The 72,089-nt window shown below is 37.8% G+C and overlaps 1 protein-coding gene and 1 pseudogene across 6 annotated transcripts; one reads left to right on the top strand and one right to left on the bottom strand.

The window, feature by feature from the left end:
* Positions 1–25,132: 25,132 nt before the first annotated feature.
* Positions 25,133–57,824, bottom strand: Slc25a36 (solute carrier family 25 member 36). 6 transcript variants are annotated; one of them, XM_087186239.1, is made up of 10 exons: positions 57,559–57,824; positions 55,614–55,737; positions 49,700–49,864; positions 45,092–45,169; positions 41,339–41,439; positions 36,982–37,011; positions 33,110–33,176; positions 29,962–30,251; positions 28,989–29,030; positions 25,133–28,416 (listed from the first exon to the last, which is right to left on the bottom strand). In XM_087186239.1, exons 3-10 carry the CDS (start codon positions 49,753–49,755, stop codon positions 28,223–28,225), a joined length of 858 nt encoding a protein of 285 aa, XP_087042365.1. In that variant the 5' UTR covers positions 49,756–49,864; positions 55,614–55,737; positions 57,559–57,824; the 3' UTR covers positions 25,133–28,222. The 6 variants fall into 6 exon arrangements, with proteins under 6 accessions (XP_087042365.1, XP_087042367.1, XP_087042362.1 ...); XM_087186241.1 differs by lacking the exon at positions 55,614–55,737 and having other exon boundaries at positions 57,559–57,818; XM_087186236.1 differs by lacking the exons at positions 36,982–37,011; positions 55,614–55,737 and having other exon boundaries at positions 57,559–57,820.
* A 10,738-nt stretch (positions 57,825–68,562) lies between these two features.
* Positions 68,563–70,376, top strand: LOC101725699 (connector enhancer of kinase suppressor of ras 1 pseudogene; annotated as a pseudogene).
* Positions 70,377–72,089: the final 1,713 nt, after the last annotated feature.

Genomic DNA, 72,089 nt, shown 5'->3' with positions numbered 1-72,089 from the left:
GGAAAGTTTGGAGATGACAGCTGAAAAAGTAGCCTTGGAATGCTTTAAGTTGAACTTGATAGGAGATTCTGGTCAGAGCTTCTAAGACCAGAATGCTGATAAAAATGGTGCTGATAAAGAACAGGAAGTTGCTGTTGGGAAAAAGGACTGCTTTGACAGAAAATTTGTCTGCATTTTGCTCAGATCCAGAGACTTTGCTTCAGGTTGAGACTAAAAGGAGTGAATTAATTAATCTGGTGGAAGAAATTTCAAGGCAGTCTAATGTTGAGGCAGTGGCATGGCTACTGTTGGGGACTTTTAGAGACATCTATGCTGAGAGTTAAGAGCAAAGGACCCAGCAGAATGATTTAAAATGTTTTGAATTTGGCAAGAAAGAAAGCTCCAGTAAAGTTGTAGATTGCCAAGATGGAGCAGAGGAGAACTTGGTTGCTGAGAAGGAGCAGGACAATAGAAAAGATGGCCTGAGGTCATCACAAGAAGCAGCAAAACTCCACACTTTGCAGTCTCCAAATTACAAAAGTGAAAGACTTTGCTTTGAGAAGAGAGCCCTAGGGCACCACTAGAATGGTGGTGGCCTAGGGAATTTGTTCCTTTGAATTGGATTTGTAGTGCTCAGCAATACAGGTATTCAATCCCTACAGCCAAGACAAAAGGAAGCCTGACTACTGCTCCAGCTGGTCGTAGACCTTGCCGTCATCCACACGGTGCTGGTTTTAGTTGCTTGCAGAATGCAAGAGTTGCAGGGTCAGGAAGCTTTCCACCCAGATTAAAGAAGCAGGCCTGAGAGACCAGGCAGTGTGCCCCTGAGGTGGTGGTGTGTGAAGCTGTGAGTGTGAAGCCAAAAGTGCAGTGGAAACCCCAGAAAGTTGGAGAAGCCAGGAATGTGGATCTTCTGAGGAAAGCTGCAAGGTGTGAGCAAAACTGGTCCAAGAGAGAAGCCATAGGAGCTACAACCACCGATAGTGACACAGGGGTGGAGCCACCCAAGCCCTTTGGAGTTCACATCTTGACACATAATACCCTGGGTACTGGACATAAAACTGTGGGATTTAATGTTTTCCCTGCTGGATTTAGGTCTTGCTTTGATCCATTCTTCCTCCTATTTCTACCTTTTGGAATGGGAATGTTTACTTGTGCCATTGTTTTTTGGAAATGCTTAACTTTCTTTTCATTTGTACAGGGGCTGACAGCTAAGAGTTTGCCTTAAATCTAAGAGGAGACTTTGGGCTTGGAATTTTCAGCAATGCTTAAGCTGTTAGGATTTTGGCAACTCTTAGAGGTGGACTTAATGTTTTTTGCATAAAGGGATGTGCATGAGTCTTTGAGGAGCCAAGGGGAGAATATTACATTGTAGCTAGATACATCTCCAAAGCCTCATTCAGTCATAGGTGGGGCTTAACAGAGTTGGCTAGATCTAGGGTGTATGAATGTGGATTAAGGGTGTAATATTGGGGTTAACAGTGTGTGATAACTAAATGGGTTTAGCATAGTTCTTAGTATGGATACTAGAAGGCCCACCTGAATTGTGGATGGCATCAATCAATAGGTTTATAGGGTGAATGGAATAAAGGGAGAGAGGGAAGGCAGGCTTGCTACTGCTCACTGTTTGTCTGTCTCCTGCCTGCTTTCTCATGGACTATTTCTCTTCTGTGATGCCCTTCTACTATGCCATACTGCTTTGGAACCAACTGACTATGGACTGAAACCTCTACAAACTGTGAGATGAAATAAACCTTTCTTCCTTTAACTTTCAGTATGTTGTATTGTGTCTCAGCAACAAGAAAAGTAACTGAGACAATTACCCAAAACCTTTTTAAATAGGAACAACAAATTGTAGGACTTACATTACCTAGTTTTACAAGTATACAATCAAGTCATAAAATCAAGGCTGGTATTGGAATACAGGTCAATGAAACAGATAAGAAAGCAGAAACAGACTTGTACATAGTCAACTGATTTTCAAAAAAGCACTAAGATAATCCAATGAAGAAAGCATGGTCTTTTCAACAAATAATGCTAAAACATTTGGATATCCACATGCAAAAAAAGAAATTAATGTTGAACTTGCACCACAAAAACATTAATTCAAAATGGATCATAGGATTAATGTAAACTCTTTCTGGCCTTAGAGTTAGGCAAGTATTTTTTTAAAGAAGACATAAAAACATTAAAAGAAAAATTGATAAATATACTTCATCAAAATAAAAAATTGTGCTTGAAAAGACTCGGCAAGGACTATGAGAAAACAAGCCATAGTAGGAAGGAAATACATGCAAAACACATATCTGCTAAGGAGCTTATATCTAGAATGTAGTAAGAACTCTTACAGTTCAATAATAAGAAAACAAATGAGTCACCATTTTAAAAAGAGAAGGCCATGAAATTTGAATATGTACAAAAATATTGAATGTTAGTTGAAGTATAAATTACTCTGATACTTAAAGGAAAACCAAGTGGTGCCTTGGCAGTTTGAACTCTCCTTTTCCCTGTTGGAGACCTTCGTTGTTTGGGAGTTGGCTTGGAAGGCTCTGAAGGAAGGTACCATGTGTGGGTGTGCTGTGGGCATCCAAGGTCATTGGAAGGTCAGGATGCTGACATTTTTGTTGTTCAGTCATCTTTTTTGCTTTTATTAGCCATGATTCTTCTATAAAGATTCAAATTTTGCCCATCAACCATTTGATTTCTTTGAAATACAGTCCATCTAATAAAGACAGAATAATCTTTACTTGATTCTTTCATGTACCTTTTTCATAATAGTGACTTATTCTCTATCAGTCTTAAACAAACAAGAAATCCACAGTAAGTTTTTAGTAACATTTACAATTTGTTTAAAATATATATGACATTTTCATGTATTTTAATCACTATTTGTTTGTGGTTGAAATAGACTCATCTTTGGCCCCTGATAGCTCCTTCTGGTTGGGCTCAGTGACCTTTCCATGTGGCCTGGTTTCCTAGTAGCTTCCTTGCTCTCTGGCACACAATATCCCAGGCTTATCTTGTGCATTTCCCACCCAGCCTTGCAACTGGTCAGGTTTCCAAGAAGTCCCGTCCTGTGGTGCTAAGTGGTGCTGGACTGAACACAGTCATGGTGAAAGCACATCCCCTCGGGAAGTGAAGCCATGAGCGGCTCGCTCCATTGGTCAGTCAGACCTTTGCTGGTGCAGCAGGGGAGGCAGATGCTGCAAAACAACTTCACTGCATTCAAGATTTTGGCCTCTGGCTGGCCCTGCCGGAAAGGATCATGGAGAAAAGCCCAGAAAAACCAAGCCCAGCTGTCTTCACATCCTTCCCTAAGAGCAACTGGCCAAGAAGTGACAGGTGTGAGGCGGGTGTTTTCCTAGAGACCTGCTTCCTCTGCTCACCAGGCTGTATCTGAATCAGTGCACACAGGAGCTCCCTTACAGGGGACAGAGGTGCTGTTGTTAAGTGTGAGGAGGGGGTGGAGGGGAGGTGAATGGCTCCTAAGGGCCTTTGGTAGGGTCTTTGCCAACACTTTCTAATTTAAAGCTCACATTGACCCTGGGACATAGGTTCCACTTCTGTTCTCATTATATAGGTGAGGAAAATGGAGCTCAGAGGTTAAGTCACTTGGCTTAAGGTCACCACACACATGAAGCAGAAGGGTCACAATTAGACCTGTGTCTCTTTGTTCACAGGCTCTGTTCTTTTGAGGACTGTGAGCTCTCGAAGCCTGGGAAAGGAGGTATTCTACAGTATTAACACTAGCAGCAACAGCAGCTAAGGTTGTTAAATGCCACTCCTATATCCATTCTTATCATTTTTATTATCAGAATGATTTCATTCCGGAGAACAATGTGCACTGCAGAAAGACCACATTGCCCAGCCTCCCTTGCACTTAGGGGCCAACAGGATATAAGCAGCAGGTGTTGGATGGGATTTCTGGGTAAGCCCTTTGGAAAGGTACAAACAGCAGAGAGCAGGGTAACTCATTGCTCACCTTCCTTTTTTTTTGGTACCAGAGATTGAACTCAGGACCTTGTGCTTGCTAGGCAGGCACGGTGCCACTGACTAAATCCCTGGCCCCCTTCCATTCCTAACTTACTGCTGAGACTGTGGTTGTGATGATTCGAGGTTCAGAGTCATCTTGGCCCCAGCCTTGAAAATGAAAACCCAGTATTAAAGATAAGGGAACAGAAACATACAAGGAGGCTGGGTCCCTGATTGCTGTTGGGATTGCCATGCCAGATCCAAATGCTGTCCTTTCACTTCATTTATGAAAGAAGGATAAGGAGATGAAGAAGTGAAGGAAAGGGGAAGGAAGAAGAAGAAGAAGGAGAGAGAGGTCTGTCTTGTATAAGTCAATTATTTTTGCTCTGTGCTGATGAGCACCAAAAGAAGTGAGGCAGAATTCTAAAACTTCAGTGATCGCCTAGTTCAGAGGTTTTCAGCTTTCCTGATAAAACTTCCTCTTTGGTGACAGATATTCTACAACCTCCCCTTTATCATCTTGAAATAAAATTCACAAGTGATACATATGAATCAATATATAAATGCTCCTTGACTTGCCATTGGGTTACATCCTGATAAACCCATCATAAGTTGAAAATAGCATAACTAAAAAATGCATTTCATACATGTTACCTACGGAACATTGTCATTTAGCGACACACTATGTTGTAGAGTATAACTTGTTTACCACTGGGATGGCGTGGTGGACTTGGAGCTGCCACCACCAGGCATTGCAAGAGAATGGTTATCACTTATTGTAGCTCAGGACAAGATCAAAATCCAAAGTTTGAAGTATGGTTTCTATTGAATAAGTATTGCTTTGGTACCTTGTCAGAATTCACAGGTATCATCATCACCATTTGCAAGACACGGAAGCAAAAGACACTGCTAAATTGCTGGTGCTAAAACAGCCATACCTTGAGCCCCCTTCAAGAATTTAAGTCCCAAATCTCCAAGAGATCTAGCAAAAAATAAAGACTATAACCATCAATACAACTGTCTCTTTGATACAGAAGCATAAACCCAACACTGCCCATTTTTCTCACAAGACACTTGCCAATTAGCTTGAGTCAGGTAATCAATCCTTGGATAATATGAAATCATAATCTAATGATGCTTTTCTGGTATCACAAGAGTAGAAAGGAAATGCCTCTGAGGCACATTTCTACTAAGACCATTCAGTCTGAGATGTGACATGGATGAGCAGGATCTCTTTAGACAGCCGGCCCTCAGCTGGTAACCAGCTGCAGGCAGGAACTTATTATAGGAGTTCCCCAGAGCAACACCACAAGACACATCAATACAAAATGCACAGAATTCATATTTCTTCTACAAAATAACTGACCACCTTATTCATCTTCCAACACCAGTTTGGCTCTGCAGAATGAAGGAGCGTTTACATTGTGACTTCTATCCTCTCCTTGGTAGGTACCAGATGAACACAAAACATACTGACACAGTCCTTCTCATGGTTTTCACATATAGTTTGCATCTTAAAATAAAGAAAAATGCTTTCTTTATCCAATTACGTATTTTATTTTCAATGCAATTGTTTTCTTTCTTCCTTGAAAGAACAAAGATTGAGGCTGACAAGTTTCTCCAAGCATAGGCTAAGGACTTAGAGATCTGCAGATTGAGGGGAGACAGAAGGGAGGAAAAGGGGAGGGAAAATAAAAAAGGATCAAGACACAATATGTATATGTGCCAATGCACCATGATGAATATATTCAGTATATATTACAAACATATACTAATAAGAAAATTGGAAAAAAGAAAGACATAGAGGAAAGTGAAGTTCATTGCTTTTCTCTGAGCAGGCCAATCAGCAAGCCATGAGGGACCCTAAACCTCCTGGTTTTCTACCATGTACCAGGCCTTCCTACAAGCGTTTATTAAATTTAATGCTCAAAGCAGCCTTTCTGCTACAAGTATCATAATTCTCATTTTATAGTTGGGGAAAAAAGGAGATGACTCAAGTTTCCAGAGCAGGTGCCAGACTCAGGACCTGAACCAGACCTGTGGGAACAAGGAGACCATGGTGAACTTGTGGCACCCTTTGGTGATCCTTTGTTCGACAGCCTTTGCCCCTGTGCTCTCTCACATGGTACATTGTGTTCACTGTCTCATCGGGCATAATCTGTCCTTGCATTCTCTCTCAATTCCCATATGTAAAACTCTGGGTACAACATCAATGCCAACTCTCCCTACAAGGTCCTTTGGAAAGCAGCTTTCCTTCTGGTTCTGTGTCTTACAAATATAACCGCGAGCACAATTTAGTGATCTTTCACTATGTGCAACGAAGAACCATTGAAGTTCTAAATTCCAGGGAGCTCTGTCAGGATTTCTCTGCAAGTCAGAGAACATTCGCTGAATATGAATAAACAAATTAACAAGAAAGCTGATGACTGTACTCTTTGCTTCCGCAGACTGAGAATACATTGTCAATGACTGAGGGGTGGGGAGGGGCTGGGATAGCTACTGCCAGCACCAACTCTCCTGCTTGTCCCACCTGCTTTAAAGCAAAAACCCCTGGGAACAAAGAGGAAATTGCACCAATAAACACAATATTGCTTTAAATCCTTGATTTCCTGCATGGCATGGTGAAGCATTTGAGCTGATGCCCATTTAAGTCAGCATGAAATCCTATCCCCGAAAAGTGTGAGAGGGTCTACCAGGAGACAGAAAGAGGGTACTTGCCATAATTGCAATTAGAATAATTTGAATTTGTTTTCGAAGGCACAATGTCAATATTTTTATGCTATGGAATAGAGAATCTGGGAGTATTCAGCTGCTATTTGCAATTTCATAATCTCATTCCAGCTAAATTATACCACTAAATCATAAAATTATTAGTGTGCAGCACAAATTTGGATATATTCAATGGTACTAAATAGTATGTGATGTTAAAGGCAATTACCTAATGGTAAATATATTTGTATAAATTACATTTAATTTGCATTATCATTACAGACTGTAAAACAATTCTTTATTTCTCTTCTTGTTTTAACAGTTGTAATTTATCAGGTTCCTGGGCATCTCATGAATTTTCCTACAATGTGAGAACTTAACAGATTTCAAGGAGCTCTTCTGTGGGTGACACTGTATCCCGGTTCTGGAAGTTTTTGGCCTGCTGCTCAGCTCCGGGGGGTAGAACCCACTTTGGACCTGGACAGCGGCTCCAAGCCCCATAGCAGCTGCTGGCGCCCCCTAGAGATTCTGAAGGGGAACGATGCCTTCTATTTAAATCTCAAGCCAAAACTGTTCCTAAAGCCTTTTCCACTTGAAACCCGTTTAGATCCGCAGAAATATTGGGTGGAGTTTTTTTCTAAATTATTTTTCACTAAGGCCCAAAACTGGGTTGCATTGGTAATATTTTTTAGGTTTTTTTGGGACTAAAATGATAAACTGTTTAAATACCTTGCAACAATAATATAATGATGAGGATAAAATAAATCCAATCCAAAGTGTAGGACATTAGCTTGTATTTTCAAAAATATTAGTGTCTTAAAAGTGATAAACTAAGAATAGCCCCAGATTAAAGGAGGCTGAGAAAACGTGAGAGCTAAATGCAGCCTCTGATTCTGAACTTGATCTTTGCAACAATCATCATTTGAATATGCATGGTGCATTAGATAATAGTGTGACATAACATCAGTTTTCCTTAATTTGATCATCACATTATGGTTACATATGGGAATATATTAATTGCTGTAACTTACTCTTAACTGGAAAAAATAAAAGCAACTTGAAAGGAGAAAATTGAATGAAAATAATGCTTGAAAGAGTATTTTAGTTGGATTTAGAATGTCCTCCCAAAGGCTTATGTATTGAAGGCTTGTCTTGCTCAGCTTGGCACTGTTGGGAGGTTCTGGAACCTTTAAGAAGTGGAGCCTAGTGGGAAAGAGTTTGATCACCTGAACTGGGCCTTGAAGGGCATATTGGGCTCCTAGCCCTGCCTCTCCCCTCTCTCTCTCCTCCTCCACTTCCTGGCTTCTATTCAGAGCAGTTTCCTTCACCCCACTCCACCCTATGGTCTTCTGTCCCCCCACAGGCCCCAAAAAACAATGGAGCCAACTGACAATGGACTAAAACCTCTGAAACTGTGAGCCAAAATAAATTTTTTCTCCTTGTAAGTTGATTTTCTCAGGTATTTTGTTAAAGTGATGGAAATCTAGCACAACTAATTACCACAAACTTAATGGCTTTAAGTAACACAGATTTATTATCTTACAATTATGGAAGTCAGAATTCTGAAATGGGTCTCACTGGGCTAAAATCAAGGTGTCAGCAGGGCTGTATTCTTTTCTGGAAACTCCAGGAGAAAATCTGTTTGTTCATTTTCCCTCATGTGAATTTTTCTGTTCTCCTATTCTTGGACACTTATAGAGTGTTTTCAGTGTTTTGCTATGGCAACTAGGCTGCTATGAACATTTTTGTGTGATTCCTGGAACATATGAGCTTTGGTTTCTCTGGGGTCTGTATTTAGCAGTGGAAGGGCCAGCTTATATGTTATGAGCATATTCAACTTTAAAATGTAATCCAAACTTTTTCCAAAGTGTTGATACCAGCTTACATTCCCAGCTGCACTGCATAAGGATTTCTTTGTCTCACATCCATTTGATACTGCCTGATTTACTGTTTGCCCTTCTGAAAGCTTTAAAGTGACATCTTTTGTGATTTAAATTGAAGATCACTATTTATTACTAAAATGAGCTTTCCCCCCACATAATTATTGCATATTAGGTTTTATTCTCCTGTGAAATGCTTACTTATGACTTTTGTCCAGATTTTATTGGATTGTCTTTAACTGATTGATTCATATTCTTTGTATATTCTGATTCTATCCCTTGTCAGTTATATGTATTGAAAATATATTTTTACAGTTTGTAGATTATCTTTTTCATTTTTTGTGAAATATTTTGAGGAAAAGAACTTCTAATGCTTAATTTAGGCTAATGGATCAACCATTTCCTATGTGATGTGCACTTGTTGTATCTTGCTAAAGAAAACCTTCATAAAGAACTTCTCCTATATTTTCTTCATAAAGATGTAAAAATTTAACATGTTACATTTAAATCTAATATATCTGAAATGGATGTATTTAGTAGGGTATGAGGTATCCCCCAATTGGATGTGAATATCCAATGTGATCTTTTCATATGGATAAGCTTTAGCCAGCACCATTTTGTTGGATGATCCATCCTTCCAGTTGTTGCTGATTTGTTATGCTGTCTCCAACCTGATCAAATTTTTGTATAAGGGTGTGTCTGTTTCTTGGTTCTGCCTTCTGTCTCATTGTTCTATCTCTATATCTCTGTACCAAAACAATACTGGCTTTAATTAGTCTCACTTTGCAATACTGATGTCACTCCATCCTATTCTTCAGAAGCATTTAGGCTATTTGTTCTACTATGTGCATTTTGGATTATCTTAACAAATTATGAGAAAAATTCTATTGAGATTAAATTGAATAGAATCAATAGGTCTGTTGGAAGAAATTACAATATTAAGTTTTTCTACACATGACATGTTGTATCTCTCCAATTATTTGGGACTTTGGTAGTTTTCCAAAAGTCTTATAATTTCCTCCATGTTTTCTTGATACATTTTCTGAGCTTTATGTTCAACTATTTTTCACTGTTGCAATAATAAATGCTATTGTTTTTAATTTTTATTTTGTTTATTATTGTTATAAAGCAGTACTTGCTATATATCTAGCAATTTTGTTCAGTATATATGAATTACAGCAATTTGTCTATAAATTCTTTTGAGTTTTCTGTGTTGATAATCATAATAATTTAACTTCCTCCTTTTTAATTATTTCAGATTAAGATCTTAGGTAACATGTTGAATAAAAGTAGTACAGGAACATTAGACAATTTTGATTTGTTCTTATTTTAAGGCAATTACTATAACATTTCACTTACAAGTATGATGTTAACTAGAGGCTTATGGATGATTTTTTAAAATTAAGTTAAAGAATTCCCCTTTTGTTTCTAGTTTTCAAAGTAATCATGAATGAATATTAAGTTTCACTGGATTCTTTTTCCACATCTGTGAGGATCATATGGTTTTTCTTCACTAGACTACTGATGTGGCAAGTTTACATTGATAACTTATTTAATGTTAGATGAAACTTGGATTCTTGGGTCAACTCACTTTGGTCACAATGTATCACCTTTAAAAGCTACTATCAATAAATGTAGTTTGCTTTGAATTTATTAAGCCCACAAGGGAGATTTTCTTGTTGTCTGCTTTCACAGTCAAGATGTACTAATCCAAAAAAGTGAATCCTTGTTTTTTATTCTCTGAAAAAAAAATTGGTAAATTTGGAAGGATATGGTCTTTAAGTGATTAGTAAGATATGATGGTTAAAGCCTAGGATTTCTGTGTCTGTGTTGCAAGAAAATTTAAAAGCACAGTACAGATTAAATTTGTCTTCATAAGTCAGTGTTGATATTTTTGGTGATTCTTATTAGGAATTTGTTCATTTCATCTAAATTTGCATTTATATAAATCTCACAGTTGAGTTGCATTTGTTTTTAACAGAAATCCAAAATCTAGTGGCTTCCACGGGTTTTTTTTAAATGTGTAATGAAAAGATCAAAGATTGGTTGTCCAGAATGATGCGATGGTTCCACCCCCCTTTTTTTTTTTTTGGTCCTTTTGCTAAGTTGTACACTGTGTGCCTGTGTCTACCTTGTCACCAATTGACTGGGTTCAAGCACGATGGCTACATTGAAGGCAAAATGAAGTAGAAAGGAAAAGGAAGTAAGACAGGGTCCATGTAGAGATAGGTGTACCTGACACAAGATTTCCATTTCACTGTTAAAGTTGTGGAGGCAAACACACTAAGTGATTGCATAGCATGCATTTGAAAAATATGTTAAAACAGAAACCACAAAGAAATGGAATAGGTAACCATTTATTTCTAAGCTCTCTGACAGCTTTAGAAGAAGTAAAGGCTAAGCGTGATCAACAAGCAATTGAAAGCCAAGTGTGAAAACCAGAGCTCCTTGGCAGCATACAAAGAAGGACTTTTTTCTGTATGGAGGCAAGAAAACTCAGGCCCGGGATTTAATCATAGGAATACTCAAGCTTCAAAAAAAATTAAATTCCCAAGATAGGTCTGCTATGTCCACGTCAGGGCTGTGACTGGGACAGAAAAGAACCCTGACACGAGTGATAGGGTCAGCTGGGTTAAGTACCCTGAAAATTTTAAATTTCTACCCTGTGCTAACAATAGGCACGGAGACAAAGCAAGCACAGTGGCAGAGAGGAAGACTCCACCTGGGTGGGACAACACCGGCTCCCATCTATCAAGCCTGAACTAGCTACTGCTGCCACCTAGTGGTCAACTCTCCAGCAGCTGGCCAACACCAAGTACCCAAGAAGACACTGTTCTTTGTGGGCACCAAGCACCATTACGTAAGAAGTTGACTTTGAGAAGGGCCAGCAACGTCTTCTAACAGACACATATTTCAGGTGTGGGTTTGCTTTTCTTGCCTGAAGAACCTTACCAACACTACCATCTGAGAATACAAAAAGAGTTTGAAGGGAGGGGACATTTTTCAGGGAAGGAGGTGTGAGAGTCAGCCTATGACCATGGATTCACTGATTACATCATACCATGCACCACCAAAAACTTCTAGCCTCAAAAACCATTGAAATGGCCTGCTGGAGGCACAGCGAAGCTCCAGTCACAGGTGATAATCAGGATGGGACTCCATTTTCAGGATGTTGTATACAACCCCAAAACTATGATACGATTCTGCACCCCCAATGAGAAGAGTTACATGGGTCCACAGGGGTGAGCCCAATTATCACTTCCAGCCAATGAGTTTTATCTTTCTGCATTCTGGGCTCTGCCGATTTAGCGGGACTGGTCCCTAAAGGGAGGAACACTTCTGGCAGCATATAGAGCAACAACCCACTTGAACTATAACTGTATCTGCCACCTCAACACTTCAAGCTTTTTGTGTCCAGAGACCAAAAGGCAAGAAGAAGAGTCACCATTTTATTAAGAGGCATTTTGAGGGTTTCTGGTTGCATAAGGAGATCAGGGAAGAATTTAAGGGGGGGATGACTCTGGACTATCCACTTGGATGCTTCTTGGTTTTCTCTTGCATGTCTTTGATGACAACAGCACAAATGCAGATCTGTTCTGAAAAGAGTATGGTAGGCAGACACTGAGATGAGTCTGGATTACTATACCATATATACCACTGAGACCAGCATAGCTGTGCCTCCTGAGAGTAGGGAAATCTAGAATGGCAAATGGAAGAGGGGAAACAGTATTAGTTGTAGCACTAAAACCATGTTCAATGCTGGGGCTGAAATTCACCTCCTCTCCTTCCTTCTGAGTTCTCCTGAGGAGTAACCCACTGGAATGCTGGAATTGCTTTAGAATATACAGGAGGAGATGGAGCAGAGCAGTGGGGCAGGTAGACTGGAATGGACTGGTTTGTGCTGGGATAACATGGATCCCCATCTCAAATGTATCCACTTCCTCCAAGTTGCATTTGGGGGCATAAAGGTTTTCTTATTTATTATCCTTTCAATATCTCTATTATTTATAGGATGTTTCCATTTTACTTCTGATATTGCTGATTTGGGCTTTCTTCTTTTTTTTTTTGTACCAGGGATCGAACTCCGGTCCTTGTGCTTGCACAGCAGGCGGCGAAACCACTGAGCTAAATCCCCGGCCCTGGGCTTTATTCTTTTTATTAGTCTGGCTAGAGTTTTATCAATTTTATTGATCTTTTAAAACTAGCTTTTGGTGGTATGGATGTTTTTTATTTTCTCGTTCACTGATTGTTTTGTTATTGCCTTTATTATTTACTTTCTTCTACTTAGGAATTAACTTGCTCTTGATTTTCTGGCTCAAGGTGAAAGCTTAGATCTTTGATTTTAGACTTTTTCTCCCTGCTGTAACTATTCGAGCTATTCATTTCCCAATATCTTTATCTGCATTCCACATATTTTGATATGATGTTTTCATTATCACTTGGTTCAAAAATTTCCAGACAAATCTTGTGATTTCTTCTTTGACTCATAGGTAGCTTAGAAGTATGTTGTTTAATTTCAGAATACCTAGGGGGATATTTCAGGCACTTCCTGTGATTACTTCCTAATTTAATTCTGATTCAGATGGAGATAATACTCTATGATATAAATCTTTTAAAGGCTTTTTTTTTCATAGTTTTGGGAATTGAACCGAGTTCCTTCCCAATGAGCTAAATCCTCACCCCATTTTTAGTTTTTACTTTGAGATAAGGTCTTGCTAAGTCACTAATTTTCCCATGCTGGGCTAAAGCCTGTAATACTCCTGGCCCAGCCTCCCAGAGTACTGGGATTTACAGCTGTGCCACCATACCTGATTAAATCTTTTTAAATTTATTGAGACTTCTAATGTCCCAATATATGGTCAACCTTGGGGAATAGGACATATATATTTAAAAGAAAATTTTTTCTGTTATTGGATGGAATATTCCATAAATGTCAATTAGATTAAGTTGGTTGATAGCACTATTCAGATCTTCTATATCTTTAATGATTTTTTGTGTACTCATTTCACTGATTAAGACAGATTAATATGTCTTATGAATTTGTCTATTTATACTTTCAGATGTAAGTTTTTGCTATATTATAAAGAACACCTCTACTTTGGGTAATGTTAATATAGCCACTCCACTTTCTTATGTTTAGTATTTACACAATATGTCTTTTTCTATTTATTTCTAATCTGTCTCTATATTTAAAATGGGTTGCTTAAAATCATTAAACTGAAGAGGATAAAGAACAAACCTAAGTGATTTTGGAAAACAGTGTTTTAACAATAAAGTATACAACAATGTACTTAGGAAATTTGTTTTTCACAGACATCTCAATTTGTTGCGAGTGCTTGGGTCAATTTTCATATTCTTTGTATGCTTGAAAAAGAGTACATATTCCTTAGCTGTTGAACATGGTGTTCTATGCATATCCATTGGTATAAGTTTGGTAATTCTATTTGTGAAGTCTATAGCCTATTTTTGTTTGCTTGTCCTATCAATTTGAAAGTGTTTGCTAAAATCTCCCACTACTATTGTGCATCTTTTTCTTTTCATGGTTCTTTTCCAATTCCTCTGATTCAATTTCAACTTTTAAAAATTTATGAAAATGTTAAGTTATTATACCATTGGTGGAACAAATTTTTTATTATGAAATGAAACTTCTTGAATTTTAATAATGCTTTTACCTTACAGTTGGCTTTTTTCTGGTAGTAACATAGTTACACTTATTTTCCTTTGGGTGGTATCTTAGTTACTTTTCTTGTTGCTGAGACAAAATACCCAATACCCAAAATTAAAGGAGGAAAAGTTTACTATAGCTCACAGTTTGTAGAGCCCATAGTCACCTGGATCCAAGGCAGGGTGGCAAGGCAGGGGGGCATCTCAGATGAAGATAGTGCATAGCGTGACATGGAAAAGGGAGCAAAGCAGGGAAGCAGCAGCAGCAGCAACCAAGCCTGCCTTTATATTTCATCCAGGCTATCTGTCCTTTGGGTAGTGCCACCCACACCCAGAGTGGAGCACCCTTAATCCCAGAATCATATCATTTTATCCTAGCATCACACACCCTAGATCCAGTCTCCTCTAAAAAACCCCAGCTATGACTGGATGAGGCTTTGGGAGATATCTAGATACAAGCCATGCCCCTAAGCCCCCAAAGACTTATGCACATCCCTTTAGGCAAAAAACATTTAATTCATCTCTAAGAGTTGCCAAAGTCCAAACAGTTTCAGCACAGCTGACATGTCCAAGTCTCCTCTGAGGTTTAAGGCAAACTCTTAGCTGTCAGCCCTTGTACAAATGAAAAGAAAGTGAAACAGTTTCAAAATATAATGGCACAAAGGCCAGGGATTTAGCTCAGTGGCACTGTGCCTGCCTTGCAAGCACAAGGTTCTGAGTTTGATCCCTGGTACCAAAAAAAAAAAAAAAAGTAATGGCACAAGATAAATATTTCCACTCCAAAAGGTACAAATAGGAGGCTAGAAAAGAATGGAAACAAAGCAAGTCCAAAATCCAGCAGGACAAACATGACACCCCATCGTTCTATGTCCAGCATCCAGGGTAATCTGTGGCAAGATGTGAACTACAAAGGGCTTTGGTGGCTCCACCCCTATGGCACTATCAGTGGTTGAAGCTCCCATAGCTTCTCTTGTGGTCAAAATCTGCTCATTCCTTGAAGCTTTCCTCAAACAACCCACATTCCTGGCTTCTCCAACCTTCTGAGGTCTCCACTGCACCTTCAGCTTCACACTCACAGCTTCACACACTGCCTTCTGTTTTTTTCTTTTTCCAATTCTAACTGCCCACTTCCAAGAGCATTTTAATAAAAGACTTTTTAAATAATGAAAGTTTTGTTTGATTGCAGTCCATTCATTGAATCTGCTGATAAAAACAGGCTGCCTGGAGGAGACTGCAAGCCCTGAGAGGCTGCAGGTGACAGCTGAGCCCCACTGCGAGCATCGGCTTGGGTGCTGCCTGCCCTAGCTCTCAGTTTCTGATGGGACAGGAAGAACTACTGGGTTGTATTGCTGTTTTGATTCAGTCCCCATGGGGGCCAGGGCTGGCTTTTCAGTGAGCAGTGTCTCCTAGGTTGTTCAGGCTGCTGTCTCTACCGTCTCTGGTTCTGTCCTCATTCAGGCACAGGGCTTCAGGTGTTTCCTTTTCTTGTGCCTGCAGCTTTTGATTTCTGTTTGCCTGGATGCTCCTGACTAGAAGGAACATGCTCAAGACCACCACCATGACCGTCAGGACAAGGATGGAGCACACTGTCTGGTCTCCCAGGCCTTCTTCTGAAATCTGAGTGGAAACCCTCCTGACCCCACAACTCTGCATGCACCTAAACTCTGCAGCATCATGTGGAAGATGCCAAGGTCTGCTACCATATTGCTGGGTTTGCTTCTCTCTTGGCTGTAAGGGTGGAGTGCCTGGATTGCTGAGCACTATGAACCCAATTCGAAGGAACAAATTGCCTAGGGCACCACCATTCTAGTGGTGCCCTGGGGCTCTCTTCTCAAAGCAAAGTCTTTTACTTTTGCAATTTGGAGACTGCAAAGTGTGGAGTTCTGCTGCTTCTTGTGATGTCCTCAGGCCATCTTTTCTATTGTCCTGCTCCTTCTCAGCAACCAAGTTCTCTGCTCCATCTTGGCAATCTACAACTTTACTGGAGCTTTCTTTCTTGCCAAACTCAAAATATTTTAAATCATTCTGCTGGGTCCTTTGCTCTTAATTCTCAACATAGATGTGGATAAAAGTCCCCAACAGTAGCCATGCCACTGCCTCAACATTAGACTGCCTTGAAATTTCTTCCACCAGATTAATTAGTCCACTTCCTTTAATCTCAGCCTCAGGAAAAGTCTCTGGATTTGAGCAAAATGCAGACAAATTTTCTGTCACAGCAGTCTGTTTTCCCAACGGAAACCTCCTGTTCTTTATCAGCACCATTTTTATCAGCATTCTGGTCTTAGAAGCTCTGACCAGAATCTCCCATCAAATTCAGCTTAAAGCATTTCAGGGCTTCTTCTTCAGCCAGCATCTCCAAACCTTTCTCAACTTTTCCCACAAGTCAGTTCCAAAGGCTTTTAAACCATATGGCTAGGTAAAGTCACAGCAATGGCCCCACTACAGGTACCAAAATCTCTTTTGGTTACTTTTCTTATTGCTGAGTCAAAATATCCAACATCCAAAATTAAAGGAGGAAAGGTGTTATGGTTTGTGTCTGGATGTCCCCCAAAAGCCTCATTTAGAAGTAGCTGAATCTGAAATGTGTGATGTTGGGATTAAGGGCATGTGATTACTAAACCACTATACATGACACATGAGTGAGTGGTTCAGCACCGCCCTAATCCTGGTAGTCTGGATGGGATAAAAGAAGCAGAAAGATGAGGGGAAGCTCTCCCTTGTTGCCTTTGCTATTTTGTGTGCACCATGTTGTTTCTCCACCATGTTGTTTCTCCTCTGTGATACCTGTTTGTCATTCCTGCCCTGGAGCCAGCTGACTATGGACTGAAACCTCTACGCAGTGCAAGCCAAATAAATGCTTCCCCTTTAACTTTGAGTGGCAGGAACTTTGTTTTAGCAATGAGAGAAAAGTAACTAACATAAAAGGTTTATTGTAGCTCACAGTTTCTAGAGGTTTCAGTCCATAATCAGCTAGCTCCAAGGCAGGGTGGCATGGCAGCGGGGCATCACAGATGAGAAGCAGTTCATGGCAGGGCAGGGCAGGCAGAAGGCATCAAAGTAGTGAAGTAGCAGCAGCAGCAACCAAGCCTGCCTTTATATTTTATTCAGGCTTGCCACCCTTTGGGCAGTGCTACCCACATCCAGAGTGAGTCATCCTTAATCCCAGCATCACACACCCTAGTTCCAACTACCTCTGAAAAACCTCACCTATGACCACCTGAGGCTTTGGGGGACATCTAGATATAAGACATAACAGGTAGTATTTTCTTATCTTTTTTTTTTTTGGCACCAGGGATTGAACTCAGGACCTTGTGCTTATGAGGCAGGCGGCAGAACCACTGAGCTAAATCCCCAGCCCCGTATCTTATCTTTTTTATTATTATTATTCTTTTACTTTCAACTTTAACATATCCTCACTTGGGCTTCAGTCATCTCTCTCATACATAGTTTTCCTGGTTCTATTTTCAAATCCAGTCTGATAAGTTCTAAAGCAGGATATTTGCTCCATTTACACTTCATTTGGATTTAAAGCTGTATTATTTCATGGTTTTTTCATAGCTGACCTTTTTTGAACTGATTTTTAAAAGAAAAATTATTTCCTATTTTCCCCTTCTGTAAATTTGGAAGTTATACTGTATATTCCTGTTCTTTATGGTTGTCCTACTTAATATATTATGTATACTTAACAAAATTTAAAATTAATCAAATTTTCATCTTCCTTCTGGATAATGTAAGTTTTGTAGAGCACTAATTCCATTTCTTTCCACCCCTACTTTCATAAAATTGTATTATACTTCATTGTTTGTTTATAATTCCACTGTTAATTACTCTTTTATAAAGTGACTTTTTGTATCTGTCCACCTAAGTTACTGGTTTTTGTTTACCATTTTCCCCCTTGCAGCTCAGGCCTTTGATTTGGTATTACAGTTCTGCTGAAAATACATCTTTTAGAATTTCCTTTGGTGAGTTTCTACAGGTAGAAAACTCCTAGTTTTAATTTTTCTGAAATTTCTTTATTCTACCCTTGTTTTCCTAACCATGTGTAGGCAGCACAAGTCAAGAACATCACTTTGCTTTGATGTCCTTCTGTTTTATTACAATGTTTACAGGCACGTTTTAAGTCTATGGGTTCATGCTTTTTTTGTTTTTGTTCTTGTTTTTTTAATCAAAGCTAGGAATTCTCTTTTACTCTGGAACTCCAATCAGAAGTACATTAGACGGCTTCATTTTCCATGCTGCCTAACTTTCTTTCTACAGTCTTTTTTATCTCTCTTTGTTGTTGAAATTGGGCCATAATATGGCAATTTTCCTGTTTTTAAAAACTGTTATGCTAGCTCTTTCTCAGGATGCAAACACAAAGGTCTAGGACCTGGCCTAAAATGACTTTGAGGTGCTGGCAGAACCATAAAGCTCCAATGAGCAGAACTTGAAGAATAAGAACAGGGCCTTATGGAGCTAGATTAAAAGTGAAGGGTGCTGTCAACTATTGCATGATGGAATCACCTTGAGTGGAAACTGCCCAACTACTAAATATCCACAAATTTCCCCTGGTCCAGTGTGTCCCATGTGGACTATTGCATCAATACTACTGGTTACAACCAATTGGCCCTCCATTGCCTCCACCCTATTACAGATAGCTGAGTTAGGTAGAAATATTATAGGCAGTCAGATAGGGCTAGGTGAGAGAGAGAGAGAGAGAGAGAGAGAGAGAGAGAATCAGGACAAAGGTAAAACACATCACAAATGCGACCAGAGACACATCTGTTGGAGACTGGGCCTCAAGATAAAGATAAGATGATAAAGACAATATGAGCAGACCTGTATTCTTCCCCAAAGGACAGACACTGGGCCTAATGAAGTCTAGATAGACATCAGCCACCCCAGTGGGTGACCAGAAACCTCTAGACCCACCATTTTCTAGAAGTCTTTGTTCTTTCCATCCACCCTTGTTACATGACTTGTTTCCCAATTGGACTACTATTAGATAAGTGACTATACTTGTAACCTTATTGGTTGATCTGTGGCCCATGTAACCACATGGGTTTTACTCCATAAAACTCCCCTGTAGAGTGGGGTCCCTGGATACCCATATGGGACCCCTTCTGCCTCTCAGGAGCTATCCTACCAATAAATATCTTCCTACTCTTAACCTCCTTTGTTCCTAGAATTCATTCTATGATTTTTAGAGAACACAAGCTCAGCTTATCAGACATCTAACAGGTTGGGAGATATATTTCATATTTCATCTCCGGTATTATTTCCTGTATCACTCCCATACAGATTACATTGCTTTGCTGCAGGACAGCAGAGTGTGCCTCCTTCCTCCTTGTTTTTCCATCTGAGATAAAGTTACTTCTTAAGGCCAGTCATGGTGGCACACACCTGTAATCATGGTGGCACACACTTGGGAGGCTGAGGCAGGAGGATCACTGTGAGTTTGAGGCCAGCCTGGGGTACATAGTAAGTTCAAGGCCAGCCTGGAATACACAGTGAGACCCTGTCTTAAAAAAAGTTACTGCTTTATACATAAACTGGTGCTTTATGTGCACTAGGCAGTGAGCCCTTGCTTGGTAACTGTCTTCTTGGTAAATTATTTAAATGCAGCTCCAAGTTAAATCATGTGGGGGCACTGGCCAGAGGTATGTATGAGATGGATATGCAGAGATAATGGACTTTTGGAGCCACATGCCCAAAATTTCCTGGAATGCATGGTTAAGAGATTAAAAGATAGCTTACAGGGCCACAAATCCAAGTAGGATCTAAACACACAGGCTTAAGGAATGAATGCTCTGGCCTGCTCTTCCCCATACTCCTATTACTTAGATTGGCCCTAAAGTCAATCTTGTAACAGACCACCCTGACCTTTCTGTCCTTCCCCGTCCTCTACATGAATCCCTGCACAAATGTCTTTCTTTTGTCCTTTATCCTTATTTTGTGGGTCTACAAAAAAGCCACAAAAACTTCAGTTCAGGGCTATCTTTATGAGACTCTGTCATGCTGAAGGGGCTCGATTAAGGGCAGTCCCTCTCAGCCTTGTTGGGATTTGAATTGGACATTGAGTCGCTTGTCTTTTGTGCCATGCCATGTTCTTAAACTGCAACAAAATCACTTCAATTGCCTAGTCCACTTTTGATTTATGGAGTACTTGGTGTTAGCCCTTTTCTCATTTTCACTTTATTTTTTAAAGTCTTGTTGTATGCTCATCTTCATGATTAGTTATTTTCCATTTTATATATTTCATTTCCATGTTTCATCCTGGAAAGAACAAATATGTTGTTTCCATTTTCTGTAACTATTCATGATGGCTGCCTTACATGTTTGGGCATCACCACCAGGTAATGAATACTGTGAGAGTTGTGTAGGCCTACCTTTAAGTTCTCCTTTAAAGTGTTTTTGAGACAAGATCTATGTAGCCCAGGCTGGCCTTGAACTCATGATTCTCCTATCTCCAAAGGTATGATTGTGCTTGTACAGGTATCCAATAAGCAAGTGCATCCCTTATACCCCAAGCACCTCAGGATGCTGACTCCCCTTCTCTCCAGCCCCAGCCCCAACAGAACTGCTCTTGGCCATTTACCCCAGCACCACCCCTACTCAGATTACTCTGCATTCAGTTCTAATTGTTGAGCTTTGTTTGGGCTTAGGGTTAGGGAAGGGAGTAAGAAAGTCATTGGGGAGCCCTTCTTTTTTGAGCAATGCCTCAAAAATCTAGTTGTCTTGGGCTATTAAAGTTCCTCAGAGATCCTGCTTATGACACCAGATACTCATTTTTAAAGCCTCCATTTTTTTTTTTTTTTCTTTTGGCAGAGTCTTGCTATGGTGCCCAGACTGGCCTAGAACTTGCCATCCTCCTGCCTCAATCTTCTGAGTTGGGATTATAGGCATGGATCACCATGCTTGCCATTTTGGTTTTTTTAAAACAGGCAAACCATGCTTATTTTATGAACTGCACTTTTATAACTTCAGTATCCTATGTCTTTAATTCTGCAGCTTTTACAAAAGTATGGACTTGTTCTCCTTGAAGTTTTTGAATTCTAAAAAAAAACATTTAAAATGAAGCATAATGAATTTTCATATTGTATACACACATTGAACCATTACCCAGATCAACATATGGAGCATTTCCATCATCCACTTCAGAAGTGTCACTATGCCCCTTGTTAGTCAACTCCCTCTGCACCCTATAAGTAAACACTAATTTGACTTCTATCATTTAAACTAGCTTTGCCTATTCTTGGCCTTCATGTAAATGGAATAGTGTATGTATTATTGGACCAGGGTTCATTTAACATTTTTGATAGTCCATGTTATCAGTAAACCATGTTTTGTTTTACTGTCATATTCCACTATGAATACACCACTGCTTGCTCTTTTGATAACCACCATTATTAAAGGTGCTGTGAACATTTGTGGATGTTTTTTCTTGGGAACACTGTTTCCTCCTAGCCAAGTAAAAATTCTGGGTTGGGGGGTGCATTTAAAACTTTAAAACTTGCAGCTCTCCAAATTAGTGTTAACATTTCACAGTCTCGAGTTATGTATAAAGACATATTTGTGAGATCCTTGGTATGATTTAAGTCTACTGGTGCTTCCGGGAGGGTTTTCATTTTGGCTCCAATCTGTATTACTAATCATGTTAAGCGTTTTACCATATGCTTATCTTTTTCTTTTGTGACATGGTTCAATTATTTGCCCTTTTTTCCCCTCCATGTTACAGATAATGAAGGTGTAAACATTCCTGTTCTGGAGCTGCATTTTTAACTTTTTTTTTTCTGGGTTAGTGCTTTTCGCAAACTCTAGTCTTTGCCTAAAAAGGTATTATTTTCGCCTACAAGATTTGCAGTTTTATTCTTATCTTTGGACCTATAATTCATCTTTGGTGTACAGATAGGTAATGGTTCATTTCTTTTGGTACCAGAGATCAAACTCGGGGCCTTGCACTTGAGAGATAGGTGGTGGAAACCACTGAGCTAAATCCCCAGCAGGTTCATTTTCATTCATATGATAAATGCACATTTTTTGGAGGTGGGGAAGATAAAAAATGAGTATGCAATTGAGTAAAGCATACTGACTACATAACCTGGGCTACTAAGGCAGCTCAGTTCAGCTCACACAAGAGATCATGTTGGAGAATCTTGAAAGCAAAGACTCAGTAGTAATGGTTGAAAAGAAAATGGGCTATTTATCCTTGACAAAGAGTTGAGGGATTATTAGATGTCTTTGAAAGAACGGGTCTAATACTAAATTGTTAGGTCGGGTGAAATAAGCTTCTGAGATAAGACTAGGCTTAGATTCCAGAATCTACTTCTAGTTTCAAAATCTCAAAGTTACTTTTTGAGTCAGTTAAAAAGAAGGAACAATGGACTGGGGATTTAGCTCAGTGGTGTCACCGCCTGCCTCGCAAGTGCAAGGTCCGGAGTTAGATAACAAAAAAAAAAGAAAAAGGAACAAAAGAAAATGAATTCTTTCTTCTCACTTGGGTATTTGCTTTACCAAGAAATGCCTCTGTCTGTTATCAGCCTGGAGAGTTTTTAATCACTTTCAAATCATAGTTAAAGTGCTGTTTTTTCTCTGCAACATCTCCAGGTCTTTCTAAAAGAATTCCCCTCTGTAACACTTCGAGAGCTAGCTCATCTTCAGACATTCCTGAGGCTCAAAGATAGTATAATCAAGAGCATCTTACATAAAACTGAGCTTAATATTTGTTAAGACTGACTTCCTATGGTGTCACTAATTACCCTGGGGTGAAAAGCCCTATTGGTCTTAGGATGTAATCTAAAGTCTGTAAGGGCTAGGTTCTAATACAGTTCATAGTGCTCAATTTACATATCCAGCCCCACTTCTCATTACTTCCTAATATGGCTTCATTCTGAGCCAATTCCTACAGATCTTTCCTTTAAATGAAGAGTTTTAAAAGTATCATCCCAATATCTTCAAGATATAGTGAATAACCTAGTAAATAATCATGGGACTATGATTCAAAAGATCCAAGACCAAAAGTCCTGTTGTGATTAACATAACCTATTTATCAAATCTATAGGCAGTTGGAGAATCACACAGCACTATACATTCTGAATTGATGCAATATTAAGGCAGCCAGAGGGTCTATGTGGTACAAAAAAGAGAGAGGAAAAAAAAAAAAAGAATTTATTTGACTGTGCTTTGCTTATCTGCCTGAATTTTTAGAGTTGTATAGATGTTACACTTGAATGTTCAAAGTACTATGAATGCAATTCCTTCTCTATTCAATCTATCCTGATATTTGGTAATGAACATATAAGCACAATTTAAACTTGGGACATCTGAGCTACATTACACCAACCTCAACCATTATTTTGCCAGTATTCAATATAGAGCACCACTCAGAAGAGTTTCAGTTTTATGTTAACTTTGATAGGGAACGTAACAAATCTGTCTTGGTTTCATTACTTGTAAGATGAGTAATGTTAGCCACAATTCAGAGAAACCTAAAATACAACAAAATGTAAATGGATGGGCACTACATAGTACTCTTCTCTGTGTCACATGTGTTTCGACCCAACATATATGGATTAATCTGGTTATTTCTAACAAGTTCTCAACTCTGTACTTAATCTTTAATTTTCCTAAAAGCTAAAATTAAAACAAAATAAAACCTAATGTTAAAAATATCACAGCCAGCCAGGCGTGGTAGTGCACACCTGTAATCCCAGCACTTTGGAGGCTGAGGTAGGAGGATCATCATGAGTTCAAGGCCAGCCTGGGCTACATAGTGAGTTCAAAGGCCAGCCTGGGATACATGGGGAGACCTTGTCTCTCACATACACACAAAATCACAACCTAGAGAATGCATCGATCTAATAATCCTCCAATTTTCAAATATTCTCCATAAAATGAATTTGATACACAAAAAGTACTGGATTTAAACATCATTAAGCCTGTGAAAAATATGCAAGAACAGGTATTTCTTAACAAACCATGAGAGAATTAGATTACTTAAGACCTTTTGGTTCCTAGAGATATCATTAAGTCTAGCAGATAGAAAGTGCCTCAAAAAAGTTTGCTAAATAAGCAAGCCTAACATTTATCTTGAAAATGGCAATGCATTTTTGCTTAAATACAGGATAATTCTAGGAAAATGTGATTCTACTCTCACCATGACAAAATATTAAGATACAAAATGGAAAAAAGAATCATCATAGTTTCATAAGCTTATTTTAATTTTTTGAATTTTAACAATTCAAGTTAAATTCAGCTAGCTAACATAAATACAGAATAAATGCACACAATTTATAGCCATGTACATAAATGCAATAGCAAAACTTACATGAATGGGCAAAAGTTATCAACTCTTTGAAGTTCACTATTTAGCTATGACTTATGTGTCATAATTGTTCACATACATTGGGGTACACATTCAAAAGGTTTAACATAAAAACAGCTAGAATTTTTAGTTTTTAAGAGTAGCAAAAAAAATCAGTGTACAGATTTAATGGAAAATATAAACAAATGATGGAGAAGAGATTTGAACGGACAGAAAGCACACTGTATTTTATATATTAAAATTTCTTTCAATTTAAATCATTCAGAAATATGTATATTCTTAGGAATGTTAAAGTCATGATCAATACTATGGGAGAAAAAGGCTGTTATTTATCAGCCCCAAAGAGGTCCCTATAATGCTAAGTTTGGGTAGATGAGCATGTAAACAACAAAAGACAGGCATAAAGAATTCTAGAAGAGGAAGGGACAGATTGATTTCTAGCACTTAACTCCTTCAAATTCAAATCAGTACTTTGTAACTAAAAACATATTTAAGAGTGCCAAAATGTTTATACTCTAGTGAAAGAGTAAACATTATTATTTTTTTGAACCAGGGATTGAACTCAGGACTTTGTGCTTGTGAGGCAGGTGTGGCACCACTGAGCTAAATCCCCAGTCCTCATTCATTATTTTGAACAACCCAAACTCTGCTCTTCCTAATATCCAGTGGGTATTAGGTTTTAGGAGACAAAAGGCTCTATCATGGTTTTTCAGAGTTACAAATCTATCTGGGCCTCACCTAGTAAGTTTGGTTCTACAAAGTTACACAGGGGAATCCTGGCCAGAGGTTTAGTGGTAGTTCTTTCCTCTGGAATTAAAAGCACTGTCACAGGGTTGGCAAACCCTCAGGATGTGGAACCATTTCTAGGAGTTATGGGCAGAAGAGTTCTAGCTAGGAGGGTGTTCTATGAGGGTGTACTTTCAGTATCTACTGCTTGAAGCTAAGTGTGTTCAGTTCAATTTTCTAAGAAAACTCTGTAATAAAAATACATACCAATCTGGAGTGCTGACTACCTCTGTATCAGAAATTTTTAAAGTTATCTGACAGCAAACAAATGAATACAACCCACAGTTTTAAAAACAAGTCCAATAACTTTTGAGTATGTATTTCTTCCTAAAAACAATCAATTTTTAAATCTTCAAAAATATTTAAGAGACAAACTATATATAACCTTTATACATAGTTTTCTTTTTTGAACTGTCATTTGTAAACTATGGCAGATTGTTTTCAGGAGGAAAAAAACCAGTAAAGACTTCACTGCTCCTTTCCAGTTGCCGCACAAATAAAATCTGAAACTCTAAAATCTCTTTTCCTTCCAGTACATACATAACACAGTGGGCTCTTGACTGATGAAATCAATTTGTTCCTGAGGGCTAACTGTAACTCAAGTTGGTCAATGAAGGCTCAGGCTCCTCTATACAGGCTACAAATTTTCTCTCCTGTATACAGGCAGATCTCAGTGTCCTTAGAGAGACACTGGCCCAGGATTTCTCAATTAACTCCACAGAAAAGGATGTTGTAATGTTCCTTCCAGAACTCTTTAGGGGTTAAATCAGTACCTCAGACCTCTGAAAGCACAAGCGGCAGCAACTGGGTCATAACTCAAGACTTTGGTCATAAGTTAAAACTAAAATTCTGGTCATAACCCAAGTTGTTCATATGTCAGCCTGGTTGTAACTGGAGGATCCACTGTACTTAAAAAAAAGCTGAATACAATGCACTAAAGGTCAATGTAAGCTCTACTTGCACTGAGATGAGTAAGACTAGGGAGAGTGTCCTACATTCAACACAATTAATACTTATGGATCATCACAAGGCAAATGGCACTGTATTAGGCAGTATAAATGGCACCTGAAAAGGCAAACATTACAGACTTCTCTACAGACTGAAGTTAGAAACTCATTTGGGGAGGGACTTTTTTTTTTGGTATGCTCTCACAATAAATTCAAAGCTGAAATTTATCATAAAAGATATTAATAATTCCAAAGATAATGACTAAATTTGCCTTTGGTCTCCAATAGATCGGAATATTTTAAATTCCAACCGAGCACCTCAAAAGCATCCAGTTTTGTTGATTACACGGAAATCAAGGTGGGGAAATTTAAGAGGGTACTATGTTCATTGGTGTCAGCAAAAAAAGCTTGCAATGACTTGCTGCTTTTCCATAATGTGTGGCACTACAGTGTACACAGAATACTTAACACGTTTTAAGATCTTCAAAAAAAAAAAACATAACCAGAACCCTGAAAAATGTATGAACATACTGTTTCTGCCTAATACACGACCAATATATATTTTTAAAGTCTTAACATGAAATTCTCTCCTAACTCTCTTACCCCCAAAAAAGGCCACAAAGTGCATTCACAAAAGTCAGTCTTAAGATAAAGCCATTGTACAAAATATGAAGTTAAGGTATACTGAAATGAATAACACACTGGAGTTTAATTGTAGAAGTGTCATACACCGGGAGAGCAATATCCATAGGCAAAGTCTCCTAACAGTATTACAGCAAACATCTTTATAAGGGTCATACATATGATACATTTAAAGTATTAAAAGGTATAGATGACTCAACAGCAAAATTTAAAAACTATATCCTATTAGCACATTTAACCCAAATAAACCTGAATCTATGATATACCATTCAAGGAAACTAGGTCAGAATAAATTTATCAAAATCACCTTGTTCATTTACAAAAGTCAATTAAAAACACTGCCTGCTGAATCAGACAGCAGAAAGCCCCTCTTCTATAGTATTTATTTTGTCCCAGATATTAGTATCACCTTCAAAAAAATTTTAAGGGTCAAACTGAAAATTACCATTTTCTCTACCAAATAAGTGTAATCTATACTGACCTGGAAATAAATTCAGGCCCAAATTCGTAATGTGAAGTAAAGAGAAGCAGTAAATTTTTCTAATTTAAGTAAATGATACCTAGGTATGACAGATGATAATTCATGTTCAAAACTAGTAAATTACTGAAAAGACAAATGCATTCATTCATGTTCCATAAGCACGTTCAAGTCACTGAAATGGTCAAGAATCAATAATTTACTGCTTAATGTTTTAATCTGCAAAGTATTATGTGAGTTTTATATGGTAACAATTTAAAGTCTACATTATGCTAAACACCAAGCACCTGTTAGCTGAAGAGACTCAAACATTTTAATACACAAGATATTTAGACTACAGTTCCTTGGTTGTCAAAAAGTGATTACTGGTGCCAAATAATTAAAATATTGTGCCAAGTCATCTCAGCAAAATGAGAATACTGAGTATCTACCAATTATTGTTATCCTACAGTATTACAGGAATTAAAAGTCAGAAGTTAGATATTTATGTTACCTACAGTACAGTACATATTTAAGGATGGCTTTGTTTAGAAGACTTGAAAAATCCTCTTGGAATAAACACTACACTCTCAATATTATAGGTCAATAAAACACAACTGTATCTGGTGGACACGGTAGAGAAATGGCAATTTTGACAAAGGAGTGCTTCCAAAGACATTTCCTTTAGAGGTGGCTAAGGTTTTTCCACATTACTGAAAGACTAAGTAACGTGGTGTAGCTATCTTCACCAAACTTCCACTTGGGCATATTATGGTACATGTTCCCAAACTACTATTCTTTCTGTCCACCATGCTGACTCCAATATTCCACGATCCACTGTAATCTTTTGGTCTTCCCTCTTGCAGTGTGGCAGCCTGTGCTGCTATCCATTGAGGAGGTAGACCACTAATTCATAGGTGGCCATCATAATGGCTGTGTTTGGAATCTGTCTCACCAAATGAGTTGTTAGACCACGGTAGAGGGATCCGTAACCTTCTTCTTGAACCACCAAAGACAGTGTCTGAAAAAAGGATCTATATTTTGTTCCTTCTTCACGTAGTCTTGTTCTTACAACTTCTGTTTTAGGAAAGAAATAAAACCAATCTAAAAATTACTGATTTCTTTATAACTCTCCTAATCATACTCAGTATATTACATGTTAGTATGTAAGTAGCTCAGGATAAATGATTTTTAATGTACAGCTCACTGAAAGTAGTCATATTATAGTAACAGCAAATTTCTAATATAGCCAAAATCATATACACTAAAGTAACAGTTGTATGTAAGATAAATGGACACAAGGGAAAATAGATTTGATAAGGAGAAAAGTATGAAGAAGCAGGAAGTGAATAGAGGCAGTATTAAAGATCAATAGAGAAGGATGCAATGACAGAAAAGATTGATTTTTAAAAAGCAAACAGTGCAAAGAAAATATTACTAATGTACTTATAACAGTCCACATATAGTAACATAAAACAATGAGTGGACAAAGAAGCTGAAGATATCTAGGACACTAGCTGTCACTGATAAAGCTAAGGCTAAAAATCAAGTAAGCAAAAATTGTAACACTTTAATAGTGGAAGGATCTTCAAAATCAGTCCAATTTAAGACACTGAGCTGGGGGTAAAGCTTAGTGGTAGAGTACTTGCCTAGCATGTGTGAGGCCTTGAGTTTAATGTAAAGTATTAGGGCTTAAAAAAAAAAAGAAAAAGAAACTGAAGTTACTGAGAGATTTTAGCCATTTAAGCTAACATAAAGAATCAAGAGTTTTCTATTTAAAAACTGACTGTTCGTTAGCCATTCATTCTCAATTTTTTCCTCTAACAAAGTACCCTTTATGATGCTGGGGTAGACAATCTAAAGCAGCCCATGGCAAATGCAAACTTTTACTGGAAATCTCCTGTTCTATCTTAAAGGCCCATGCCATTTATATACTTAATTCCAAAATTTTATCCATGATACCTTTTCTAGTAATATTATCATGTCACTTACACTTACATTAAAAGAAAAACACATCAAAAAAAAAAATCAAAGGTTAATAGCTACCAAAAGCCCCTCAGTATGTAAGTTCTTCAGTGATTTCTTCAGTTATTGAGAGACTAGTAATATAAAATTTAATGAAAGAAATACTGTATTTATCAAAATAAAATAATATAAAATAGCTTGGTCCTCAGAATTATAGACTTTAAATTTGGCCTCTACTGCTAATGTGACCTTGGGCAAATTATTTACTTTTTACATTTTTTCCTCAAGTTTCTCATTTGAAAATGAGGGCAATTCTGGTTATGTTCTAATATACCTAGAGTACTTATGTTTACATGCATACTTTTTCAAAAATACAAGTTTGCCCAAAGGACAACTAGCTTAGGGTTAAGCTTGGCTGGAATTTAACTCCAGGGTTAGAAGTTGACTATCAGTCTCCAGAGCTCATGTTTGATTGCTACTGTGCTGCATGATAGCATATACTGACCTATTTATCCAGCACTTAATCTCATTATAAACTCCCAACTTTTTTTTTTATATTGGATTTAATTACACATGCTGTAAGCAGCAGGACATCAGACAGAATAGGAAAGTGTTTCTGTATCACAGAATTTGCTCCTATAGATCAGCTTTTCTTACCATGTGGATATGCTATAGTTGTGGCACAAGTTTTTGAGGTGGCAGCAGCAAGCATCATTCCCACAAAATCTGATGCTTCTTTTACAGACTCTTCACCATTTTCTATCATAGAAGCAGTCTTACATTCCAGTAGGTTTTGCTTTATATTTTCATAAATAACAAAATGGATAACAGTCTCTGATATGCCAGCATAGGAAGCAGACATGCCCCTGTAAAATCCTTTAAGTCCATCTGTTTGATACACTTTACGGATACATTCAAAAGCACCCATTTGCTTTTCCCCACGGCTCCTAAAGGGTAAAAAGGAAAAATGTTATTGACATTAAGTGTACAGGATTTTTAGCCAATAAATTTTTTAAAAAGTCACTCTAGTAAAATATGGTTTCTTTAACTCACGAAGTGAAATCAGAAATTTATTTTTTTTATTTTTGAATTGTTTTGGTTTTGAGACAGGGTCTCTTTGTACTGCAGGCTAGACTTGAAATCACAGAATCCTCCTGCCTTGGCCTCCTAAGTGCTGGGATTACAGGTGTGTGCCACCACACTCGGTTGAAACCAAAATTTTAAAATCACGTGTATTTTTATATTTATTATTTGTCCCAAATTTTTTTATACTGGTCAGATAACATGTAAACAGTTTATTTTACTGAATGCAAAATACACTGACTCTTTAGTTTCACATCCTCCTAATTGGGTTTTAGGTAGTAGAGATAACCAACAAACTCCTTTAGGAGCTCTACACTCTGGCTGCAGCTTAAGGTAAAAACAAAACAAGTACAAAAAGACCTTCACATTACACTGTATTAATTCCAGTTCAAATTACGTTGAATTTCTTTTGCATTTAATAACACAAAAACAATGATGGAGACAATAATTATGATAGTACACAATAAACCAAGGAGTATGATTAACTGAATTTCTGTGAGCCTGGGGAGTTCTTCCATCTCCACCAAGATTCTCCCTCAAAAGTGAGTAGGTAAATATAAATCAAACTTTCTATGATAATTTAAAGGCAGTGGCCATATCAGTATCCTGATGAATAGTTATCAAGTGTTCATTTAATATTGTTCCCAACACAATTTCCTTAGTGCTACGTAATAGTGCAGTAGCTACTCTTACAGGATACAAAATCTACTCTAACACGTCAGTCCCCCAACAGAATGCTCCCTAAGAGAAATGAGCTTAAATGCCACCTAAAGGGAAAGAAATAGAAAATTTACCTAATATAAATCATTATCTAACCTGTTTTTGACATAACCAACTGAAACCACAATTAAAGGTCCACCTGATAACTTACAGGGTCCTCCAATTTTATGAAATAATGATTTTCTTTAGATACTGAATACCTATTTAGTGTAATGATCCATGTAACCAAACTGTAACTATTTTCCGACATCAGAGATCTTAACAGAAAGTTAAAAAATATGAACATGCAAGAGTGACAGGTAGACACATCAGCTCTATTCTTGATTGCAATGTTATGGTTTTACAATAGTAGAATGTGGGCTAGCATGTTATACCTTTTAACCCTTGGGTTAAGCTTTATCTACCATTACTTTTCAGATCTTTGGCTTTAAGAAAAAAATATTAAGTTTTGCTATAACACTAAAGATTTCATTAAAAGGACTAGTCTAATGAAACAATTAGATCTTTCTTTCAACTCTCAAAACAGCATATAGCTCAACTTGACAAAATGTGAAAAAGGTATTTAATCAGACATAATTAATTGTTATTGATCTCCCAGATAAGTTTTATTTGTAGCCTACAGGACATAACAATACTTATCAAATCTCAAAATACAAAAACAGTAGAAATATGTTGTACATTGAGCCTACTCCAGATTGAAAACCTAAGAGAGTCCAAAAATCATTAACATTATTATTACTGTAACAGATCAGATAGTTGCTGCAATGCTTCTGGTTTTCTCAGTCCTCAGTATATGCCTAGGATCCTACATCTCTAGTTCCCTAGGGTTTTCACTATTCCTCTGCTTAAAACAGGCAAACAAACCACTCCTTGATGCATGCCATTTCAAGCTAGTCCCTACTGATTCCTGTTGTATCTCCAGCATGTAGCAGTATCTACTCCATAATTTTGAATGAATGAATCTCACTATTGTAAAGCTGAGGTAAAAGATGAAGTACAGACAAACAGACACAAACACAAACACAGACACACACATACATACACACACACACACACACACATAAAACCATACACACACCCATGCATAGAGTGCTACTCCAGCCCAAGGATCTCTATACACAAGGTCAATGGATTCGAGCAATGATTCTCAAAGATTCACTCTAGACTGGCTGACCATGTGACTTCTTCAGCTGTTGGGAGGCCAATTATAAGCACTCATCTAAGGCAAAATATCACTTGTTGGGCTAGGTTAATATACTCTGTCCCTCAAGTCTCATGTTCAGAGGTAGGGCTTTTGGAAGGTGACTAGGTCACAAGGGTGCCAGTCTTATCAATGGATCAATCCATTAAGTTCATAGCTGAATGTGCTATAGGAGTAAGCAGGTCACTAGAGGGTGTGCATTTGAAGGGTTAAGCTCATCACCAACCCTTCCCTCTTTTTCTGGCTCTTTCCAACCCTCTTGCTTCCTGGCTGCCATAGGGTAAGGAGCCTTCCTTTGCAATTGTTTCTGCCTTGGAGCTAGCAAACTGTGGACTGAAACCTTTGAAAGTGAGCCAAAATAAACCTCTTCTCCTTCAAGTTGTATATGTCAGATATTTTGTTCTAGCAATGAAAAGGTGACTTACAGACTTTTCCCTTTCTGTTAAGAAACAACACAGCCAAGCATGGTTGTGCACTCCTATAATGCCAGTTATCCAGGAAGGCTAACACAGAGGAGAATCCCAAGTCCAAGGGTAGCCTGGGGGACATGGTGAGATTATCTCAAAACAAAGCAATACATAATACACATTTTTCATTTGCAAAGTTTCATACTGTCAACTATTACCATTTTTGTTTCTAATGGAAGACCCAAATTTCAACATGAAATAAAACAAAGAAAAAGAACAAATTTATCAGGAAAGGGTAACAAGGGAAAACCACGGTGAGATACCAGGGACTGAAATTATACTGATACAAATTTATAGACAGGATTAACTATATCCACTTTAAAACTTAACATACCTTGCATCAAGCTGTAACCGAGTCTTTATAAGCCAAATGGGGTTGGTTGCAGTGATTGCAGTAAAACCTAAACAAACATGTTTAAAATGAACTTCAGTAAAGCTAATGCACACATTATTAGTTTTAAGATTCTTTAAATTATATGAATCTATATTAAAGAAAATGTCTTTAAATATTTAAACTATTGATACATGCTTTACATTTTCATTTTCCAAATCCATATAAACATTTGTCTTTACTTCTTGTCTACATAAATTCTCAAATTCTGACTAACTAAAAGATTCTTTTAAGAGTAAAATCTGATTGCATATAAAGCACTCTCCCAACCTATTAGAATACTCTCCAGGGCACTCTCTACTCCCTAAACTGAATTCAGAAACCTGTTTCCAGGAATAAACACAGAAATTGTGTGTATTTTAGGGCTAAAAAGCATGCACTCTACAGCAGCTACCTGGGATGCAATTCATGTCATAGATCACTACATTAAAAATGAATTCTACATAAATGACCGTGTTATATTTTGGTCTGTATAACACAAAAGACTTGTTGGGTCCTACGAATACTTATCTACAAATAAATTTACTACTACTATTAAAGTAATGGTATCACAGAGGTAAGGTTTTTGTTAGCATTAATAGGACAGATCTACTTTTCATCCACTTAAACATGTACAAAACTCAAAAGTTCAAAACATTACAAATTGGAACTTCCCTCTCACTTTTATAGATAATGAAGGTAAGTCAGGGTAGAAGGTAGCTATCATTTACTTTAAGACTAAAGTGCTATGTAGTAACTATTACTACAGAAGGGTAGTCACCTAAAATGGCTCAATTCCAGGTAGTAAATTAAGATCTCTGGAGCAGTACAATTCTATTCTTATGCATATCTTTTACTTGTCAGCTTCCTAGTTTTGGAAAAAACAGCAGAACACAAAATGCAATCTTGATCATGCGAACTTATAAGATTGCTTCACCTACACAAAACAGGGTTTTCATAGTTTGCTTTTACATTTAGGACTGGTTATATAAACTTCACAGAATTTCTCATATCAAGCTACATTTATTCATCTAGGCTTTAAATTCAATTAAAAACTTCCATGCAGAAATGTCTAAGGATCTTAACTGTTTTGATATTCTCTACCACATATTAGCAGTCAAGCCCATTATTTTTAGAAAGATGTACTATAATCAGATTTAATATAAGTACTTTCAAGAACAAAAATGTTGCGATATACTTAGGAATACAGTGGTACCTCTGTTAACGAACTTAATTTCATTCCACGATTCTCAAAAAAATGGTCATGGTCATGTCTGTCATCCAATGCAGTTTGTAAATAAAAAAAAAATTTGACAAATGCTTCTGCTTGCAAACCAAAGTGTTCATGAACCGAGGTACCTCTGTACTTTGTTTTTAAAATATAGAATGTGGAACCAATCAGTTACTTTCTTGGCTTTCAGAGTCACTCTATCTACGTATACAAAATAATTTTACTAAATTGTTTATAAAACTGAATTTGACCTCATTAGGTTCCTTCTTCTTCTATGATAACAAATAATTCAAACTTTACTTAACACACTGTTTTAATGCTGTAGAAACAGACACATGTTACACAAAGGGATACTCCAATTAAATCTATTTTGCAAGTAAGATAAATTGAATTTTTAGTAATTCATTTAATATTTTTATAAAAATTACATAGCTTCCATTTATCTTAAGTGCTTTTAATACTACATACATAAACATAAAACTAGCATGGGACCAATAACTTCAGAAGCTTCAGTCAGTATTAAAATAATAAAAATGAAAAGTGATGAATAGGTTGCCAGGAACACCTTTTTCAATGAGAGGTTCTTTTTATGGATATATGTTGGTATAAGGAAAGAAAAAAAAAACCATGGAACTATCAGACTCATTTAAATATTTGTCTGGCCTGGTCTGGGTTAATTGAGAACAAAGTTGTACAGTATTTTTTCTTCTTCTTTTGAACCTCGCTTTTCTAAGTGAAAAAGTTAAAGATATTCAAATTAAATTTTAAAGCAAAAAATCAACACTCTGGCCAAATCCCAATTTAATGATTCTCATTTTTAAAATAAGAATCGTATTCTTATTTCTTAAATATATTAGATGTCTGTATTGTAAGATTAAGGACTTAAAAGAGTTTATAGGCAAGAAGCTGCTAAGCAGCATTAACCAACAAAATTTGCATTATTCATAATAATTTTTATAAATCATTTTGTAGAACTTTTAAATGAAGAAAAACCATTGACTTTTATAAAGCCTACAACTGGAAATCCTTGAATCAAACTTTTAAAAAAGCAGCCTATTGAAATAAAACATTTCAACTCATTATACTTCAATAAAAAGATGAGCAACAAAGCTTTTTCTTTTTAAATAAAAGCTCTATTCTAAGGCTATAAAGTTAGTACCCAAGTTTCTCCATGTAATACTATTCAAATAAGTCACAATCTCTCAATTTCAGCTGGGAAAAACTGTATGTATATATGTGTATGTACATATATATATGTACATACACATATATATACACACACAATAAATATTTATAAATGTTACTAGTAATAAAAATGTTTAAATACTCAAAAACTATAATTTTAAATTAGTCTATGGGCATATTAATAATCACTATCAGAAAGCAAACAACAGGTATTTCTCACTTAACTAAAATTCATTTCCAGGTACAAATTAACCTATTTATCAGAGGTCACATTAAAATTCAGGTAAGTGAGAGAACGTTGTGATCTCTTGCAATTACTCTTGTAATTACTATTATCAGTAAGCTATACTTATTCTAATTGTTCTGTCTCAATTCTCCCAATAACTAGAGCTTTCTTAATAAATACACCAGTCTACTGGCCAATAAAGTATGAGGCTGGACAAGGAATCTAGGCATAACCCACAGGTTTTTAACTATTTGTCTTTCAGCAGTTAAAACTGGTCAGTTCTTGAGTTTTACTCTATTACTTTCTCTTAGCCAAAAAATAAGTTAATATACTTAGACATTGTTAGGCTAATTAAATCTAGAAATACATAACCTATTAACTCAAGAAATGAAGCAAATGAAAAAAACCCCAAAATTTACCATTAACTTAAAATTAAAATTACACTACAATGCAATTTGAGACTAGCCAAAGCTTAACTTATCTTCACCCTACTTCTAAGACAAAGCACACATAAAGATACTGAGACTGCTGCTCCTGAAACTTAGAAACTGCCTATTATTACTATTATTTTTTTGCATTTTCGCTTTGAAACACTGACAATATGATAATTTATATTAATTAACTATACTGTTAGTACTGTTAGTAGTGTGGATAGTATTTTATTAAAAGCTTTAATATTTTTTAAATGCAATTTTTAAAATTTTGCTTCATATCAAACTCTATTTGATAGTGTGAATCATTAAAAACCAGATAAACAGGTAATTCCTGATAAATTTCCTTGTTGAAAATGTTTATTTCATTAAGTGAGTGATACCTGTAGTACTGCATGTTTCAGTACTTTTTACTTTGTAAGAACAAAACCCATGTCACCACAGAAAAACTTTTTAAAACTATTTTAAAAGTCAATTAAAACTAAAACAGCTAAGATCCCGTATATTGTATCCTCAATTTATTTGGAAAATACTAATAGCATTAAGATCAATATATTTGCAAAAGAGTAGAAAGCCAAGTATCAATAGACAAGACAGGAAAGCACTGTTACCAGATTTTTTAAAATGTTAGCTAAGCAAAGAGAACTACTATTTTATCTAAATGTTGTAGGACGGTGTGGTACCATTTACAACTATACATATATACTGTTAAATTCTTTGGAGGTCAAGGCTGTTATGGCCAAGCTGAAGACCCCAGGCTTACATGATGACTGAAAAGTACCCATTCTTCCTTCTAGAAAGGATTACAAAGGGATCACAATTAATTCTTATAAAGTAATAATGCACACACAAATTCAGGAAATAAAAATTCATTTCCCGCCTTCTATTAATTCCATAGCCCTATAAAATCCCAGGGTGTGTTTCTTATACCAGAGGCTGCAAGAGATGCTCAGATCAGTACTCACGAGGTTTAAGTTAGTCCATATTTCTACAGGAAGTGACCTGCGGATGGGGAGCATGAGATGACACGATCTCACTCTTTTCTCGGGAGAAATGTACAGTAAATGCCTAAAATAGACACAGGCTTTTCTGTATCATAATAACAAGCAGTGACCTCATCAGAAACATGTGTACAAACTGAATCCCACTGGAAGGATTTGAGAAATATTTACTGTGAGATCTAACTTCTGTGAAAATTTTAAGTTAAAAAAAAAAAGAGAGAGAAAGAAATATCAGTATGGGCTTTTAAAAAAATGCACCGAGTACTGAAAATCCCACCATCTATCTCCCAGAATTTGAGTCCAAATACTTACCTAAACCAAGATCAATTTTATCTTAAAGAAAAAATGCTAACCTTGTCAGAGGGAAATCTAAAAACAAAATATTTAGAGGGGATTACCATATCCTATTTTCCTATTATTATTATCTTTCATTGTCAAAGAGCTCAAAACACAATTTTCTATCCATTTTCAGTAAGGCTTGGTGGCACACATCTGTAATCCTGGAACTCAGGGAGGCTGAGGCAGGAAGACTGTAAGTTTGAGATCTGACTGAGCTACATAGTGAGTTCAAAGCCAGAGTGGACTACATAATAAGACCCTGTCTCAAAAAACCAAACTGAACCAAAACAAAACAAAAGAAAATAAAAACCTCAACAGAATATTCAAGTAACTTCATTTTGGAACTTACATATTTTAAAATAAAGTAAATGTTTTTACCATAGTACCTTTCACTTTTTGCACTCTAGCCAGTAATACTGTACATCCATATTTATGGAGTATTTTGTATTTAATCTTTTATATTCTACAAAACAGAAAACAGGAAGAATGTTTACACATAAACAAAACATCTGTCCAACCACCCATCTGGCTGAATAAACTGCCATGGACAATTAAAATATTGTTTTAAAAACATTTTATACCTGAAGACAAAATCTGTATTTAATGAGCAAAAATTTTAATTGTGAACTGTAAATCAAATTAAAAAATTTATCCTGAAAAATAAATGTACCCTGTAAACAAAATCCAGTAGATATGTAGGAAACATTAAATGACATTATTGATATATTAAAAATTGAGCACCAACTGTATGAATACATAACAATAGACATAAAAATAAATAATTTTTAAATATTTATGTTATACATAAAAAGAGCATGTAAATGCCAGATAAAAACCTTTAAAAACTGAGAATTACTGAAAAAGAAACAATCTAATTTTTTTCTATCCACATCTGTGCCTATGTGTATACAAAAGGTATTCAAGTTCATTCAAACTAAACGGATACAAAACAGATAACCCCTTAATAGTTAGGGTAAATTTAGTCTGACAAAAGTTATATGCAGAGAAAAAAATGGCAGGTAAAACATAAAACGTCAGCATTACTTAGTCTGATTAAACATCCTCATAATTGGAAAAATGTTTTAAGCATGAAAGTTTATAGCTACATCTTAGAAGCTTATACTATATTCTCACAATGTATTCACTTATAACACTGTAACATTAAAAAAGACCCACTTTAGCTGTCCTTTTAATAAATTAAGGTTTTGTATCTAAATTAAATGTGAGTTGGTATAGATAAATTGTAAAACGAGACTGAACTGAGAGGTTACTTGGAATTTAAATTAGGTACCTTACTAAATCCTGAATGTGTGTGCTAGTTGATGTGGCAAAAATCTCCTAGGCACTATTCTAATTGCTTATTTCAGTGCATTTTCTATACTCAAGTGACAAGGTTAGCATTTTTTTCTTGAACAGTCAGTTAAAATATTATTTTCCACATGACTATCTGTAAGTATTTCACAGCCCCAAAGCATTCACATTTAGACCTCTAAAAATGATTGTGAAGAAAACCCAGAGCAATCTGGTCTAGATTAAAAATGAAGGGGGCCGGGGATTTAGCTCAGTGGTTTCGCTACCTGCTGTGCAAGCGCAAGGACCCGAGTTCGATCCCTGGTACTGAAAAAAAAAAAAAAGAAGGGGCAAAAGGCTACCTTAATGAGTCTGTACTGGACCATTCAGTTTCATCAACATGTATTAAAAAACTGCAAAGCTAAATGTTAATGCTCATGAACAGTGCAAGGAAGCTCTGAAAGCACAATTCTCAGAACAATGGAACTGCAAACAAATGGGAGAAATATTTTCAAATTACACAGTAAGTGTACAGTGCAATAATCGCTGAACAAGCATAAAACTATCAATTTACCAAAATTCAAGGAATTCAAGTTGTGAAACAGTATCAATGTATAGAAAGAAAAAAAAACAAACTGAGTTAGTATCTGTACACATTTGAGAAAAAAAAGTACAAAATGACAATTCTGAATTTCTTTTGCAATGTGATACAAATATAATAAATTCTGATAACATATTCTAATGAAATAAGATGTTCTAGTGAAAATTAAGATACCCTGTACCTCTACATTTACAATTCTGAATATATATTCTCAACATAAAGCAATTTTTTTAACATAAAGCAATTGCCTAGCTACTTTCTTGATTTCTTTTTAAAAAAAATAACACTGATATTTCTTTATAATTTACTGAGGTTAAAAACCAAAATCATAAACACTGGTAATCTGGAAATATATTCTTAAAGATCCTAAGACAGTGGTTATTAGGTTTGTTACTGCCACCGACTTGTACCTTATTATACACTCAAATTTTAGGGGGAAAATCATATTCTGCAACATCTATAAAAGTACATTAAATATAATTCTACTTAACTAGATAATCTCTACCATACTAAATAAAAGGACTAGTTTTCAAAATCTTAATGCATCTAGATCAACCTACTCTATAGATAAAGCTAACAGAGGCTCACTTACATTACCTGATTTGCCCAAGATTTTCTTATTGGTAAATCAAAGTATTAACTATCTTGAGGTTTTTTTTTTTTTGGTACCGGGGATTGAACTTGGGTCCTTGCGCTTGTGCAGCAGTCAACGAAACCACTGAGCTAAATCCCCGGCCCATTGAGCTTTAATGTTGTCCCTTCCCCTCCAGCTTTCTAATGTCAATGAATCAGTCAAAAACTGCTATATATAAAAAGCTCTGAAAACAATTTGTAAGGTATATGCTACAAGTATTATATGGTAAAGGCTTTCAACCTTTCAGAAATTAGTGTTTCAAACTTATAAATGAGTCGTTAAAATGTGATTCAAATTGATCGAATTTATTTCTAAATAGAAAATGGTTGCACATAAGGCTCTTGTTATTAAGCACATAACTGACATTAAATTTGTTGATCAATAACTGATCAAAGCAGCTATAGTTTGCTTTATAAAGCCACAGCATAATGTGGAAATGTGAGATATGGTTAAATATATTAAAAAGTCTCATAAAATTAAGAGAATTTTCTATTGAGAACTAAAATTCCTGGCTTTGTCTAACATGCATGGTAGCAAATGACTCCAGAACCAGACTGGTGAAACCAATCTCTCACAGTTTAAGGCAGTGCACAGACCTGAGATTAGTTGTTTTACTTCAGAATCATATATACTCATCAAAGATGACAGAAGAGTTCCTGGAATCATTTCTATAACAAACATGTACAGAGCCAGTGTTTAAATTTCAGGTGCTATCATCTAGTCTGATTTATACGGAATAAACATACTTTTAAAAATATACACATTACTGTTTGAGTTATTAATAACACAGCACTCACAAAAATTTCAGCACTTGAGCACAGGACAAAACGCATATTTTACCAAGAACTGCTGGCACATTTCAGACAGAAGCCAAAACATGCAGCAAAAAGGGAAAAGGCACTAACAGAAATAAATTACAGCTCTGTAACTTATAGCGTAATTATAGTTGGATTCTTAAAGCTGTTAAAAGTAATCACTAAATATTCAACGAACTACACAAAGCAATATAAATATTATATTATCTGTAGCCTATTACTTAAACTCCTAATTACAAAAATGCTGACGACAAACTTTACATATACGGTATCTAATGAAATTTGTTTTATACAAATAAGTATAAAAATCATCTTTCCAGATGTTAATCAATGAACAGAACACTAATCATCTTAACTTTTTAATATAAACGCATTGTGATTCGGCATTAAGTCTTCAGGCTTCACAAATATTTTCGTTTTTTAGAATCATACATTCATACCTGCCACTGCAGCCGAAATCATGTGAACCTGGGTAGAATCAGGATCAAATACACCATTCAATTTTTCCTTGCAGTTGGAGTAAGCAGCAAAGTATATTGCTCTAAAAGAAAAAATTTATCAATCAGCATGTTCTTTAATTCATAAGAGTAAATGCAATTTCATCTTCCTAATTTTAGGATGAAGAAATCAAAAAATCATAGTCTTAGCTAGATTCTCATGTAATAGCCTGACTCTCATGTAATTTATCCAACATTTTTCCCAAATACCCTGAAGTGCTTTGTGTATCAACTTATTAAAAAAAAAAACAACTCAGGGCCCGGGATTTAGCTCAGGATCCCCGGTACCAAAAAACAACAAAAACAACAAAAAAAAACCCAACTCAAATGCAAAGTTCCTAGCATTTGTCCTCAAACAAACCAAACCCTGTGCAATACTTTGACAGCCACTTAGCAACTGACAGAAATTTTGATGACTGGAAACCCCATGAATGAGTAAGGCTATGAAGAATGTGCAATGCTAAGGCTAGAGTAGTACAGCTAAGTAAGTAAATGCCCTATGAGCACTTAAATATATACTTTTTTAGTGGGGAAAGGAGAGTAGAGAGTAAACTGATCCAATTAATCAAAGTATGTGCTATACTGTGGTATATTATAATCTATATGTTACACAGAATAGTTCACAGTATTCTTTGGGGAGGGGTACCAGGGATTGCATGCTAAACATGTGCTCTATTACTGAGCTACACTCCCAGCTCCACAGTATTCTTCTTAAACAGATACAATAATCCCAACAAAAGGTTAGGATATGTTTTCCAATGTTTGTAAACAGTCCATTAGATCTGTAAATATTTTTCCTGTTAACTTACTATGACTTCATGCATTCCTACTACCTGCTCACTGTTTAATTTTCTAGGCTTTTGATGATTTTCTTGCCATATGAATACCGTTATTTCTCTCCCAATTATCTGTCCAAAAGGGACAGAATGAAGTGCAAATGAGGAAAGTTTCACTAGTATGTCTTTAATGTGCTTAGGAAAAAAGTTAATTAGCAATTTAAAATAAAATATTCCACTTTATGAGAAAGAAAAAACAAGATACATTTGATGCCACATTGTGAAGAGTAATAAACAATGTATTCCTAGAAATGAAGACATCCTAATGAGAAAAAAGGCAAGGAATATATAAAAGCAATTCACAGATAGAGACATACAATGTCAATTTATAAGAAAGAGGGTGTAATTGCATCAAACATTAAACAAATATACATTGAAACAGTCACAAACCAGTTTTAGTTAACTTGGCAAGTATTAAGTGGGCAGACAGTAAACAGGACTGGTAAAGATAACGGATAAAGAGCAACTAATTCATTATTTAAATATAAAAATATTATATGCCTTCTTAGAAGGTAAACTATTCTCTAGTTTAAATGTGCACATGCTCTTTTATTCAGAAATTCTGCTTTAGGTAAGCATACTAAAAGAACATATGGTCTTAAGTACTCAAAGATAATAGTTCAGGTATGTTCACAAAACCACTATTGTTTTTAACAGTAAAAATCTGAAAAATATCAATAAGGGGATAATTACTTATGGGAGAGTAACACTATCCAATTGAAAACCACCCCACATATCATGGGAAAGAGCTTCAAGACAAATTATATTAAATATTTAGTGTGATACAATTTATGTAAATGATAATTATAAATATAAGTATACATTGTTTTAATGCATGAAAATTATTAATCCAGGAAAATTATGGTGTGGCTACACATGCAACTGTTTAATAGTGCCTATCTATGAGAAGACTATGTTGAAAGGTATATGGGTAAGAGGCAATGTGTTTAAGATAGAAAGGCAACTGTATACTTTTTGAATTTTTTACAATCAGGATGCAAAGTAGACAATTTCTTTTTCATTCATTCACTCATTCACTCACTCGTTCTTTCATGGTGGTACTAGGGATTGAACCCAGGGCCTTCACACTGAGCTACATCTCCAGACTTTCTTAACAACATTTTATTTTGAGAAAGGATCTCAGTTGCTCAGTTACCCAGGCTAGGCTCAAATTTGCAATCCTCCTGCTTTAGACTTCCAGAGTGCTGGTAGACAATTTCTTAAAGAAAAGAGTATATAAAAAACTGAAATCCAGGGCCAGGGATTTAGCTCAGTGGTTTCGCTGCCTGCTGTACAAGTGCAAGGACCCGAGTTCGATCCCCGGTACCAAAAAAAAAAAACAACACACCAAAAAAACCTGAAATCCAGTAAGTAGCAACACAGGTATACAGTACATGGTTTGGATACAGACAGCTGGGTATCCATGTTCACTCTAAGTATGAACTTTATACTGTGTTTTATCATGGATAAATCTATGATAAAACGGTATCAGAAAAATGGGAAAGTAGTATGTTCAAGTCTTTTTGGCTACTTTCATAGGAAATCGAAGTATTCCACCTGTTTAGCTTGTACTCAAAGACAAAAAATGGTTTAGTTTTAGAGTTCTAGTCTTATTTGTTACTGCTAAGTTCCTTCAGTTATTAGTTCCCTTATTTGTTCTTTGCTTTTTGAACTTGGTGCAAAAACTGCTTCACAATGATGGAGGTCCTTTGTACTTCTGCCTGGTTCAATCTGCTCATCGTTTTAGGTGGTTACTGTTACAACATACTGACAGCCATCGTGATTCTCTTCAGTATCTCCTTCCTTGAGTTTCTTTTATTATGCCAGGTATTGTGGGTATCTCTTATTGCCCTTTAATGCAGCACAAATTTTCATTATTTTAGACTTCTTGTTCCTTTTTCAAGCCTGTTCTAAGACTTGTCTCTCTTCCTAGCTCTTTGGTTCCACTTTTCCATCTTGTTTCTCTGAAGTTTAATTTTTATGTGGAGAGTCATGAAGAAGCATGAATTTCAGGTAGAGTACAGAGCAGGATAGCTATCTGAAGCAGAAAGACTCGAGATAGGTATCTTAAATATTATGCCTTTAGCTGCAGGGAAAGTTCTAATTTAAAAAAATACTTATTTTTTCTTAAAGACAAAAGTTTTAAGATGTAAGAGCTGGTTTAAATTCACAAAAACCATTAAACACCCATCTCAAAACATCAGTATGTAGTTTACTGCCTTAGCAATAAAGATTTTCAAGTAGATTTTCAAGTCCCCTCTCCCTAGCACAAAAATTCTTCTAATTCCTAAGGTCACAAGTGTTCTTCTAGGCAGGCTCAATATGTAGCCACTAGCTACAAGGGAATTTACAGGTTTATTTTGCAAACATTACTAATTTAATATTGCCTACTTAATCAAATATAAAGATATATAATCTACACTATTTTCAATTTTGAAAACTACTGTCCCCCCCAAATCTCAAGTTCATCCACAGAATTTTAAAATTTAAAACTTACCTATAAATACAGCATTTCTCATTTATTTTCACCCAGGACAAGAGTATCAATCATTTAATGCAAATACAATATCTTTTCCATCATATTATAGACTATGTCATTGCATTCATATTAAAATGGTTAATTTCTAACAGTACTGAAATTGTTAAGCTCCAAAACATTCAGAACCATTTCTTGCTATCAAACATTACTTCAAAAATTTGTTCTGATTAACATCTGAAATCCTTGAGAAGAAAATCAAATTTCAACTTTCCATAAACACTGAAAACTGCATTTATAAATGTAAGTGTATATAAACGACTAAATACAGATGCCTTGAAACAAAAATTGCCATAATTTTGTTTAAGCTATATTTTTTCTTACCTGGAAGGGGCCACCCCCACTATATTGGGGCCTAATCCTCTAAACAAGGAACGAGGCCCTTCTTTTTCCAAGATTACTCTGAAAGAGAAAAAATATTACAAAGAGTACTTCATTTACTTTGCACAGTAAAGATTAAGACTAAAGGGCCGGGGATTTAGCTCAGTGGTTCTGGTGCCTGCCTCCCAAGTGCAAGGTCCTGAGTTTGATCCCCAGTACCAAAAAAAAAAAAAAAAAATCTCTAAAATCAACATTGGGCCGGGGATTTAGCCCAGTGGTTCCATCGCCTGCCTCGCAAGCGCAAGGACCCGAGTTCAATCCCTGGTACCAAAAAAAAAAAGACTAAATCCCACATTTGTAATAGAATATTATACATTCCTAGCCAGTTTTCCTTATGAAAACTCATGACATAGCATAATGTATTGAAGATTAGTAGGCTTAATAGTGATAATAGTTTTGTTCAAAATCTTTTCTAAAAGATGAACAACATCACTACACAGATTTCTATACTAATTTTCATATGATCATGCTACTGTTATCTCAAATTGTCTCAATTTACTGTCTTTACCAGCAAATTCAATTCCCAATCAGAAACATAATTTCTCCCTAGCTTTGAGGTCTTTTATTTCATACTAGAAACATTCTTAGTATTCCAGTGAAATGCTATAGCAAAAATCGACTGCTCTAACATTCTTCAGGATACTAGAATGGTTGGCTTATCATTTCTTCTTCCATTCAGTTAACATTCACTATATTGAGTATTTAATGCAGCATAGTAAAGATCTCTTTATGACTAGGCAAAGAGTAAAGAGTATGGGCACTAACATTCAGAACTCTGTGGTCTAGTTGTGAAAAACAGAGAATTATATTGAAATAACAGACCATATTAACAAGCAAACACTGTACAAGCTAGATACATATATCCTAGCCCCCCCCCCCAAAAAGAGAGAGGTATGTTTTAGTATCAGAATACTTTCTGAGAGTTAAGTTATTCAATAAAGTTTCACAGGTGGGAAAGAAGAGATTGAAAAGAAGTATACTTAGTTTACAGTTAACTGACTAGGTAGGCCAAATGATTCTCAAACATCCCTATGGTTAAGAAAGATCTCTCTGAGCACAATGGTTAAACATTTTAAATGCATGACTTAAGGGATAAGCCTTCTCACTATGCAGCCCAAGAGAAGCCCAATGCTGGTAACTGACTTAAAAAGTAACTTTATCCATCCTAATTTCAGCAGTAAGTAAGGAGAAACAGTATCTCTTCCTTGGGCTGCTGTGAGGGTTAAATACATAATGAGCTTAAAAGAGGGCGTGAAAAACTAAGGAACTAAAATGGGGCCTAAAGGGGATTTTTAAAGTTCCCAAGGAGAAGAGAAAGCAAAACTATTAAAAACTAAAAGGAAAAAAACAAAACAAAACCTAAAATGAAAGAATATATTACAGAGGTCAAAGGAAGAATTTTATGGAGACCTAATCAGTAGTAACTACTGTCAAAATCCTGATATTAAAATAATTTTCTATTACTAGGCATATTGAAATGCTTATCTATAACAATGGCAATTTAATTCAAAATTGTCAACGATTTATTCTTCGCATTCAGGTGCTTAGGTAACCAAATTTGAAAGAAGTGTGATGAAACCTTGGAAGTGAAGCTAAACACACTAGCTAAGTTTATTTTCTACAAAATAAACACCAATGAACTAAGTTCAAACAGATTAAGTCCAACTGAGCTGATAAAGCAGACACATAGTTATGGAGTCATACACATAAGTTTAAACATCTAAAATCTGATTTTAGTAGTTTTGAAACTTCAAATCCAATCACAACATAAAGAAGTATAGTAGCCCACTATCACCACTCCTGTTCAGTATAGTTCTGGAAACATTAGCCACAAGCAATTAGAAAAGAGAAAGAAATAAAAGGAATAAAAGTAGGAAAGGAAGAAGTTAAACTGTTATTATTTGCTGATGACATGATACTTTACATAGAAGACCCAAAAAACTCTGCCAAAAGACTTCTAGACTTAATTGACAGATTCAGTAGAGTATGTGTATATAAGGTCAACACTCAAAAAACAATAGCCTTCTTGTATACAAATAACAGACTCACTGAGAAATTAGAGAAATATTCCTTTTACAATAGTATCAAAAAAAAAAAGAGAAATATCTAGGAATCAATCTAACAAAGGAACCAAAAGACCTTTACACTGAAAACTACAGCACTCTGAAAAAAAGAGATTGAACAGGATATAAGAAAATGGAAAGATATTCCTTGTTCCTGGATAGGGAATACCAATATAGTCAAAATGGCCATATTTCCAAAACTGCTATATAGATTTAATGCAATGCTGATTGAAATTCCAACAATGTATTTCACAGAACTAGAGAAAACAACCCAAACATTCATTTGGAACCAGAAGAGACCTAGAATAGCAAAAGCAATTCTAGGCAACAGAGACATGGCAGGCAGTATCACAATCCCCAACGTGAAACTATGATACAAAGCTACTGTGATAAAAACAGCATGGTACTGGCAACGAAACAGACCTGAGGATCAGTGGAATAGATTAGAAGATGCAGAAACAACTCTAGACATACCCAGTCACCTCATCTTTGACAAAGGAGCCAACCACCCTCACTGGAGGAAAGATAGCCTATTTAATAACTGGTATTGGAAAAACTGGATTTCAACCTGCCAAAGATTAAAAGTAGACCCATACCTATATCACTATGCATTAAACTAAGATCAAAGTGGATTAAAGATCTAAATATTAAAACAGAAACACTAAACTTGCTGGAAGATGAGTTAGGTAGAACTCTTGAAGACATTGGCATTGGAAAAGACTTTATGAACAAAACCTCAGTAGCATGGGACCTAGCACAAAGAATCAACAACTGGGATCTCAACTTATTAAAAAGCTTCTGGGGGGTCAGTGATTTAGCTCAGTGGTTCCGCTGCTTGTGTTGCAAGCAAGCTCAAGGACCCGAGTTTGATCCCCAGTAACAACAACAAAAAAAAGCTTCTGCACTGCAAGAGAAACCACCAACAGAGCTAAGAGACAACCTACAATGTGGGAAAAAATTTTTAATAGCAGTACCTCAGACAAAGGACTACTATCTAGAATATATAAAGAACTTTAAAAAATCAGACCCCTCAAATTCAAAGACCCAATTAAAAAATGGGCATCTGAAATGAAGAGACATTTCTCACACAAAGAAGTTAAAGCAGCAAATGAACACATGAAAAAATGTTCAACAGCACTGGTCATTCGAGAGGTGCAGGTGAAAACAATACTGAGATTCCACCTCACCCCAGAAAGAATGGCTGCTATCAAGAAATCAACCAATAACAAATGTTGGCAGGGGTGTGGGGAGAAAGGAACCCTTCTCCATTGTTGGTGGGAGTGGAGACTGGGGCAACCACTATGGAAATCAGTATGGAGATACCTCAAAGAACTAGGACTAGAGGTCCCATTTGACCCAGCTATTCCCCTGCTGGGTATCTTTCCAAAAGAATTAAAAGAATCATACCACAGCAATATATGTGCACCGAAGTTTATAGGGGCAGTCTGTCACAGCTAAAGCTTGGAAACAGCCCAAGTGTCCATCAACTGGAAACTAGATAAAGATGTGTTCTTTTTTTATTAAATGGAGTACTACTCAGCCATAAAGAATAAGAAACTAGAGACATTTATAGCTAAATGAATGCACATTGAGGCCATCCTCTGAAGTGAAACAAATAGGACACACATGTGTAAATACCAAATAGTTTTTCTGGTGTGAGAAACTGAAAGTGTAAATAAGGATTAAGATGATTAAAATGAATAACTGATAATTTGAAATAGGAAGAAAAGGTCCAAAGGGGTAGGGGAAGTGGAGAGGAAGGAAAGTAAAGGAAAAATTATGAGAAAAGGAAAAAATGGAAACAAAGTCTTGGTAAATAGGGAAGGGTGGAAGGGGTGAAGGGAGGACAGGGAATGGGGAAAAAATAAGAACCAAGATACATCATGTACAGGTAACAAGGACCCAGTGATAAATCTAAGTGTACTGTATACCTAAAATGTACCAATAGAAGAATTTTAGGAAAAAAAAAAACATAGTAAAATGTAAAAGCAAATCTTTTCAAGCCATCAGAAAAAATCAAACAGCCACTGAATAGCATTTTAAAGTCAATTCAATTCTGTTTCAAATTAGGTTTAGGTTATATAAAAACCACAGGTTGCAATTATTAAATGTAATTGCTTATGCAAGTATTTGGAAAACTAAAAACACAGAGTTAGCATTAACAGTATCTCATTTCAAAAATAAATGAAAAAACAATCCAAAATAAAATACCTATAGCAGCTTTAGAAATTTATTGGGTAAATGTAGAAAAATACAGTATTCTAAATATACATGATTAGGAAATAATATTATATTTTTGTATTACCCATCTAATGATTCTACTCTATTACGGATTACCATTTTTAATGAATGTAATTCAGAGTAACTGCTGTTACTCAGTTTCTAAGAATCTTTTACAATGTGGCAGAACATAAACAAACGTGGGAATCAAGGTAAACTAAGACTAAAACAAAACAACAACAGCAACTTATGAATGTTGTGCTCTCACTTTAGGCAATGGAGGGGTCCAGGAGACACTACTCGGTTAACACTGGCTCCAGCCATGGTGTTCAGCTGAACTTCAGAGATATAAAGTGTCACAGAAGACGACTGCAGCCGTGTTTTTACAACTTCCAGTGGACATGTCAGAATAGCTCCCACTGTGCCACCACATCTAGAAAGAAATGAGAAGAACACAAATACCTCTTTAATTAGTGAGTTAGTACACAGGCCAGAGCTGTAACCCAAGTGGTTATCTGAAGCTCTACCAACTTACAATAACTTTTTAACATTTTTAAATTTTCACTTATTTGCATGTAATTGCCTACAGCTGCTAAAAAGAACTGCAAAATAATATATACTCAGAGAAGATAATTAGCTGTTAAAACCTCCTTTATTTTAAGTATATCCTATCTTTCAAATTTCTATCCTTTTAAAACTCAATAAATGTGGGCTGAGGATGTAGCTCAGTAGCGCCACATGTGCCTGGCAAGCGCAAGGTCTTGAGTGTGATTGGGGGGGGGGGGCGCTCAATAAATGATCTTCTTAGTGTAAGACAAAAATCACTGATGGATAAACATTTCCACTTTTAAGGTATTCTGGAAATGGCAAAACTGCGGTGAGGTGGTGTCAGCAGACAAAACTTCAATCAATGAGGCAAATGGGAAAGAGGAAACTCAAAGACTTGCAAAGGGAAATACAGTACCAAAAGAAGCAAATAGTTTTGTCCTGAAAAATTCCCAAGAAACCTAGTGACTAAGGGTACCAAGTACTTAAGATGGAGGTAAAGCAAAGAACTAAAAAAATGACTGGCTGATGGGCTGTACAGCAAAGGTAGGATGCTCCAGTGAATATTTGCTCTACGTGCATGCATGCACGCACACATGCACACACGCAGGAAGGTAAAACCATATTCCTAATTCTCCAAAGAAGCCTAATTCTCCAAAGAACATAAACTCAAGACTGTCTAAGCCTTAGGTTTAACAGTACATTCAATGCAAAAAACAAACAAAAAACCCCCTCCACATTAGGATGCACTATTATAATCTTTAAAAAAGTACTGCAGATGACAAAGACTTCATCAACTTCCAGAATGAAAGAACAAAAGATCACACATAAAAGGAAAATATCATCAGAATAGCATCAGATTTCTCAACAACTGCAGAACATTATTTATTCTAGAATTCTATACCAAGCCAAACTGGAAAACAGACTAGACAACGTACACAAAAAATTTCTCACCTCGTATTCCTTTCTTACACGTTAACTGAAACCAAACCAAATTACCAAACAGATAAAACTATACCTGCAGACAAAGATATATTCGAGAAATTGTCCACCTTGTACCATTTTCTTACACAGTTAAAACCAAACCAAACTATCAAACAGATAAACTACACCTGGAGTCAAATATTCAAGAAATTGTCTATCTTGTACTCTTCCTACACAGCTAAGTAGTATTGTAGAAATTAAGGCAAAATACTAAAAAAAGGATAAGACTGAATGCAGGAACAGAATAGCTAGGAGAGAGAGGTGTCCCTAAATGATAGTGAAGTGCTAAGCTTAAAAATAACCGATCTAGATAAGATTAGAATACCAGAGCTAAGGGCTGGGGATTTAGCTCAGTGGTTTCGCCGCCTGCTGTGCAAGCGCAAGGACCAGAGTTTGATCCCTGGTACCAAAAAAAAAAAAAGACTAGCAGAGCTAAGAAGGACAAGATCTCCGGGGGGGGAAGACTGATAAAAAAAATACATCGACCATATGAAAATAAACATTCAAGAATAAATATTTACATAATTAAGAAAAAATCAAAGGCTAGCAAATACTAATCCCAGGGGAAGAAAAATGAAGTAATTCAAAACAGAAAAAGCCAGCAGAATATATAACTTGGCTGAACAATATATTGTCACAATAAGGTAAGCGATGACTAAAAAAACTGTTATAACTGTAAGTATATCAGAAAAAATAGAAAGGGAAATGGGAAGTGGTACAATATAACTAAATCCTCATCTACAAGAATAAAAATTTATGTATCATATATGAATTTGAAAAATCTAGAAAAAGCAACAGAACATATTTGAAAGTATGAAAAAAAATTCTGAAAGAAATAGATAGGAGTGCTTGTATATTTCCAATAGGAAGAAATGAGGGAGGGAATGCTGACTTTTATTATCTTTCAGCAGCCTTTTTTTTTCTTTTTACCGTATACATACATTTATTTTTAAATTTATTTTTAGCACAATTATTGCAATATTTTTTTTAAAAAATACCACAAGTTTTAAACTGGAAAATATGTGACCGTTTCTGATGTGTGATGAATTCCACGAAAGTCCATAAAAAGCAGTATGTACCACGTGTGTAATTTAGAACTTGGAAATACAACCCAGAATCTCAATTCCCTCTCACTGTATCTACCTTGGTTGAAGCTGCTACTGTTTCTGTCTGACTAGAAGGTGTAGGGGAAAATTTTGTTCTGTATTATTATTATGTACTGTACCTTGTGGATGTCCAAAGAACCCCAGTTATTCTTACGTCTACCTGTTCTTGTATCTACATCCAATATGTTACAATTCTTATTGTGTCTTTGAAATACAACCAGAATTCAACTATTTCTCACAATGCCCACTATCTCAAACCTAGTAAGACCCACCATTACCACTCATTCATATTACTAAAATAAATCATCTCCCTACTTTTGCCCTTGCCACAGGTACAGTCTAACACAATGGACAGAACTAGCCTTTTAGAAGTCCTGCAATGACTACTTCCCCTTAACAGAAAGAGCCAAAGTCCCGCAATAGTCTAATAATGCTCTACTACTAGGACCATACTCATCTCATTACCTTTTTCACAACCTAGATCTTGTCACTGCCTTTTCCCTCTGCACAGTTAGTTCCCTCCCCTCTAGGCCTTTGCTCAACTATCATCTTCTCAATTTGACTCATAATCACTCTCTTCTACAGAACAGCAGTGATCTCCCATCATTCCCGATGCTACTCCACTTTTTTCCCCATAGCATTTAACACCTTTTAATGATATCATTTGCTTCACAAATCAGTCCTGTTCAGATAGCTGGGTATATTCTTCAATACTACATTAAAACTGTATAAGTGGTAGGTTTTTAAAGATTATCTGCATGTACAATTTGAACCCATAGAAATAAATGCCAAAAAATTTTTCATGCTGTTACATTAAAATCCGCTGGTCCATCTTATACTAACAAGTCATTTGAAAAATATTGATTCAGTGGGTTTGGGTTATACTTCCAGATGTCGATACATTTTATTGTAAGAAACAATGTAAACTTTCTTGTTTTTGTTTTTGTTACCTGTGACTGAACTCAGGACCTTGCCTGCAAGGCAAGCACCAGAACCATCCCTGGCCCTACAATGTATACTTTCTAAACAGCACTTAACAGAAACATCTTTAGGAACTAGGAAACTGTCACACTGGAGGTTGGGGGGATTAGCTCAAGATTTCACAAACTCTAATTTTTGCTTTAAAATTATTTTATCTTGGGCAACAAATGCCTTTCAGTAGTTTTCTTTAAAGCAACAGGCTCTCTACATTTTTTTTGAGAAAAATGTTTCCCAGTTTAGCCTATTAATAGTTTAAGAATGGTTCACCATGAAAAAGGTTAGCTCAGCTTGCAAATTTAAACAACTGCAGAACTACAATTTGGTATGCAGAAAGCTTTTCTGCCTATTTCCTGTTTGGCCACATAGAATGTTAAGATGTACACTCATAAGTTAAAAGGTAATAAAATTACTATTGTTTTTAACCCCTTCACAAAAGTGAAATGAACCATTTTAAAAAATTCCAAGTGCTTTGAGATGAAGAATACAATGATTATTAGTACAGTTCAGTGTGGCTGCCCTTACACAGCATTACTTTTACACCATCACAAATGTCAACGAATTTGTGAAAAGGCAATTAATGTCTTATTATTCTTATGAAAAGTCATTTTAATATCTCTGACCAACAGAGGTTCTTAGGAGCTCTCAGGAGTCCTGGACCCCTCCTGCTGTGCTATACTAATCAATTTATGGGAAATAGTTTCTTTGAGAAAATAAGAATAATCAACTTCTTAGTTTTTCAAAATATTAGTGAAAATGAAATTTTTAGAAGGGGAAAAAAAGGGGGCCAGGGATGTAGCTCAGCGGCACAGGGCCTGCCTGGCAAGTGTGAGGTCCTCGGTTTGATCTCTGGTACCAAAAAATAAAAATAAAAAAAGGAACAAAAGGATATCTAAATGTATCCTTCCAAATTCATACTGTCATCCTGAGTGATAATATTAGGAGGAGGTACTTAAGAAATTAAGTAATAAAGGCAATTAAAAGTAATAAAGTAATTAATAAAGGCACAACCTTAGTATTTGGGATTAGTGTTCTTATAAAAAAAAAAGCTAGCTAGCTCTCAACCATATGAGGACACAGTCAGAAAGTAGTCTATGAAGAAGCAGGCCTTCACCAGACACCAAGTCTGCTAGTGTCTTAATGTTGGACTTCTCAGGCTCCAGAACTGTCAGAAATAAATGTTTGTAGTTTATAAGCCACCTGACTTATGCTATTTTATTATGGCAGCGCTAATGGACTAAGACACAGGAAGGTGAGAGAATAAACATCAAGGAAATGGGAATAGTAGGGAAAAAAAGACAGTACTGCGGAAATAAACCATGTTAATTACTCTTGTAAGTACTGCATTCTACTGCTGCCCTGATCTTACAGTAAAGCAAGTGAAAACAAAAATCATCATAAGAACATGGAAGTTTCTTACTGAATTAAATGATTTAATAAATGAATTCTATAATACCATAAGAAAGTGCCTTAGATAATCTGCAATAGTAACTATATTAAGCTCTTTAAGAACTAACAGAAAAAAATTCGTCCACTTAAAACTCTAAATGTGCTGGGTGTGGTGGCCCACACTTGTAATCCCAGAACTGGAGAGGCTGAGGTGGGAGGATCACTGCAAGTTTGAGATCAGCCTGGCTACACTGTGAGTGAGAACTTGTCTCAAAAAAAAGAAAGAAAGAAAACTGAATGTTTATTGCTTCCATTTGAAACAGTTCCCCCTCCAGAAAGAAAGAAAAGAGAGAACAAATGACTTCTTGGTAGACTTACATAGTTGATACAATAATTAAGACAATTTGTAATTCTATCAAAATATTTAAAAATCCATTTCAAATTTTATCTCTATATACAGACATACAGTGTATTAGAGGTGCAGCTAAAACCAAATCATGCAGACTGCCATGGATACGCCTCTGTAACTCAATTAACCTAACCAATGACCTCACAAACTCTGAACATTAACTCTGGCAAATCCATAATCAGACCAAAGGGTGTCTTAAAGAAAGCACGAGTTATGCACGTGAGTATGTATGCACGTGAGTGTGTCATCCAGACCCAAGGTCTCAGACTATTAAAAATTTTTCTAAGATCCTGATAAACACATATTTGAATATATTCAATTTTAATAATCAGGAAAATATCATAAAGTCTCCATGTTAAGAAAATCCTTGCCTTAGTTTAAAATACTACTGTGAAACATTATTCTTGTTTCCTTTAAAGTATGCCGGACTTAATCCAAAGGATACCTGTGTGTGAAGGAGCCCAGGCAAACAACTCATAAAAAGAAACTGCTCTTTCCCTATGTAGTTGTTATCAAAGTAAATAAATATCACAACTTGCAAAGTATACAATTCTATCAGATAAGAAATAAATCTAGTCTTTTATGAAGGATGTTTTAAAAATTATAGCCTAAATATGCACCATTGACTTGTAAAGAATTATGTACCTTCAATTAATAAGACTACCAACTCAATCTTCTCTGTACTTCTATAATGCTTAACACATAGCAGACTCACTGAATATTCTTTAAAATTGAATTTGTAACTTGCAGGACGTTTTAAGAGTACTTACCCTCATTTACATGTATGAAAAGCTGTTTGACCTTAGGTATGTGAACTTTTTACATCTGAGTATTTTCTCCTATTTTGAGGGTCTAATACAGATGTCCTTTAGCATCCTTCCTTATTCTGCTTCTCTAAAAAGATAAAGCATGTTTCATGGAAATCACATGCTAACACATAGAAACATACAAAGAAGACATTCAAAAGAAGGGAATTTTACAAGCCTGAGCACCTAGCCTAGATCAGACAGATCCTACCTGCCACTATTCTATTTAACACTAAATAATCTGTAGCACATGCTATACTTTGTTGGGAGGTCTAGGAAGCTTCTAACCTGTGTTCATATAGTACAAAAACTTTCCACTCCTGTTTTTAAAGAGCAAGCTAAACAGAAAAGCCTAAATTAACACCTATTAATAAAAATAAAGTGGCTGAGGATCCTAATCCAAGCTGGGAAATTAGCACAATCAAGCTAACATTTATTTCAAATATAAGTATTCTATACTTTTTTTTTTGGTACCGGGGATCGAACTCAGAACCCTTGGGCTTTCGAGGCAGGCAGCGGCACCACTGAGCTAAATCCCAGGCCTAGTGTTCTATACTTTCAGCAAAACTTGACATGAATCCTGAATGCAGATGTTAGGATTTGAGAAGGAACTTTAGATCATATAGTACAGCACAATCCCCTCCCTTTACAGACGAAGCACTTAAAATTAACAGGTCTGTCAATGTTATACCCAATTAAAAAGTGGACCTATGTCTGTGGTCTTTCAAGTGTTGTCATACGATTTAATTACACTACACGTGGGAATCCAATTATTTGCATGACATCTTTACTTTTCAAGAACATACACATAGCTATTGGATTTAAAAAAAATTATTCAACTTGGTTTATTATTGGCAATACACATTAGGGAAATATGAAAAGCAAACTAGGTCTCATAAATTGGAAATGTGTTGCTTTTATGCCAAAACAGTGGCTGGCCCATAACTGGTGTATAATAAATGTCTGTTGAGTCAATATGTACCGACTAAGTATTGCCATCAGTGGAAACAGTCCATAAAACCAATTCAATGCAAGATACCATAAATAGAACTGCGCACGTAATACGGTCCGAGGGGTTGATCCAGAAACAAACGTTAGGGTTTAAGGGGATGCTACTTTATATGACTATATAGCTTTTTTTTTTAAAGTCTTAACATAAGTCACTTTAGCCAATTTTGGTAAGACAACGCCATAATCCTACAGATAAAAATAACTCAAAATTGCTGTAAGTTTCCGAATAATTTGGAAGGAGCCTATCTAACAGAAGACAACTGGGTCCGCAAAATGGCTGTAGCATTCACGCTGGTAACCAAGGAACTAAGACTTAGTCCTAATCTAGTACACACACAAAAAAACTATCATCAAAATAGCTGACTTCTTTCCACCCTCATTTTCCCTTTTATGCATCCGAAAAACAGCGAAAGTGCAAGAGAACTGGTTTGCCTGGGGAGAAAAATCCGGTCCCAAAGGCAGGGCCGCTTTGCATCACATCTTGCAGCCTGGAAAGCTCAGGAAGGAAAATTCCCAGAGCTACAAATAACCTGCAGCCACCAGCCGCAAACCTAACCCGAGTCCTCTGGGCACGGACCCTCCGACGTCCTGGGCACGCCCCCGAGAGCCGGGCCGGAAGACGCCACCGCGCGTGAGCGACGTGAGGAGGCCCCGCTGCGCAGCACCACAGCAGCCGAGGCGGCCCGGCGCCCATTTTGTCCCCGGCCTCCACAGTCCCGCCCCGTGGCCCTGCGGCCCCGAGGCCTCAGTTGGTGGGCTCCTCACTGGCCCCGCAGGCCGGGCCCTGCTAGGCCGTGCCCTGCGGCCTGGTCGCCCTCAGCCATCCTCGTCGGGCTTCAGCTCCCCTCGCCCGCTTCGTTCGCCCCCAGCTCCGGCTCCACCCCCGGATGGACCGTACCCCCCGGCAAACAGATGCACCAGCGTGTCCCTCTGGCTCATTCTCTCTCCAGCATGTCCTCCGGGCGCTGAGGGGGGGCGCGGCTGGGGCTGCCCACTGCTGCGGGCGGCTTCGGTCCCGGAAGGAGACGTACAACGCCCCGGGACGGCGAGGGGATGGCGGAGACGCGGCTGCAGAGGGCAACCCGCGCAGCCCTCCCAGCGCGCTTCCGCCCACTCACGCTCCGCTCTCTCCTTCGGAGCGGGCGGGGGCGTTAGTAGTCCGGGGCCTCTACATAAACAGAGGCTCCCATTGGTCCGAGTACCGTGACGTCACGAGGCCGCATGCATCTTTCACGTGATCGCCAAATCGTTTCTCAACGAAAAGAGCCGCAAGCGTGCCCCGAGGGTAGTAGGTGTCTGAGCCTTCGCACCTAATCCGGTAACCCAGAAGGCTTCGACGCCGCCGCCGCTGGGTCTGCGCGCACCCGAGGGCGCATGGAGCCCCAGTGTCTTGGCACCTGGGCTGGGAAAAACTGCTGGGGTTCAAGTCCACAGGCTACTTTGAAAAAATCGAACGTATGGCCAACCATTCCACTTCCTGATATCAACGTGAGAGTAACAGCTGTGTGCAGATGCACCTATGCAGTCTCACAAACACTATTATAAACGATCCTTCTAGAAGCGGAAAATTGGGATCTATGGAAGAGTAGAGAAATCGTGGAACATTCTTACAATGGAATATTGTGCAGTGGTAACGGGATGAAGTAGGTAGAGATGGGAAAGAACTTCAAGGTGTAGTAAGTAAAACTTTAATTGGGAAAGTTTATTTTAGAAAGAATAAACTGGCCATTTGTTCGTCCTACATCAGCAAATGTTTCTTACAAGTACTATACATAGCAGGATCAAAGTCTGCAGGAAAGAAAATGTTTTTCATTTTCCAGAGCATGGTGGTTAAATATTAATTTTGTTAGTAATTATTTCTAAAATGCAGACAAGTCCAAAAAATGATACCTATGTGCTCATCATCCCGACTGAACAAACTTTAGTATTTCTATCTCCATGTTCACGTAACTCTCTTTTCATCTGCAAGGCCCTCATTGCCCTCTCCAACCAGGTGGAATTCTCCATGGCCTACCCTCCTTTCCTCCCAGGCCCATCACCTTCATGAAGTCTCCGGATTGCCTTAGCTCTCTGTGTTCTTCATTTGCTCCCAAATTCCTATAAAACATACAAATTGCAATGGTTCATCCACTCCGTAAAAGAGAATTAAGTGTGTGAAACTGAACAGCTACAGCAGTGCTATGTAAGCGCTAGCTGTAATTATTGTTGGTGTTCTTTTACCGCCTTTTCAAATGGTTTTCAAAAGATGGGGCCTTGCTGTATTGCCTAGGCAATTCCTAGGCTCAAGTGATCTTCTGACCCCACCTCCCCAGGAGTTGGGACTATAATCCAGTTCCATTGTACCTGCTGGCCTTGTATTTTTAGTAATAAAAATGAAAGCTGGTATTTCTTGATCACTAAGATTCCAGAGATAGAGCTAAATACTTTATACCATCCTCTCTTTAAACTTTCATAATTAAAACAAAAACTTTCATAATTAGTCCATAAGGTAAGAGGTATAATTCTTCTAATTTCATATGATAAAACAGATTTAGAATAATTAAGTGCCTTGTCCAAGATTATCTGGTCTGTCCTGGAGGAGCTTGGATTTGAGTCCAGTAGAGCCTGACTCCAGAGCTCAATTGGTAAAGTAATAGCTCCGTTTAGAGTAAGAAAATTTGGCAAAAACAGAAAAGTAGAAACAAATCAAAACCCCTGGCTATCGCCAAAAACTTGCATTGATAATCAAGGGGTGGGCCGAGGTTTTAGCTCAGTGGTTCCGCTGCCAAGTGAAAGGTCCCCAGTTCAATCCCCAGTACAAAAAAAAAAAAAATCAAGAAGTATTTTTCTCACGAATAACAGCTTTATTGGGCTTCATATGATAACTCTCTACTTCACCTTTGAGGAATTACCAACTTTTTCCAAAGTGGCTACACCATTTTAGGGACATTTCTCTTAATAGCTATAGCTCCATGTTTTTGATGTAGGGATTGCCATAGTGATTACATTGAATAAAGTTTCTGCTTTAGGAAAGAGGGAGGGAGAATTCTTATGTACGGTAACAATTATTCCTATGAGCAATGACAATCCCTAATATGGCCATTTTCTTTGGAACCTTGTTCAGATGCCACTGTGGAAGTGGACTCTGCTCCTACAGGTTCTGTGTGGTGCTTCATGGGAACCACCATGTCAGGTGTGGCTGCTGAAGGCCTCACTGAGAAATTGGAGGGTTAAGTTGGCTGTCGTGTTTACTGAGGTTCCATGGTAGTGTTCTTTGCCTGCTTTTTTTATAACCTTTTCTCATTCCTCTTGACTAGAGCACATTTTCAAGTGATTCCTTAAAGATAAGCCCTTTCCTCTTGGACAAATAAGCTTCTATGTGATTTTTCCAGGAGAATGACTTGGGTGAGACTAAAATCAAGCTTCTTCAGGACACATCTGATCTCACCCTTCCCTGTTCCTTCGGAGAGGACTTGGGAGTTATAGTTGCTCAGTGAAGATGGAAAGAAACTGACCCCCATTAGGGTGGTTGCAACTCAATAACTGCCTCAGAACACACAAAAAACCCAAATAAGCTGATTGTGAAAAAAAGGGGACTCTATTTCTCAATTGGTACTAGTTTCTCATTTTAATTGCTAAAGGACAGAAGAAAAAAGTCTCAATATCTGTAAAGGGATGGGAGTTGCAGCAGGGTATACATGGACTGATGTCACATTGTCCATTGCCTCTGTGAGTCTTATTGTAGGTTCAGCAGTTTCCTGTAGGCTTTAAGCCCTTGATTGGCAACATCAGTTTTAAATATTTGGTGGTTTTGTTTTTTAATCTCTATGTCTTCTTAGCTACGTTAGTGTTAGTGGGAGTTTGCGTATATTCTCTTGGCCAGTTGCCATTTGATTTACTCTTACTTTTAATAATAAGTAATAAATCCATGGAGTAGAAATTAAAATTCTTTTGTGAGCCTCTCTTCTTGAAACCATTGTGAAGAAATTGTGTGAGTGCTCTAAGCACTCCGTGCCATGATGATGACAGTCTGAAAGGGAGTCAGATTTATACAGCATTTTCTAATGGCCAGCTATTGATTTTGTTTTTTAAATTAGAAGAGATTTACTGAGTTTTAATTGACATACAATAAAAGGCACATATTTAAAGTATATAATTTGATATGTTTTGACAGGGGTATACACCTGTAAACTATCACCATACTCAAAGTGGTTGAAATATCCATCACTACCTTCCCTTTAGAAATATCTCCTCAGGCCGGGGATTTAGCTCATGGGTTTTGCCACCTGCTGCACGAGCGCAAGGACCCGAGTTTGATCCCCGGTACCAAAAAAAAAAAAAAGAAAAAAAGAAGTTTCTCCTCATACCCTTTTGTAATATTTCCAGTTGTTTTTGATCTCCCAGGCAATTACTATTTCCTTGGTCACTATGGATTCTTTTGTAATTTTTTAGAATTTTGTTAAATTAAAAGAACATGTCCTTTTCTTTTTTTGCTTTGGCTTTTGTTAAGCATATTTATTTTGAGATTTATTTATGCAGTAGCATAAATCAGTGGTTCATTCTTTCTTTGTGATGGATTATTAGTTTGTGGGTAGCATTTGGTTACAACAAATAAAGCCACTGTAGACATTGATGGGCATGCATTTGTATAGATGTATGCTTTCAGTCCTCTTATGGTCCAGGCATTGTTGCAACACTTGATGAATGAATATTTAAAGTAATCATCTCTGCAACCATTGTACAGAAAGATTTTACAGATGAGGAAATTGACATGCAGAATGACTAGGGGATTCATTGAGCTACCCCAACTAGCAAGTTGAACTGGGTTGGAAATCTAACTAGTCTGGCTCCAAAGTCTGTACTGTTGACATCTCTTCTGTACTCAATATTTTTTATTTTTTTAAATTTACTGAGAATACAAGCTGTAATCCCCCACCCACACAAAATAAAAACCCCCAAAATTTTGAAGGGACAGCTGAAGATAAGGTGATAGAGATGACAAAATAAGCACTTAAATCTGAGCCACAGATGGAAAATCACAGGGCAGTTGCTCTGAATGAACTGCCACTCCTATCAGCCACTCTGACCCATATTTTCAGTAATGACTAATGGTTCTTAGATAAGCATACAGAGACAGTACTGGAGATAGAGAAGGAGCTGTACTTGCAAAAGTGGATTTTCCTCATAGAAATTAACATTATTCTTGTGGAAAACATTGTATCTCTCAGGGGCTGATTCAGGAGTGTCCCAGGAACAATGGAAAATGCCCCAAAATTTAAAAAAAACAACTCTTTCTACTTCCTAGAAGAGGGCTATTAGAAGGATGAGAAGAAAGGTGTACATTTTATTCCCATAAAGGTGTAACAGACTTTCTTTTTTTGTCTGGCATCTCAATACTGTGCTAATCCAGGGTAGTAACCCTGCTTCCCAAGAAATATCCAAGGTAGTACCCTGCCTAAAGGGCTCACCCAGGGGCCCTACTTACTTGTTGGCATTTGTATTTTGCTTTTAATCATTAATTCTTCATCATTGAAAAATAACACATTCCAACAACTCAATTCAAAGATGGCCAAAGAACTTGAATGACATTTATCTAAAGAAGATATAAAAATGTCAGTAAGCCCATAAAAAGATGCTTAATATTGTTAATCATTTGGGCTATGTAAATCAAAATCACAGTGAGGTGTTACTTGCAAGCACATTCACAAAGATACTGCACAGCAGTGTTCATAGCAACATTATTCATAATAATCATAAGAGGGAAACAACCCCTCCCCATGTCTATCAATAGGTGAATGGATATGTGTACACAATGGAATATTATTCAGCCTTAAGAAGGAAATTCTGACATATGCTACAATGAGGAAAAAACTAAAGCATTACGCTAAGTGCAATAGGCCTGACACAAAAGGACAGATATGTGATTCCACTTATAGGAGGAACCTAGGATAATCAACTTCACAGAGAAAGTAGAATAGCTAATAGGGACTGGGGAAGCAGTGTGGGACTGGAGAGCTATTGTTTAATGGGTACAGGGTTTTAGTTTAAGATAACAGAAAAGTTCTGAGGATGGAAAGGAATGATGGTTAGACAACAACGCAAATGCTATTATATTGTAGGCACAGTAGTAAAGATATTAAATATGTCCTGTATATTTTACCACAATAAAAAATACAGTCAATGCACTTGATTTTAAAAAACGTATACATAGTATGTTACATAGTAAGTTACTTCTGATTTGACAACAATGCTCTGAGAAATAGCACCAACAAATATTTGGTAAAGAATGTGATAAGCACTTTCTTTTATAGGCTTCCAGTTCCTTTGGACTTGGTAGAACAAATTCTGTAGCTTTTCAGTTTCCAGCTGCCACTCCAGGCCAAGACCTCTTAGCCTACTTAAGGGTTGGGTGAGTAGGTAGGAAATGGAAACAGGAGTGGAGAGTTTTACTGTACTTGGTGTTAGATTCCATGATTAGTGCCTGTTATGATGTCCTGTCAAAGCCTCACGTGCTTTTGGAAGATGGTTGGATCGTGGGCGGATATACTTATCAGTGGATTAGTTCACTGATGAGTTTATAGCTAAATGTGACTTGGGAGGTGAAGCCAGGTCTGAGGAAGCGGGTCACTGGGGGCGTGACCTGGAAGGGTGAACCCCCCTCCCCCCTTGATCTTGCTCTCTCTGCTTCCTGACTGCTAGACAGAAGCAAGCCTCCTGTCTTGCCCCTTTACCATGCCCTCCTGCCTTGGAGCTGGCCGACTTTGAACTGAAATCTCTATGAACTGTGAGCCAAAATAAACCTTCTCTCCTTAAGTTGTGTGTGTTGGGTATTGGTGTCCCAGCAACAAGAAAGTAACTGAGACAGTGCCCAAAGAGAAAGTCCCACAATGCATAGTCAGAATTACTTTGGAAAAGCCTTTAAGTTTTCCCAAAGTATAAAGACTAAGTACTTTTACTAATATTTTTCTGTGCCCCTCAATTAATCCTTTAATTTTTTTCCCCAGGAGGTCAGTGGAATTGTTGGTCATACTAAACAATTGGGTTTTCATCCTTTTGTTGATTGGGAAATATTTAAAATTGTCCTCACAGCTTCCCCATAATTTTATCTATGACCTTTACATCTAAATAAGATGCAGTAATAAGAATCAGAAATAATATTAAAACCAGGCAAAATATATAAACCTATGTCTTTTAAGACTAAACATCAGGCAATGAAAGACTGATTCCAGAGAGATAGGAAACAACATAGCCATTTGATTGCTCCAGATTATTGCCTGGAGAGTTTCCAGGCAAAGAATAGGAAGATGGAAACCAGTAGGATCTGGCAAGCATGGTGACAAAGATACACAAGGGAGACAAAGGCAGGGAGGTTTTGTAGGCCAGAATAGCAAGAACTCCAGACACTGGCACTTTTATCTTGAGTTTTTGGCTGAGTACTGATCAGAACATGCATGTGAGGAAACTACCTAAGGGAAATTTGAAGAATTGCCTCAGAGAATTAGAGGGACTAGTATGTGGCACTCACATAGGGTTCGGAGTGTGTCTTTTGTCAGCTAGGATGTAAAATCCCACCAATCAGGGGGGATTGGGTAGAGTACTCAGAAGGGTCTTACCTCCCTTGTGAGGAAGAATTATCCTTAAATTAAACACGGTCTGGTCTTGTCTAATACATCTTAAAAGCATAATGCAAAAGGATTACACTGTTTTCAATTTGATGCATTCCAGAATGAAGCTTAAAAATATAGGAATACAAAAATGTGCAGAACTTGACTTGGTAAAATATACAATATTTTGCAAGCAATCAAATTACTTGTAATATATTATTGTAAGTTTCTTATATTATAAATCAAGTATGGTATTACTTGAAGATAACCTTTGATAAGTTAAAGATGTATCCTGTAAACCCTAAGGTATCTGTTAACATAAGGTTATAGCTAATAAGCCAAAAAGGAGGTAAAGCTGAATCACAATAAAATTAATCAAATAAAAGAGAAGGGAAAGGACACACACACACACACACACACCCCAGATGAAACAAATAAAATACAAATATCAAGATGGTTAACTGAGAGCTAACTATACCAATAATCACGTTAAATGTAAATGGCCTAAAAACCTCAATTGAAAGGAGGAGATAGATAAATTCATCAAAAGAGGCAAGATCTAACTATATGCTGCTTGTTGTATGCCGGAAATCCTGGCCCTCATGGAGTATTTGTGCCCGGGCACTCCCTCCTCTCCAAAATGAAAAAAAACACCCTCAAATTTAGAGCTGACAATGCAACTCAGGGTAGAATACTTGCTTGGCATGGGCATGGTCTTAGATTTGAGTTTTACTCCTGCAAAATAAAAATTAAAAATAATATAAAAAACTGTAGACCACATTTTAAAACTCAAAATTTTAATATTTAGACACAAATATTTTAAAAGTAAAAATATGGCAAAAGATATTTTATTCTAGTCAGAAAACCAGAGTGGCTATATTAATATGAGACAAAGTAGATTTCAGATCAAAGAATAAGGGATAAAAAATAGTTTAATTATGGCAAAGAGTTAATTTATCAAAAGGATAGAATAATTCTAAATGCTTACTTGCTTAATAACAGGGCTACAAAATGCATGTAGCAAAAACTGATAGTGCTACAAAGGAGAAATAGACAAATCCAAAACGAGATACTTCAATACCCTTGTCTAAATGACAGAATAAGTAGACAAACAATCAGAAATGACTTGCTAACTTTGAACAACGCAATCAACCAATTTGTCTTAACATGACAGAACATGCCTCTCAACAACAGCAGAAGGCACATTTTTTTCAGATGCACATGAACATTTACCAGATAGATAATATTCTGAGCCATGGAACACATCTCAAAAACTTTCAGAGAATTCAAGTCATACAAATTATGTTTTCTGAATACAATGAAATTAGAAATAAGAATTTTAACGGAACTATAGAATTGTTTCAGGCTTGAATGTATCCACTACTTACATAATTTGATTTCTATAAATTATGTGCATACTTGCACTTGTATGTGAGTAAAGATGGGATATATAAGTAGAATTGAATAAGTTGCTAGATGTGTACAAATAAGGGGTAGGTAACTGAAGAAGTGATAAATAGGTAACATTGTGAGTGTGAGTGAGAAGTATTGTACCATTGTTTGAGTCAATGGGTAAATAAAAATGCCTTGAGTTATGCAGCTCACTTGTATTCAACTAATTCCTATCAACTATGGATGAGACACATTGATGGGTGCCGCCACACATATTATCTCATTCCGTTTTTCACAACCAACTTATGAGAGTGAATGTATTTGTTTTTCCTACTTACTAATATCATGTAAGGGAGGGGAGAAGTGTGGGAGAGAGGGAAGAAAGTTCAAGTCCCTTTGCTTGGCACTCTGGCCTTTCATGGTGATGTCCCTGCCTCCCTTCCCCTTTCCTCCCACCTTTCCTGCAGGCATAGGTGACTCCAGGTCAATGGCCCTGCTGGCCTTGTCCTCGCTTACCTGGTTGTTCCAGTCTTCTGGCCTTTCAGCCTTGCCACCCCTCTAGGGCACCTCCCTTCCCTCAGAGCTCTCACAGCTCTGTGGTGATCTCTCCAAACCCTGAAGGACAGGATTCCTGGCACACAACAGGCAGTGTCCCTCCCCTGCTGGGACATTATCTCATTATTGTCTTTGGAGCCTCCTCAACACTTGGCAGTGTGGACATTCAATGTGTATTATCCATGTGCCTCCACTGTGCCAGGCATAATACTAGCCAAGCAGCAAGACAGCAAGCTTTTGCTGAATTTACATTCTAATGCAGAACAGACAATATGCTGGTGAATGGATAAAATGTTGTCGTATTGTGAAATTATTTTACTGTAAAAAACAAAAAAAGGAAAGTGTTGTTTGAATTGAGTGATTGGGGACAGCCCCTCAATGAGTATGACATTTTGCATTGAGAACTGGCAGTGATCAAAAGGAATCAACCATATGAAGATTGTGATTGTGTTTGTTAAAATTGACATAGCAAAGTACCACAGACCAGGTAGTTTAAGCACAGGAATTGTCTGATAGTTATAGAGGCCAGAAGTCCAAGATCAAGATATGCATAGGTTTAGTGTCTTGTTAGCCTCTTTCCTTGGCTTACAGATAGCCATTGTGACCTCATGTGGTTGTCCCTTTGTTGGGAGCAATGGTACAAAATCCTAGGGAAAAATCATTCGATTAGGCCTAGTTCTTCCACCTACAGGCCAGCTATGGCATTCCAAAACATAATTCCATTTTGGCCTCGGGTCACAACTGAGATCTCAATGTTCTGGTGGTGCTGTAACACTCCAGGACAAGACCACACCTGCGGGAAACACCCTGGGAGGAACCAAATCTTCATCTGTGTAGTTCCTGGGAGGAACCAAATCTTCAGCTGCATAGTTCCTCACTGTTCTTAGATTTCCACCCCCCCCCCCCAGTCTTTTGTTACACCTTGTTTATCCCAGTGTGAAGTACTGAAATCTACATATTCATTTGTTACTTTTGTTTCTCCTGATGTACTGAATAAAAGGTGCTGCAAGGTAGGGATTCTTGTCTTTGCTGCCCAGAGTAGCACTGATCAGACCCAAAGCTCAGCTTCTTCTCAGTCTCATTTTTCTACCTTTCCTGTAATTCGCCTTGTGCTGCTGTGGCTCGCAGGATACTAGGACTTACTGCAGAGGTTCTGGTAACATCCCCTTCCCCTGTTCCCTACATCCCTTAGTGTGTATGTCTACGCCATAATCTCCTTTTTTAAAGATACCATCTGGGTCCTGGTGGTGCATGCCTGTAATCCTAGCACTAAGGAGGCTGAAGCAGGAGGATTGCCATGAGTTCAAGGCCAGTCTGGGCTACATAACAAAACCCTATTTTTTTAAAAAAAGACATCGATCATATTAGATAAGTGCCATCCTAATAAACTCATTTTACCTTGTGAGGGAAGGTGACATAATTTATCCATCTTACCTTGTGGGAGAAGGGTGACATAATTTACCATATCAGTGGTGAAGTGCATTTCCAGGAATAGCAAGTACAAAGGCACTGATTGAGTTTAAGGAACAAAGGTAGCCAGTGGGGCCAGCACAAAATGACCAGGAAAAGGCTAGCCAGGGTCCAGGTCTTGTAGACCCCTGTAGGTTATGGCAACAATTTTATTCCTAATGACATGGAAGACCCCTAGAGAGTTTAAGCAGACATATGAAGGCCCAGTTTTCAATTTCCAAAGATCACTCTGGTAGAGTGTGGGAACTGGATGGAGGTCAAGAGAGGAAACAAGAAATCTGTCAGCGGAGTATGGCCAGTGGTGACTTGCACACTGTGATTTTTAGAGGAACAACTATTCTCTGTTGGATGATGGGAGGGTTAGGTGTGAGGAGAGAGTGGGTGGATGGGGAGGAAAAAGAAAAGGCACAGTACCTCTTATGAAAAGATAATTTTCAACCAAATGCCTTACCATAGTTAGTAGGAGGTTCTAGTCTCTGTTTTCCATGAGCAAGGTAAGATGGGACCCTGGCAGACAGTGGGGCCACAGCCAGTGACTGGCTTCTCAGGTGTAAGGAGTCCAGGGGTGTCTGTGGAGGGGTCTCCAGCACTAGGATCTTTTTCAGCACTATGCTGACCCCGGCAGGGTGCCGAAGCAGAAGCAGCTCCCTCACCACGTTCTTGTGACCAGCCTACCACCACCTACCTGCTCATTGATCTGGACAACCTCATCTCCAGGCAGGATCTGCAGCTGGGAGTTGGTGGAGACCTGGGTGCCCACTCAGGACACAAAGTGCAGGCAGTTGCTGGTGGTTTGGATTTCCAGGCCCGAAGGATCATCCAGCTGCACCTGCTCTAGAATAGCCCTCTGCTCCAGCAGCTCCTCTGGGGTGTGGCTCAGGATGTTGTGACAGACTCCAGACATGTGGCTGCAGATCCTCAGGACTTTGCTCTCCTTCACGGGCTTTGGGCAGTTCTGCAAAGCCTGGCTCAGCTTCCCACACAATGCCCCAATCCCCTGTCAGGCTGAGAAGTCATTTAACTGGGAGAAGAGGTACCTGTTGAGCCAGAAGAGGAGAGCATGGGCCACATGCACTAGCTTCACAGCCGCACTGAGAACTTCAGCAGGGATCTCAGCAGAGTCCCCCAGGTGTCCTTGGACTAAGCTCTGGAAGGCCTGGGTCCCCTCCAGCAACCCCTCTGCTAGGCTCTGCAGGTTCTGTGTTTGTAGCCCAGTGCTCAGAGCCCAGAGCTGTTGCACTCCATCCAGAATGAGATCCTGGTGGCCCAGAGGCCACACTGTCAGAGCCTCCAGGCTTCGGGAGCACAGCTGGAGCAAGTACTTGCCAGGCAGCTCCCAGTCCTCAAAGGGATAGCCCTGCAGGGAATCGTCCGGACCTCTTAGCCAGGCTGGCACCTTCCTGGGGGTCCAGATCTCCACAGGATCCATAGCGAGCTCTGGCTGCAGCGTCCCTCCAGTGCAAGAATTTTCGCTCTCAATTCCACCAGGAATAGCAGAGACTCCCGGGTCCCCAGGACGCCCACACAAGAGTCCAGTCCTTGGTCAGAAGAAATCCAAAGGCATGGCCACAAAGCTAAGCCGCCGCAAGTGTTTTGCTGCGAGCTGGGGAGGCCAGACTGTGATGCTGGCTCCTGCTGCGCAAGACACCCGGTGGCTTCATGGGTCCACGCCGGCGCTGCTGCTGGTTCATGCTCAAGGGACACATGCTGTACTGGTACCGCCAGCCACGGGATGAAAAGGCCCAGGGCCTTATCAGTGTCTCCAGCTATAGTCTGGAAAGCGGACATGATCAGAAGAAGAAATATGTGTTCCAGCTCACCCACGAGGTGTACAAAAACTTTGACTTTGCAGCTGATACCCTTTCTGATCTGAGCATGTGGGTACGCCACCTCATTGCCTCCATTTCCAAGTACCAGTCTCCAGGCCAGACCCCCTCAGCACGAGAAGAAGACTGCTACAGTGAAACAGAAGCAGAAGACCACGATGATGAAGCTGGGTCCCGCTCAGCCTCACCCAACCCAGCGCAGTGTTGGAGCCCACTCCACAGAGACCTCTCACCTGCAGCCTCCCGGACGAAGCCCAGCCGGAGGACCTCCTTCGATGCCCCAGCAGACAGCAGTGAAGGGGCACTGGAAGGAATGGTTCGGGGGCTGAGGCAGGGCGGCGTGTCCCTCCTGGGCCGGCCACAGCCCCTGACCCAGGAGCAGCGGCGGAGCTCTTTCATGCGGCACCATCAAGACCCCCACCTCAATGAGCGCGTGCACCGCGTGCGGGCGCTACAGAGTACACTCAAGACAAACATGCGGGAGTTGCAGGTCCTGGACGAAGTGCTGGGTGACCCTGAGCTGACTGCAGAGAAGTTTGGCAGGTGGAAGGAGCAGAACCAGGAGCTGTACTCAGAGTGCCTGAGGGTCTCGGAGCAGTGCAGGCAGAAGGCAGCTCCCAAGCCCTGATGCCTGGCTCCAGAGAACATTCCTCGCATCCCCTGCCCTCTGACCCTGAGGAGCCCTCCCATCTTTGCCCCCTTGACCCCAAAGAACAACCTCCAACCTCCTGGCCCCTGACCCTGAGAAACACCTCATCCCCAGCCTCTGACATACCTAGGGCAGCTCGTCCCTATGTTCTGTTCAGGGCTGGAAATAGTGGCAACGCCATTTCTACTCCTGTCTCCCCTGGAGTGGGGTGAAGTGAGCTTTTGCCAGCCCTCCTTCCTGAGGAAACCCTCTCTCAGATCTGAGGGACACGGCCTGACCCTCACTGTCCCTCAGTACTGCTCATTCCCTCAAACCAGTTCTGAACAGGTGTTTATTTTACATGTGACACATTTTTCCAGCAAATCAAGTCGATTTCTCTGAAAAAAAAAAGTAATGTATTATCAAGGGATGAAAATACATGGAGGAATCTTAAGTGCATATTGCAAAGTGAAAGAAGTCAAATGAAAAGGCTGTATACCATATGATTCCAAATATATGACATTGTGGAAAAAACAAAACCATGAAGATGGTGAAAATATCAGGGGTTGCCAGGGGTTGTTGGTAGGGAAGGATAAACAGGCAGAGCACACCGAGATTTTAGGGCAGTGAAACTACTCTGTATAGTGGATACATGTCATTACATGTTTGTTGAAACCCATAGAACATACAACGCCAAGCAAGGTGACCCTAACTTCGACTCTGGACTTTGGGTCACAATAATGCTTTAGTGTAGGTTCATCAGTTTTCACAAACGTGCCACTGGGGACTGGGATGTTGAGAGTGAGACAGGTGTACATGTGTGGGGGAAGCGTATTCATGAGAACTCTGTGGTTTTCGTTGTGTTGTGAATCTGAAACCACTCTAAAAATAAAATCTACTTAAAATTAAACCACGAGAAAACAAAGTGAGGACAAGCAGGTTTATTCATAATAACCCAAAACTGGGAGACATCCAACAGGTTAATCGATACAATCCAGTGAAATTTTATCCAACAATAAAAAAAGATACAAATAACATGGATAAATCTTACAGACATTAAGATCAGTGAAAGAACCCAATACAAAAAACATACTGTACAATTCCCTATGACATTCTAGAACAGGCAAATCTAATCCAAAGGGGGAGTCCAGATCAGTGTTCACCTGGGTGTGAGGGTGGGGTGGGTGGTGACTATAAGGGATGAATACTTACGGGGGGGGGGGCTGAGCATACTACTAATTATACTGTTGAGTACTTGGCTGTATATATTTTCTCAATATTCATTGAAGTATATACTTAAGATAGGTGCAATTTACTGTATATACATTATATTTCAAAAAGTTGATTTAAAAAATGGTGCCATAAAACATTTATAAGAAAATCTAAGAGCTGGTTGTGGTGGTGCATACCTGTAATCCCAGCACACAAGAGGCTGAGGCAGGATGGTAACTGTGATTTGAGGACAGCCTAGGGAACATAGTGAATTTGAGACCATCCTAAACTACAGAGGGAGACCCTGTATCAAAAAAAAAAGAAGAAAGAAAGAAAGAAAAGAAAACTTGAGGGACTTTAGAATATATATAATTTTGGGATGAAGAAGGCTTTTATAAATAAGCATAAAACCTAAATGGCATAAAAGAAAAGATTGATAAATTCAATTATAGAATGAAAATTTTCTGTATGGGAAAGAAATATGTGCAAAGTAAGAAAATAAGTGACAAACTAAGAAAAATATTGTCCTTAAAGTACTCTAAATGAAGTACGATGTATACACAAGCCTGTGTTGTCTCAAAACTGAGCTTAGCAAGAGAGATGGGGGATCTATGAGTCCTGAGGCTCTGGGTGGTGATTGGAGTTGGGCCTGGTTCATCCTGAGGGCATGGCTTGCTGGTGGAAGTACAGTAGTTGGTAATTATAGGGCCCATAGTATTTAAGTAGCCCCCATCTGGGATTGAGAGATGCAACCATATTAAAC

Source organism: Heterocephalus glaber, unplaced genomic scaffold (assembly GCF_053883595.1).
Source record: "Heterocephalus glaber isolate CG9 unplaced genomic scaffold, H.glaber_assembly_v1.0 deba00001504, whole genome shotgun sequence".
In the NCBI taxonomy this organism is placed as follows: domain Eukaryota; kingdom Metazoa; phylum Chordata; class Mammalia; order Rodentia; family Bathyergidae; genus Heterocephalus; species Heterocephalus glaber.
Note: the sequence above shows the minus strand (reverse complement) of the source record. Positions and strands in the feature narration are given on the sequence as shown.

Bases quoted from the DNA above. Each gene is read 5' to 3' on its own strand.
- Slc25a36 (XM_087186241.1), bottom strand. From the start codon at position 57,599: ATGAGCCAGAGGGACACGCTGGTGCATCTGTTTGCCGGGGG. The intron at 33,177-36,981 runs GTAAGCCTGGGG...ATGTTTGTTTAG, and splicing joins GGGTACTTTTCAGTCATCAT to GTTTTACTGCAATCACTGCA. The intron at 29,031-29,961 runs GTAAGAAAAGCT...TTTTTTTTTAAG, and splicing joins AACTATAGCATATCCACATG to CCCTAATACTTTACATTAAA.